The 72,089-nt window shown below is 44.8% G+C and overlaps 1 protein-coding gene across 1 annotated transcript; it reads right to left on the reverse strand.

Moving 5' to 3' along the window:
* Positions 1–20,732: 20,732 nt before the first annotated feature.
* On the reverse strand, positions 20,733–46,126 carry LOC126416818 (neuronal PAS domain-containing protein 4-like). The gene is made up of 3 exons (XM_050084701.1): positions 46,109–46,126; positions 28,782–29,476; positions 20,733–20,937 (listed from the first exon to the last, which is right to left on the reverse strand). Exons 1-3 carry the CDS (start codon positions 46,124–46,126, stop codon positions 20,733–20,735), a joined length of 918 nt encoding a protein of 305 aa, XP_049940658.1.
* Between the last annotated feature and the right edge of the window lie 25,963 nt (positions 46,127–72,089).

Below are 72,089 nucleotides of genomic sequence, written 5' to 3' on the forward strand. Positions count from 1 at the left end.
TGCTCTGGCATGTGTGGGTGGTACTTGGGACATGTCCTGAGATGACTTCACTTGCGAGTAGTTTAGGCTGGGGAGCCTCTGGTGAAGTTTTTAATGTACCGACAGTGTGACTTCAAAGGTCTCAGACTACTCGTTTGCCGAGGGCACACTTATTCGTTTTTGGTTCAAATGGTTCAAATGGCTCTGAAGACTATGGGACTTAACTTCTGAGGTCATCAGTCCCCTAGAACTTAGAACTACTTAAACCTAACTAACCTAAGGACATCACACACATCCATGCCCGAGGCAGGATTCGAACTTGCGACCGTAGCGGTCGCGCGGTTCCAGACTGAAGCGCCTAGAACCGCTCGGCCACTCCGTCCGGCTATTCTTTTTTGGTTTACCAGTCTTGACGCTTGGTATCCTTGTGCGCTCTGTCGTATGAGTGAGCCAACTTGGTCCTTCATACGACCAGCTGACGGGTGTGTCACGCACTGAAATCTACGGTGATTTCAGGGCTCTGGTAGAGAGTAAATTGCGATCGGTCTTCCTGATAGCCAGACCGTGAGATTTTTACACTTATTTCGTGGCCGCGATCGAGCCAAAGGTGCCGCCTAACGTCTAACATCCGCCGCACCCATCTGGCCAGCTGTAAGCAAGCAGGCTAACGTACTGCTGCTCCGCCCTTGTCAGGGCGCACGTATCTCAATTGCCACTTGCTCTCAGCGGCACCTGTATAGGGAAAATTCTGTAGATTTGAACAATCAACGTCTGCTCATCGTCACATCAATTCAGATTGCGTTATCCACATTTTTACGGCCAGAGTACTTGACTCACTTCTGCCACCCAGGATCCTTGTCTATTATGATCTTAAACCATCTGTTAGTTGTTTACGGTACTATATCAAAACTTGTTTAGCATAATTTATGTCTGTCTTTGTTTTCGGAAAATAATTGTTGTCAGTAAATTGAATTTTGCGTACATTCACAACTATTTTATATAGTCAGCCCCATGGGTTAACTTTCAAGGTTAAGGAATTCTACGACTTTGGAAGCAAAGTAATACGAAGCAAGGCGGCGTAAAGACAAACTAGCTCAGGGCAAATAGGGAACCACCGCCAAAAAGATTGTACTAGCATCAAACACTGGTCTTAATTCGAGGAAGAAATGTGTGAGAATGTACGTATTGAGCACAGCATTCTATGGCAGTGGATCACTGACAGCGGCAAAACCGGAAAATAAGAGAATCGAAGCGTCTGAGATGATGTATTGCAGAAGGTTGTTGATTATCACTTGACTGATAAGGTAAAGAGTGAGGAGTTCGTCCGCAGAATCGGCAGTAAGGTGAACATGCACGCAACTTTGACTCGAACGATAGGACATGTAGTAGAACGTCAGGGCAAAAACTCTAGAGGAAGAAGGAAAATGAAATACATCCAACAAATAACTGGGAACATAGGCGAGTGCAAGTTCTACTCTCAGATGAAGAGGCTGGCGTAGTCCACAATCATTCCTCCCATTGCTCAGACCATTTTTCCGCGTCGCTTTCGGGTGGGCTCTTCAGAAACTCTGCCGAATTAGATTTCCGTCGGAGTAAGAGCAAATTTGTTTAATAAATTTCTCGCCCCCGCCACTCAGTTGATCTACTCTGCCGAGAATCGTCACAACGCGAGGGTACAGTTCGAAGTCGAGAAGCACTATCGTTCTATTGCGCCACCTTCAATAGCTATTTAATGATGGGAACACTGTCATTTACCTCGTACCGATATAGGCCTGTACCAAAACTACTTATCCCTAGCATGATACGGCGATGAGTGGCAGTGTGTCTTTATTCGTCTCCGCCTTTTCCACCTGTTGCTCAACACTAACTGTTGGCACAGCTGAAGTCGTTAATAGTAGTGGTCCCAATTTTGGTAATGGACCAAAATACCATTACCGCTATTTGATCGACAAAGGCATGATAGACTGAGACGGTTTTCTGATCACAAGAATGCCTCGAATTTAAGCCCAGTACTCACTACATTCTGTCATTGATTGGGGGTATCTGTTGAAGCTGACGCATCAGGCTCAGCGACACCGTTTTCGTGTTTTAATAGAATAGACTGTCTGGTTTCAGCCTCTCGGCCCTTCTCATTTCCGTATTTATTCACAGTTTACCACCTCAGTCATCCCCCACGACACATTTGACCCGACCACACTATATCAGTACGTCACTCGGAAAGACGTGAGTACGGGCCACATAAGTAGTGTTAGAGCAGGCAGACTGTGGTGTCACCGCCAGACACCACACTTGCTAGGTGGTAGCTTAAATCGGCCGCGGTCCATTTAGTACATGTCGGACCCGCGTGTCGCCACTGTGTGATCGCAGACCTAGCGCCACCACAAGGCAGGTCTCGAGAGACGATATAGCACTCGCCCCAGTTGTACGAGGAGATTGCTAGCGACCATACGGACGAAGCCTTCCTCTCATTTGCCGAGAGCCAGTTAGAATAGCCTTCTGCTAAGTCCATGGCTACGACCTAGCAAGGCGCCATTAGCCTTACCTACTTTGAGAGTTATAGTATAAATGTCTCAAGAAGAATGCTGTAGTCATCAAATAATAAAGTTAAGTATAAAGCAGCTACGTACTTTTCTTGCTACCATTCAATAGTTATCCTGTTCCAGAATTGACGCCCGTCGGCGTGAGTGTGTACGCGTGCCTTTCTATCGGCTACCCGTCACTGTGGACTGGCTGCCTTGTCAGTCCACTTCACAGACAACACAGCACCAGCGAACTCAACAAAATATAAATATGACCGACTAGTTCAGTCGCAAAGGGGATCATTTCCTTGCTGGCAGCTTCGCCACAAGTTTGGAAGCGAAGTTGAAACGCAAAACGTCCAACTCCTAAAGAGTGGTACATTTTACGCCCAGCTCGGCCAGTAGGCCGCTTTTTGCATTTGAGAAAGCTGCAGCAAGTCCCGTTTCTGCCAACAGCCTTTTGCGAAGTTGTACCCATTCGACGCTACACTTTCTCTGCGGAAAAGCCAGACGGCAGGGCGTCGGTCCAAAGGCACATGCTGCTCGTTGCCCCTGCACTGCAGGTTCACAGAGGGTCTTAACTCGCGCTTGGTTCTCTTCAGCAACCACACTTTTCTAAAATTCGTGATGAGTATTGTTTTTAATCCTGTGGAAAGTGATGTACTAACTGTAGGAGGCAGCGGGTCAGTCGAATGATGCCTCGGACTCTGACAAGTGTTGTGTGTTTTAGTATCGGTGAATTAGCGGTTTCAACTAAAAGCATCATCTTTGGTTTCCTCTGTAAACGCACGAGCGGAGAAAAAATAGGACTGAAATGTTCTGTTTCCCAAAAATCACCTGTCTTAGAGATACTGTATTTGAAACAGGTCAGTTCGGCATATACATGAGTCATGTATTAGCTGTAAGAAAACTGGAAATAACCTAGAATTGTTTGTACTTTTGAGACACTTTATTACTTAAAAAATCTAAAGTTAAAGCCACTCTCAAACTCGTGAGTGAGCGATGGGGACAATGTGGGATTACAGAGTTGCTGTCCTGATGCAGGTCCAACCCGTTATGAGGTGCCCAATGTGTGTCTGCCTCATGAGGGTGAGTGTGTAATGAAACGAAGGGGAAAAAGAGAGAGAGACCTGGCCGGTGTGGCCGAGCGGTCCTAGGCGCTTCAGTCTGGAACAGCGCGACCGTACGGTCGCAGGTTCGAATTCTGCCTCGGACACGGATGTGTCTGATGTCCTTAGGTTTAAGTAGTTCTAAGTTCTAGGGGACTGATGACCTCAGATGTTAAGTCCCATAGTGCCCAGGGCCATTTGAACCATTTTATGAGAGAGAGAGAGAGAGCAGGAACACAGCCGATTCCCCTTAAAGAAAATGCTCCGCCTAGTAAGGCGTCCGTCGGATCACTATCGACAGCGTCAAACTAACTCCCTGTTTGACACACTACGAAAAGTTTTGTATTGCAACACGGAACGTTATCTCAATGTCCTACTCACATCCTTCCTCCGTCCCCGTCCCCCGGTTGCCACACTGATCATTTTTTCCCACCGTGGTTCACACTGACGACCCTCTGTGTTCAGCGCTGCAGGACACTATCGCTCGTTACCGTTTTCGGCTGTCAGTACAGAAACAAGCATAGGTACAAGTCAATAGAAGAAGCTAAAATCACCATATGATACTCTGTACTTGTGCCTCTTCTGGAGGCAGTATCTTCTGTTTGGTTTGGATGTGCGAGAGCTTGTGTTCCAGCCAGTTTAAAATGCATCAAGCCGGCCAGTTAGAAGCGTTGAGCACATTACTGCAGTACGCTTACTTTCATTATTTAATTGCATTAGTTGAACAACAACCACTGTTCATGTTGACTATGTGAGGTTAATTTCAGTAACCCAGTTCATAGGAGATTTTCGCTGTGGGTACTACCTTTTTCAGTCCTTGCACGTAATGTCTATGACGGAGTTTATGTAAACTCAGTTCTATAAAATTTAGCAGTCGATTGTTAAGCACTTTGATATTAATCACACCAGAAGCAGCAGACTTAGAAAATAGCATATTTTCATTAAAATCTGAGCTAGGATAAGAATTTTAACTGCTTTAAAATAAAGCTTCTGTGAAGTTGAAAACAGTTTTCATTGAATTACACAACCTGTACTGAAGGCGAAGTACTACGTATAAAATTTAAAAGTGCTAGTATTTGCAAAGTCTCCTGATGGTGTGGGCAGAAAGGGAGGACTAGATTCAGAAACAGCTGGATGGCTGGGAAAAACATATGAGACAATAAGGAATGAAAATGCAAACAAATGTGAGATAATGATTACAACTACAGAGAAAGATAGACCAACTAACAGAATAAGGATTGAAGAAGGTAGAAAGTATCGAGCCTTGGAAAATGTGATAGACGGAAATGGAAGAAATGAGGAAGAGATCAGTGAACGGGGTGGAGGCATTGCTGCGAAGTTTTAGGAGCCTGGTTTGCAAAAAAAACGTCCCACAAGCTAGCAAAGAAGTAATATATAGAAGTTACTACATTCCAGTACTAGCTCATGCATGTGAAACAAGGGTAGTAAAGAAACAAGATGTAATCAGATTTCAGGAATGTGAAATTAAGTTCCTCAGTCTGAACCACATCCTTCGCCAGGACTTTGATTACCTCTCATCGTGCCCTGAAGTGAGGGACATCCTACTCGAGACACTCCCCCTCCCCCCCTCCCCGCCGCCCCTAATAATGTGGTGTTCCGTCGCCCGCCCAACCTTCTTCAGAACATCCTCGTCCACTCCCCTTGCCACAAGGATCATATCCCTGTGGAAGACCCAGGTGCAAAACCTAACTAATCCACCCACCCAGCACTTCCTATTCCAGCCCTGTCACAAGTTTATCGAACTGTAGGCTGTAATACGGCGGTGTGTGATGCAGCTATGTCGGTGAGTGAGAAACAGCGTGCTGTAATCGTGTTTCGAATTCGAAGAGTTCTTGCACACATGGAGCACCCTTCCCTTTAGCACGGCAGCACTAGAACACATATGAGCCAAGCCACATCTGCAGCAATCCGACACCTTGGGTTCAAAGTCATCGGTCATCCTCCATGCAGTCCAGACTTGCCGCCATCCGATTTTCATCAGTTTCCACGACTTGAATACCACCTTCGATGACTTCACTTTGACAGTGATGAAGCGGCGCACGGGGAGGTGAGGTTGTGTCTCCGTCAACAGTCTCAAACATTCTAGAGCTAAGAGTATCAACAAACAGGACTCTCGTTGGCAGAAATGTGTTCGTCGCCAGGTTCACTATGCTAAGAAATAAGTATGTATACATGAAGAATAAAGATGTAGTATGTTTTTAACGTTTGTTTTATTTAAAAAGCTTTGAGAGTTTTCCCATAAAAATTTCGGAGGCATTGCTTTCCCATACACCCACGTACCACATTTGAAGATGACTGTCTCTGTTACGCACGTTCACGAATCCATGTTACTTCTGACTGAAATTATACCGTAGTAGCACATAAGTGGCGCGAGTGAGTTTTCAGTACTGCAAGATAAAGTGTAAAACATTCCCCATCTCATCTCCTCCAACCCCGCAGTGGCCACACAAATTACCCCTCTGCCCCTGAGTTAAGCGGCCATCTTGACTTAGCTCACAGCTGAATTCACCAACGTCACTTAAAATTAAACACATCATGAAACATTAATGCATCTGTAAGTAGTATTTTTGTTTGTTTCTGACAAGGAAAACTACGCTCTTAAGAAGCTCTTGACTTCTTTGAATTCGACTGTTAGTTTATAATACACATTATAAAAATGTATGCACTCGTACGTGTGTATGGGTATGGATGTATGTTCCACATCTCCTCCAAACCTATTGGACCAATTTCAACCAAACTTGATACACACATCCCTTACTGTCAGGTAAAAATCTCTGTTGAAATAAGAGCCACCTACCTATCATAGTTGAGAAGATATGACGTCATAAACAGTGAGATGTGTGGAAAACTGCCGTAGCATGCAAGATGTTTGAATTACTTCTGTATTGCTGACTCAGTTCCCAATAAATTTCGCAAACACTATCGACAAACATACGCTGCTAAATTCACTTACAAAATCATATCATGGTACCACACAGGTTAAGAAGATTATGAAGTCATATCTTCTGCGTGAGATGCGTGAAACACGGCCAGTCCCTGCAGTCGCACTGTTCTCTGTGTCCTCGGTGGCTCAGATGGATCTGTTTTGTTCCCGCCGGCACGGTAGCTCAGCGTGGTCGGTCAGAGAGCCGGTTGGCCTCTGTAATAAAAGGATCAACCACCGAACTTGAACAGGATGACTTGCGACGTCCGCAACGACCAAACACAACGATCAATAACGAACAAAAAAATAAATAAATAAATAAAAGAAAAAGAAAGAAAGATGGACAGAGCGTCTGCCCTGTAAGCAGGAGATCACGGGTTCGAGTCCCGGTCGGGGCACACATTTTCAACTGTCCCCGTTGACTTGTATCAACGCCTGTACGCAACTAGGGGTGTTCGTTTCATTGTAATTGCACTCTCTGTTTTGTTCCGTGTCGTGTGGCGCCCGGCTGCGGCGTATGGGGACAGAACTTTATTCTTTGTGTCTTGACCACGAGTAAGCCAAATCTCTATCGGTTGTCTAGCAAGCAAGCTTAGCGCTCGCAACACCGCATGTTTTAAGAGAATCATACGGAAGAATCAGTGAAGAGCGAAGTGGGATACTGAAGTACTGCAAAATGCTGAGACGCGTTTGAAGTTCGCTTAAGATGTGGATACAACGGTAAGGAATATCACAGCAGGCAATTCAGTTGATGGATGGTGGACATCTTTAAAAAGAGCAATCAGAGATGTTGGAAAGACAAACATAGCCACTAGGAACGTAATTGCGAAGAAACCATGCGTAGCGGGTGAAAGAGTACAACTGATCGACGAAAGAAGTAAGAACAAAAATATTCAGGAAAGGCAGTAACAAAAAAATGGTTCAAATGGCGCTGAGTACTATGGGACTTAATATCTGAGGTCATCAGTCCCCTAGACTTAGAACTACTTAAACCTAACTAACCTAAGGACATCACACACATCCATGCCCGAGGCAGGGTTCGAACCTGCAACCGTAGCATCAGCGGGATTCCGGACTGAAGCGCCTAGAACCGCTCGGCCTCAACGGCCGGCTAAAGTCAGTAACACAGCAATATAGATCACTCAGGAATAAAATAAATGGCAAGTGTAGAGAAGCCAACACGAAATCGCTACAGGAAAAATGTCACAAAACAGAAAAAGACATGGTTGTCGGGAAGACTGTTTCAGCCCTTAGGAAAGTCAAAACAACCTCCAATGAAATTAAAAGCACAATATAGAGCAGTTAGGTGAGAAGGCAACATTAAAGGCCTCTATAAGGGGGAGTAGTTGTCTGATGATATGGCACAGTTCCGAAGACACCAAGAACTGATAAATGCAAGAACTATTCCACAGTCACCTTAACAAGTCATGCATCCAAGTTATTGACCTGAAGAAATTTTGAGAACTGTATTATGACGCTCAGTCTGATTTTAGGAAAGGTACGGGCACCAGAAAGGCGGTCCTTGACGTAGCCCTTGATTCTGGAAGCAGGACTGAGGGGAAATGAATATGAGTTCACAGGATTTGTCGACCTGGAAAAAGCGTTCGACAATGTGAAACAGTGCAAGATGTTCGAAATTCTGAGAAAAATAAGAGCAAGCTATAGGACAAGACGAGGAATACACAACATGTAAAAAAACCAAGAACGAACAATAAGATTGGAAGACCAGAAGTGAAATGTTCGGATTAAAACATAGATGAGACAGGAATACAGTGTTACGCCCACTGTGTTCAGTCTGTTGATAGAAGAATCAATGATGGAAATGAAACAGAGGTTCAAGAGTGGAATTAAAATGTAGATTGAAAGGATATCAATAATTCGCTTATAACATTGCTATCCTCAGTGAAGGTGAGTAAAACTGACAAGATCTGTTGAATTAAATGAACAGTCTAATAACACTTGCGAAGAGGGAATCCCTGGCCAAAAGAAGTCTTCTAATAACATAAGCCTTAACTTGAGGAAGAAACTGTGAGACGTTTGTATGGATCACAGCCTTGTATGGTAGTGAATCATGGAATGTAAGGAAACAGGAGCAGAAGAGAGTGGAGCCGTTTGAGATGTGGCGCAAGAGATGAAAGCTGAGAATCAAGTGGACGTACGAGATACGGAATGAGGAGTTTCTCCTGATAATAGGTGAAGAAAGGAACATACGGGAAACACTGGCCAGAAGATGGGGCAGAATGATAGGAAATGTATTAAGACATCATGGAATAACTTCCACTGCTCTAGAGGGAGTAATACGGGTAAAAGCTGTAGAGGAAGACAGTCTTACTGACATACGAAGAAACCGGCTTCGGTTCCTGCTATTCCAGGGATTTTTCCTTGGTTGGAGGACTGGCGCTCTGAGCCTTTTTAGGGTAAATGAAGAGTTACTCGAATGGGAAGTACTGGTTCCAACGTCGGAAGGTTGAGAAAAAGGCTGGGAGAGTTGGATGCAAACCACATGCAGCTCTATACCGCAACCACTGAGAAACCACTATTGTCGTCACAATATAAGGCGGCCGGTCGGTAACGTGTGGGCATCAGAGACTAGTCACGTAGTTGTTACCCTCTGATTAATAAAGTGTTCACTCTAGCTTTCGTTACAAACGAACTCAAGCTCCGCCGTTCACTACGAGGCGTGCGCAGGAACCATGCATTGCCAGTGAGATATTTTACGGTGTCATCCAACAGGTGCAACGTCCGAATAACTTTACAAACAAGACTGATCGTCTACGTCTATCATACATTGCTGTTAATAAAGGGGAACACCAAAGACTTAACATACATCCTAATTTTCTTCAAGAATTTGGCAAGAGTATCCACAGCAGAGCACGAACAAAATAAAAGCATTAACTATCTTCTGCATTTACATACCCCACATCATGGCAGCACAGACACACACACACACACACACACACACACACACACACACATACACACACACACACACACACACACACACGCATTTTAAAACTGGTACGTAATAAACAATGACACAACAGTTTTTGCAATATCACGTCACATGACAGAAGCCTTCAGTAGCGAACTACTTGCCTTCCTCTATGGTTGGCGCTATACTTAACAGAATTTAGAAGTTGACAGAAACAACTCAGTAGAAAAAAAATACGTATGCGAGTAGCACCCCACAAACGTAAGAAGAACAGAGGATCTCTTTGTTTAGCGAACTGCAGAAAAAGCTAATAATCAATCTATTTTGACCTTTACAACCGGAGCAAGTAATACAGTGCAATAATAATATTACTTTTCGGATGAAGAAGCTGTTTTTTTTAGAAACTAGGCGTTTTCGATCGCCTATCACACATAAGCTCGACAAGCGACAAACAGAAATACATGAGTAATATGGCGAGTTTACTTCCACTCTTCCTCCAGGCACAGAAAGCGCTTACTATGGAGTACACAGCATCCCCGTCACCCTGCAAACGTGAAATATGATTTTTGTTTCTACTGTGGTTTACGTCATCATACATCGTTTTTCAGTGGCTCGTAACGTCATATTAAAAGGAAAGGTGAAACGTATGAGACCATTTTAGCCGGCTCTGTTCAATCAACGTCACAAGCATTTTTTGTAGTAGAAAGTAACAAGCCTTCAAGATGTGCCGTATGTTCATAATAGCTATGATTATCATGATGATGTTTGAGTTTGACTCATATTTAGAGTGGAAAAATGATTAAGGCCCTCTTAGAACTCTCCAAAACTTTTCAAGAAGCTGAAAACGTTTTTTGATGGAAGTGGTACAAAACCAAATTTCCCCATATGCAGAATTTCTACAAGTCACTTCCGATAAGAGGTAAGTAGGCGACCGTTCAAAATATTTCACTTTCGAGTCACTATAACTATGATTCGAAGACCATGTACTGTTTCCCGACGTACAGTGAAGATCGATTACACGCCGGCCGGTCCTCTGAACTCTAACATCCCCTTTCGCACGTCTAATAGCGACTTCTCTTGTCTACCGTGGTCTCGGCATAACGTGGGTGCCATTGGGAAATTTAACCTGGTCTATGGCAGCTCAAAAGTCGCCCAACAGAAGAACAGTCGGAGCAGGGTTCGAGAGAAACATGTTCCATCGGAACAGATACAACAAAAGTAACACAGCTAAAACAAATATTATAACTTCCATACAACTGAGCTAGGCACTTCTTGTCTTATATTGGTCTGCCTGTTTACATACCTCTGTATTTGAATTCACATGCCTGTACCAGTTTCTTTGGCGCTTCAGTGTATAAGTTATATAGTTAAGTCGTTTTATTGTCGTTTCTCTATCATTATTCGCTTCACAGTCCATGTTATAAAATTCTTAATACAACTACGCCAATTTCCCAGTATAAAAAATCTATTTGTCACCGTAGATGCGCTAAGTAGGGATTAAGGTTCGCAATACGTCCTTTTCCGTGCCAACATCAGAAGTTAGATAATGGCTATTCAAATGTACAAAAAAAAGGTTAAAATGGCTCGAAGCACTATGGGACTTAACATCTGAGGTCGTCAGTCCGCTAAACTTAAAACTACTTAAACCTAAGTAACCTAAGGACATCCCACACATCCATGCCCGAGGCAGGATTCGAACCTGCGACCGTAACAGCAGCGCGGTTCCGGACTGAAGCGCCTAGAACCGGTCGGCCACAGCGGCTGGCTTCAGATGTACAATAAGGTGACAAAAGTCATGGGACACCTCGTAATAGCGTGTCGGATCTCCTTTCCCTGGCGTAGTTCAGCAACCTGAGGTGGCATGGTCTAAACAAGTAGTTGGAAGTCACCTGCAGAAATACTGAGCCATGCTCCCTTTATAGCTTTCCACAACTGTAAAAGTATTGCCGATGCAGGATTTTTTGCACGAACTGAACTCTTGATTATGTCGCATGAAGATGTGGGTCCATGGTTTCGTGGGGTCTGCACCACACTCGAACCCTACCGTCAGCTCTTACAAACTGCAACAGGACTTATCTGGCTACGTCACGTTTTTCCTGTCGTCTAAGGTCCACCCAGTACGCACTCGAGCCCAGAAGAGGCTCTGCAGCCGATGTGGTGCTGTTGGCAAAGGCACTCGCGTCGGCCGTCTGCTGCCATAGCGCATTAACGCCGAATTTCGCTGCACTGCCGTTAGTGATAAGATAGTCGTGCGTGCTACACTGATTTCTGCGCTTATTTCACGCAGTTTTGCTTGTCTGTTAGCACTGACAACGCCTGAAATTTGGTATTCTCGACACACTCTTGACGCGGATCTCGATTTCCGAAATAGACAGTCCCATGCGTCTAGCTCCATCTACCAATCTGCGTCAAAGTCTGTTAAGTCCCGTCTTGCGGCCGTAATCACGTCGCAAACATCCTCATATGAATCACCCGAGTACAAATGACAGGTCCGCAGCTCGTGGTCGTGCGCTAGCGTTCTCGCTTCCCGCGCCCGGGTTCCCGGGTTCGATTCCCGGCGAGGTTAGGGATTTTCTCTGCCTCGTGATGACTGGGTGTTGTGTGATGTCCTAAGGCTAGTTAGGTTTAGGTAGTTCTAAGTTCTAGGGGACAGATGACCATAGATGTTAAGTCCCATAGTGCTCAGAGCCATTTGAACCATTTGAACAAATGACAGTTCCACCAAATTACTGCCAATTTATACCTGATGTAAGCGATACCACCGCCATCTCTATAAGTGGATATTGCTATCCCATGAATTCTGCCACCTCAACGTATTTGTGTATTGCGGTAATCTGTGCAACATTTTCCGTGGTGTTTAGTAAAAGAACAACCAAATTGTTTTATTTTAATTGAGAATATTGTGAATTATGTGAAACACTGTAATAATTGCACAAGATAAAGTCCTTTGTTAGTCATTTATTTACATCACTTCTTGTTAGATATCAGATTGTAAGCCTACTTGCTAATGTTTAACTTTCAAAAACATTCTGGACATCTTTTGGTGTACTGTGAAACTGAAGTAATAAATTAAGTGGTAATTAATAAATATTTATCCTGATTGAACGTATTTTTTATTTAAATTTAATTAAAATCCATACGTGAACGTTTTGATAAGCCACCCTGCAGATCATACAGAATAAAAAAGATTCTCTCATTTGGGTACCCAGTATCCATCGTAATTTAGTTTTTTTTTTTTTTTTTTTTTTTTTTTTTTTGTCTACTGACTGGTTTGATGCGGCCCGCCACGAATTCCTTTCCTGTGCTAACCTCTTCATCTCAGAGTAGCACTTACAACCTACGTCCTCAATCATTTGCTTGACGTATTCCAATCTCTATCTTCCTCTACAGTTTTGCCCTCTACCGCTCCCTCTACTACCATGGAAGTCATTCCTTCATGTCTTAGCAGATGTCCTATCATCCTGTCCCGTTTCCTTATCAGTGTTTTCCACATATTCCTTTCCTCTCCGATTCTGCGTAGAACCTCCTCATTCCTTACCTTATCAGACCACCTAATTTTCAACTTTCGTCTATAGCACCACATCTCAAATGCTTCGATTCCCTTCTGTTTCGGTTTTCCCACAGTCCATGTTTCACTACCATACAATGCTGTACTCCAGACGTACATCCTCAGAAATTTCTTCCTCAAATTAAGGCCGGTATTTGATATTAGTAGACTTCTCTTGGCCAGAAATGCCTTTTTTGCCATAGCGAGTCTGCTTTTGATGTCCTCCTTGCTCCGTCCGTCATTGGTTATTTTACTGCCTAGGTAGCAGAATTCCTTAACTTCATTGACTTCGTGAACATCAATCCTAATGTTAAGTTTCTCGCTGTTCTCATTTTTACTACTTCTCATTACCTTCGTCTTTCTCCGATTTACTCTCAAACCATACTGTGTACTCATTAGACTGTTCATTCCGTTCAGCAGATCACTTAATTCTTCTTCACTTTCACTCAGGATAGCAAAGTCGTCAGCGAATCGTATCATTGATATCCTTTCACCTTGTATTTTAATTCCACTCCTGAACCTTTCTTTTATTTCCATCATTGCTTCCTGGATGTACAGATTGAAGAGTAGGGGCGAAAGGCTACAGCCTTGTCTTACACCCTTCTTAATACGAGCACTTCGTTCTTGATCGTCCACTCTTATTGTTCCCTCTTGGTTGTTGTACATATTGTATATGACCCGTCTCTCCCTATAGCTTATCCCTACTTTTTTCAGAATCTCGAACAGCTTGCACCATTTTATATTGTCGAACGCTTTTTCCAGGTCGACAAATCCTATGAAAGTGTCTTGATTTTTCTATAGCCTTGTTTCCATTATTAGCCGTAACGTCAGAACTGCCTCTCTCGTCCCTTTACTTTTCCTAAAGCCAAACTGATCGTCACCTAGCGCATTCTCTATTTTCTTTTCCATTCTTCTGTATATTATTCTTGTAAGCAGCTTCGATGCATGAGCTGTTAAGCTGATTGTGCGATAATTCTCGCACTTGTCAGCTCTTGCCGTCTTCGGAATTGTGTGGATGATGCTTTTCCGAAAGTCAGATGGTATGTCGCCAGACTCATATATTCTACACACCAACGTGAGTAGTCGTTTTGTTGCCACTTCCCCCAATGATTTTAGAAATTCTGATGGAATGTTATCTATCCGTTCTGCCTTATTTGACCGTAAGTCCTCCAAAGCTCTTTTAAATTCCGATTATAATACTGGATCCCCTATCTCTTCTAAATCGATTCCTGTTTCTTCTTTTACCACATCAGACAAATCTTCACCCTCATAGAGGCTTTCAATGTATTCTTTCCACCTATCTGCTCTCTCCTGTGCATTTAACAGTGGAATTCCCGTTGCACTCTTAATGTTACCACCGTTGCTTTTAATGTCACCAAAGGTTGTTTTGACTTACCTGTATGCTGAGTCTGTCCTTCCGACAATCATATCTTTTTCGATGTCTTCACATTTTTCACAGTAACACACCCTCTGCCCTACCTTCCTATTCATAACGAATCCTATACCTGTTATACCATTTTCTGCTGCTGTTGATATTACGCGATACTCATCTGACCAGAAATCCTTGTCTTCCTTCCACTTCACTTCACTGACCCCTACTATATCTAGATCGAGCCTTTGCATTTCCCTTTTCAGATTTTCTTGTTTCCCTACCACGTTCAAGCTTATGACATTCCACGCCCCGACTCGTAGAACGTTTGTACAGTGATATAATGATGTAAGGGGATACTGTGAGTCCATTTCTGGGAGATTTATTCTTTTTTTGTTTTTATGATCTGACAATGGAGTTATCAGTAAGCCTCATATATGTATTTAATTAAAGCAAAAAAGAATTGTGCGGCGGAGACGTGGTATTAACTAATTGCCAAAACAATGCATTCACGTATATCCACATGAACCTTTTAGCGTATACCTTGAAATTAGTTGGCAAATCGAAACGCATCAAGATCTTGCTATGTACGACGAAGAAATTAAATGATAATACGAGACACTGACATTGCAGATTGTATGTAAGATTTATAACTAGCCAATGTTGACCGTAGGATACATATTCTAGGTGAGAGGTTAAATGTAGAATTTCTCACTAAGCACTATTGACAATAAGGTACTATTTACTACACGACAGAGCGTCAAGGTTGTTTCAGCAATTTTCGCAGACTCTGAGGATGGAGTTCTTGATGAAAATCACGTGACTGAACCTGAGAGGGTGGGTAAGGGCAGATCGCAACTCTGTTACCCTTCAGCTGTTCTGGCAGTGTCTGTAAGTGGTATGAAAGCGAAATGTCATCGGTCGGTTTATGATAGTTGCCGGACGCTCTTGTTCTTTGATTAGTAATATAAAGAAGAAAGATCAGCGTTTAACATCCCAGCGACACCGAGGTTATTAGACAGGAGTACCAATATACCAAGAGATGAAAGTACGAGTGGCATTCAATAAGTAATGCAAGATTTTTGTTCTGGATCAGTTTCGGTTGAGAAATGTGGGACATTGTGGAATGCTGCCGCTTCAGCTCTTATAGTTTCACGAAGACCCGATAGGTGGTGGCGCTGTACCTGGACTTCAAAATGCCGCCCGTATTGAGGTGCATTGCAGGCAGAGAGCCGTCATTAAGTTTGCTTTGGCAAAAAATTAGGGCGTCGTAGATATTGAGAGACGCTTGCAGAGTGTCTAGAGAGACCTGGCAGTGAACAAAAGCATGGTGAGTCGTGGGGCGAGACGTCTGTCATCGTCGCAACAACGTCACGCAAACCTGTCCGACCCCAAGAGTGCCGGCCGGCCACGCCGCAACTGTGACTCCTGCAACACTGGGGCGCGCGGACGCTCTCATTCGAGGCTACCAACGGATCACAGTCGAAACACCTCGCTGCTCAACTGCACGTCTCTGTTGGCAGTGCCGACACGCTGGTCCACCAGTTGTGGTACTCAAAGGTGTGTACCCGCTGCTCTCCTCGCCGTTTAGCAGAAGACCCTAAAGACCAACGAAGGATCAAATGGTTCAAATGGCTATGAGCACTACAGGACTTAACTACTGAGGTCATTAGTCCCCTAGAACTTAGAACTACTTAAACCTAACTAACCTAAGGACATCACACACATCCATGCAGGATTCGAGCCTGCGACCGTAGCGGACGCGCGGTTCCTGACTGTAGCGCCTAGAACCGCTCGGCCACTCCGGCCGGCAACGAAGGATCATCGGTGCGGTATTGCTTGCGGGTTACAAGGCTTACTGTAAAAATATTTGTTGAATATCGTCCTAATCGACGAAACATGGGTTCATCACCGGTAACTCGTGGAGTGGCGTCACACTCTGAAGAAGAAATTCAAAGCCACGCCCTCGAACGGTAAAGTCATTGCGACGGTCTTCTGGGACTCCCAAGGGATTGTTCTACGTCTACATCTTCATCTAAGTGATTACTCTGCTATTGGCAGAGGGTTCAATGAACCACCTTCAAGCTGTCTCTCTACCGTTCCACTCTCGAACGGCACGCGGGAACAACGAGCCCTTAAATTTTTCTCTGCGAGTCATGAGTTCTCTTATTTTACCATCATGATCATTTCTCCCTATGTAGGTGGGTGCCAACAGAATGTTTTCGCAATCGGAGGAGAAAACTGGTGATTGAAATTTCATGAGAAGATCCCGTGTAACGAAAAACGCCTTTGTTTTAATGATTGCCACTCCAATTCACGTATCATGTCTGTGGCACTATCTGCCCTATTTCGCGATAATACAAAACGAGATGCCCTTCTTTGTACTTTTTCGATGTCATCCGTCAGTCCACCTGATGCAGACAAGCGTAGTGTAAGCAGTGTCTTTGGTAGACCTGCTGCACCTTCTAAGTGTTCTGCCAATGAATCGCAGTCTTGGGTTTGCCCTACCCACAATATTATCTATGTGATCGTTCCAATTTAAGTTACTTGTAATTGTAATCCCTAAGTATTTAGTTGAATTTACAGCCTTCAGATTTGTGTGACTTATCGCGTAATCGAAATTTAGCTGATTTCTTTTAGTACTCATGTGAATAACTTCACACTTTTCCTTATTCAGGGTCAATTGCCACTTTTCGCTCCATACAGATATCTTATCTAAATCATTTAGCAAGTCATTTTGCTCATCTGATGACTTTACAAGACGGTAAATGACAGCATCATCTGCAAACAATCTAAGACGGCTACTCAGATTGTCTCTTACGTCGTTAATATAGATCAGGAACAATAGAGGGCCTATAACACTTCCTTGGGGAACGCTGGATATTACTTCTGTTCTACTCGATGACTTTCCGTCTATTACTACGAACTGTGACCTTTCTGGCGGGAAATCACGAATCCAGTCGCACCACTGAGGCGATACTCCGAAGGCATGCAGTTTGGTTAGAAGACGCTTGTGAGGAACGGTGTCGAAAGCCTTCTGGAAATCTAAAAATATGGAATGAATTTGACATCCCGTGTCGATAGCACTTATTACTTCATGAGTATAAAGAGCTAGTTGTGTTTGGCTAAAAATGGCTCTGAGCACTATGCGACTTAACTTCTGAGGTCATCAGTCGCCTAGAGCTTAGAACTACTTAAACCTAACTAACCTAAGGACATCACACACATCCATGCCCGAGGCAGGATTCGAACCCGCGACCGTAGCGGACGCTCCGTTCCAGACTGTAGCGCCTAGAACCGCACGGACACTCTGGCCGGCGCTAGTTGTATTTGACAAGAACGATATTTTCTGAAACCGTGCTATGTGTCAATAAATCGTTTTCTTCGAGATACTTAATAATGTTGGAATACAGTACAAGTTCCAAAACCCCACTGCAAATCGACGTTAGTTATATAGGCCTGTAATTCGGGCGGATTACTCCTACTTCCCTTTTTTTGTATTGGTGTGACTTGAGCAATTTTCCAGTCTTTAGATACGTATCTTTCTGTGAGCTAGTGGTTGTATATAATTGCTAAATATGGAGCTATTTTATCAGCATACTCTGAGAGGAACCTGACTGGTATACAATCTGGACCAGAGGCCTTGCGTTTATTAAGTGAATTAAGGTGCTTTGCTACACCGAGGAAATCTACTTCTATGTTTCTCATCTTGGCAGTTGTTCTTGATTGGAATTCAGGAATATTTACTTCGTCTTCTTTGGTGAAGGAGTTTCGGAAAACCGTGTTTAATAACTCTGCTTTTGTGGCACTGTCATCAGTGACTTCACCGTTGTTATCGCGCAGTGAAGATATTGATTGCGTCTTGCCACTGGTGTGCTTTATGTATCACCAGAATCTCTTTGGGTTTTCTGACAGATTTCGACACAGAATTTCGTTGTGGAAATTATTAAAAACATCTCGCATTGAAGTAGGTGCCATATTTCGAACTTCCGTACAACTTTGCCAATCTTGAGGATTTTGCGTTCTTTCAAATTTGGCATGCTTTTTTCGTTGCTTCTGCAACAACGATCTGACCCGTTTTGCGTATCATGGGGGATCAGTACCATCACTTATTAATTTCTATGGTTTATATCTCTCAACTGCAGCTTGATTCTCTCCCTTATGGTACAACGATCAACTCTAAAGTGTATTGTGCTATCCTCAGGAAACTGAAGAAACAACCTCAGCGTGTTCGTCACCACAAAAATCCCAACGAAATTCCCCTTCTCCATGACAATGCAATGCCTCACACGAGATTGCGCCCCCGAGAGGAACTCACAAAACTCGATTGGACTGTCCTTCCTGCCCCACCCTACAGCCCGGATCTCACACCTTCCGACTTCCATTTGTACGTCGCAATCAAGGGTGCATTCCGCGGGAATTAGTAAGTGGGTGATGCGGAGGTTACTGATGCAGAGAAGTTTCGGCTCCGACGCCGAACAGTAGATTGGCTTTGCATTGAAAAGAGAATATGTTGAACAATACCGTTTTGCAGCCACAAGAGTTGGGTGTAAATTGTTCTATTGGAATTCCGAATAGCACCAACCTGCTTTCAGAATGAAATTGTTTTGTGCAGCTTATTGAATGCCCCTCGTATCTGTTTTTTTCTGTTCTGAGTGCAGAATAATTTCGTGAAAATGTGTACTTTCTCTTCTAAAAGTCCAGGTATCTGCGATCTTCTTCTAGTTTAGTGTCGAAACGAAAGAAAAGTATTAAAGAAAAGCGACCACCACGTTTGCCAACAGCGCTTTGTGGGCGTAGGCTGACACTATGTGATCAAAAGTATCCGGACACCTCCAAAACATACGTTTTTCATATTAGGTGCATTGTGCTGCCACCAACTGCCAGGTATTCCACATCAGCAACCTCAGTAGTCATTAAGACATCGTGAGAGAGCAGAATGGGGCGCTCCGTGGAACTCACGGGCTTCAAACGTGGTCAGATGATGGGTGTCACTTGTATTATACGTCTGTACGCGAGATTTCCACACTCCTAAACATCTCTAGGTCTACTGTTTCCGATGTGATAGTGAAGTGGAAACATGAAGGGATATGTACAGCACAAAAGCGTACAGGCCGACCTCATCTGTTGAAAGACAGACATCGCTGATAGTTGAAGAGGGTTGTAATGTGTAATAGGCAGACATCTATCCAGACCACCACACAGGAATTCCAAACTGCATTAGGATCCACTGCAAGTACTATCACAGTTAGGCGGTAGTTGAGAAAACTTGGATTTCATGGTTGAGCAGCTGCTCATAAGCCACACACCACGCCAGTAAATGCCAAACGACGCCTCGCTTGGTGTAAGGAGCGTAAACATTGGACGATTGAACAATGGAAAAGGTTTTGGGAGTGAGGAATCACGGTACACAATCCGATGGCAGGGTGTAGGCCTGGCGAACGCCCGGTGAAGGTCATCCGCCAGCGCGTGTAGTTCCAACAGTAAAATTCGGAGGCAGTGGCGTTATGATGTGGGCATGTTTTTCATGGAGGGGGCAAACCCCTTTTGTTTTGCGTGGTACTATCACAGCACAGGCCTACATAGATGTTTTAGGCACCTTCTTGCTTCCCACTGTTGAGGGGGACGATCGAGCACCTGTTCATAATGCACGGCCTGTGGCGGAGTGTTGACACGACAATAACATCCCTGTAATCAACTGGCCTGCACAGAGTCCTGACCTGAATCCTACAGAACAGCCGGCCGGAGTGGCCGAGCGGTTCTAGGCGCTACAGCCTGGAACCGCACGACCGTTACGGTCTCAGGTTGGAATCCTGCTTCGGGCATGGATGTGCGTGATGTCCTTAGGTTAGTTAGGTTTAAGTAGTTCTAAGTTCTAGGGGACTGATGACCTCAGAAGTTAAGTCCCATAGTGCTCAGAGCCATTTGAACCATTTGAACCTACAGAACAACTTTGGGATGTTTCGGAACGCCGACTTCGTGCCAGGCCTCACCGACCGACGTCGATACCTCTCCACAGTGCAGCATTTCGTGAGGAATGGGCTACCATTTCCCAAGAAACTTTCCAGCACTTGATTGAACGTATGCCTGAGAAAGTGGAAGCTGTCATCAAGGCTAAGGGTGAGCTAACACCATAATGAATTCCAGGATTACCGACGGAGGGCGGCACCAACTTCTATTTTCAGCCAGGTGTCCGGATACTTTTGATCACATAGTGTACATAGTAAGACCGAGAAGACCTCCGGTCATTGACGTTCCTGGCGCCCTTGACAGCTCGACCTCGATGGAAGTCGTCGCCTTTCTGGAATCTTCTCGGCATGGAGTGCAGCGACGCTACCGCTCTGGAACGCCCTCGGCTGGTCGCTTTCCCTCCCTCCGTAGAGGCGGAGGTGGTGGAAAGAGAAGGATGCGGGCGCCGGAGGGTAGTGACCCGTCCTCCCGGGGCGGCCGCTCGGCTCTCGGTTTTCCTGTTGCGGCCTCCGCCAATGGCAGGCGGCGGTGGCTCTGGAGCCTTGGACTGCAGCGGCGGGGCCAGCGGCTGCCGCCATCGAGTGCGGGCCGTACTGTGCTCCGTGTACGTGGCTGGCTGGGCCTTCCAAGCGCTAGCTCTCCTCAGCGCGAGTCGTTGCTCCCAGCCAGCACATCGCCAGCAGAACTCAGGGTGACGGAAGGACCCCGACACTCGAGTCCTGCGGCGATGTAGTAGTCCACTGCAGTCACGTTCAAATGTTTCAAATGGCTCTGAGCACTATGGGACTTAACATCTGAGGTCATCAATCCCCTAGCACTTAGAAGTACTTAAACCTAACTAACCTAACGACATCACACACATCCATGCCCGAGGCAGGATTCGAACCTGCCACCGTAGCAGTCACGCGTTTGCGGACTGAAGCGCCTAGAACCGCTCGGCCACCGCGGCCGGCTCCTTACTTACAAGAATGGTCTTTTTGTGCAGAGCGTCAACTTACAAGTGGCTCTCTGCCACAGTCCAAACTTCGGAGGGTGAAAGAAAGGTGAAAATGGACACGTGTTTTGGCTTAGGTGCCCAGAGTCAATTTCCGTTCTTTCTTTGGGCCTTGTCCCGCTCCAACGCGAGGTCGGCCGTGTTATTACGGCTTTGGCAGTGTTAGTGACAGAGGGTGGCCGGAGTGCCCTTCCTGTCGCCACCCCGAACCCGCCGGGACGTAAGGAGTGTACCCCGGCTGTCTGCGTCCAGTGTAAGTCACGAAGTAGTGCGAACGTCTGCAAATGTCTGTGAGTCGTGTAGCTGATGCGGAACGTGGGGACCAGCCTAGTATTCACATACGGGATGTGGAAAACCGCCTAAAAACCACATCCAGGCTGTGCTTTTCTTTGTCTTTAGCTGTCACAGAACTATGTGACTTAGTTTCTTCTCTGACATCGTGTAACACAATGGAATTATTGACAAAAGAAATAAGTTGTTCAGAATTTATTAAAAGTAGATTTTATCGTCACACATGTTGTACAATTAACAGTAATCGATATTTAAAAGAATATCAATTTTAGTATTTCAATTTTTGCTTCGATGCTTCAAGAGAACTAATCGATTGCTTAGGGTCACATCGGCCGTACATTCAAAGCATAGAAGTTCGTTGCACCTACTCCAGCGTGCGAAGGCACATATGCAAAAGTCACATTATTTTACTGTGAACATCGTTAGAAAAAGCAAACTCGTTAACGGTGCCAAATATACTCTAACAAAACAAGAAAGATGCACCACTAAGGAATTATCCGAATGGGACGGGAGTTGATAGATGTGATGTAAGTGTACAAACGAACAAATTGTTACAATTACAGAAAAACTATATGATTTATTCAAGAGAGCGTGCTTCACAAATTGATCAAGTCTAGAACGTCTTGGTGCATCTCTGGCCCTTATGCAAGCAGTTATTCGGCAAGGCCTAGATTGAAAATAGTTGTTCGATGTCTTCTTGGTGGCTATAGTGCCAAATTCTGTCCAATTAGCGCCTTAGATCGAGCTGGTTGGAGGGCCCTGCCGATAATGCACCAAACGTTCTGTATTACGGAGAGATCTGGCGACCTCGCTGGCCAAAGTAGGGTTCGGCAAGCACGAAGACTAGAAACTCTCGCTATCTGCAGGCGGGCAATATCTTGCTGAAATGTAAGGCCAGGATGGCCGGCTATGAAGGGGAAAGAAGCGTCGATCTGCCGATGTGCCGGACTGTTGCCGAAGATGACAGACGTAGCGGTCCCGCTATAAAAGTAAACGGCGCCCTCGACCACTGCTTGTCGGGCCGTACTGGCGGCCGGCAGTCAGGTTGGCACTCACCGCTGTCCGGGATGTCTCCAGACATGTCTACGCTGGTCGTCGAGGCTCAGTTCGAAGCGGGACTCATCGCTGAAGACAATACTACTCCTGTAAATGACAGTCCAGGCCGAATGTGCGCGACACAGCTGCAGACTGAATTGCTGCTGTACATAGGTCAACGATAGTCGGCGCAATGTGTGCTGTGAGGTCAGCGTCCTTTCTGTGGGCCGCCTATTAAGAGTCCTCATCGTCACTGAAGCACCAGTTTCACATTGGACAGACGGTAAAGATGTATGCGGGGCTCTGGTGCCTGATTGACGACTGTTCGCCCTTCTATCGTCTCTTTGGGGCGACCGCCTCCTTCTTGACGTTGTGTTCAGGCATGGTTCACCCACTCCTGTCAACCTCGTCGGATAGCAGCATCGCTCCGGTTCAAATGTCGAGCGATTCGCCGATTACTCCAACCGGATTCTTTGACCAACTACACGTTCTCTCTCAAATGCTGACATCTGCGTACATTAATCATGCGCCAGTCTGCGTGGTATCGTTGCTGTCCAACTGAGCACACAGAATAAAATTCGCAAACACTTTATTCCCTGATATCCTTGCCAGCTGCGCGGTGAAATTGCGCAGCAGCGTGACGAATTCATCAAAAAAATGTTCAAATGTGTGTGAAATCTTATGGGACTTAACTGCTAAGGTCATCAGTCCCTAAGCTTACACACTACTTAACCTAAATGATCCTAAGGACAAATATACACACCCATGACCGAGGGAGGACTCGAACCTCCGCCGGGACTAGCCACACAGTCCATGACTGCAGCGCCTCAGTCCGCTCGGCTAATCCCGCGCGGCACGAATTCATCCATCGGCCGCCAAAGTTACAATTTTGCATTTTCCGTCGATACCTGATTCACGCTAAACCACGCATATCGAAGTATTTTTTTTTTCTAAAGTTTGATCCTACAATTGACGATGGACCAAGGACGTATTTCAACTGTCGCTTCTACTTGCAATTTTTCTTTTGTTGTGCGATGATAATGGGGCAGTTCTGTAATCGGCAATTATTACGTTATTCTTCACCTGTCGGTAAGAGTATAATCACAGGGCTGCTAGAACGACATACACTTTGGCGGAATTACTTTTAATGAATGCTTCGGTATGACGATTTCATGGACAAACAACCCATCGTACAAGCACCCCACGAGACAGTAATGTACTGAAACTGCTTCATTTCTACTTGGGTCACAAAACGTTGTCCAGAAACTGACGATAGGTTCCTTTTGTGAGTTTCCCAGATTTTTTGACTGTTGTATACATGTTCTGATGCAGTTTCATTAACTGGTTTACGTCTTGTTGGACTCGAGGACCAAATCTGCCGGTGACTACTTGGCGAAAAACAAAAACTGTTGGTAACATTTTCCCGGAAGGTCTTAATCCGTACTGGGAAATGTACGAGTGATTCAGTTGGCCGTCAACTATTTCCGTAACTTTCCGACCTCGAAATGACTACTTTCTCGTACTAGAAATGTGATACATCCGGTTTGATCCGCTTAAGTCGCGCGAACGAACTGATGATGTAATGTCGAGACATTGTCCGTCGTGTTCACGAAAACAATGGAGTGTCGGCACCTAAGCCGAAATAAGTTTTCCCTTTATTTTCACCCTTGTTTCACACTGCGAAATTTCGACTGTGTCAGAGACTGACATGTGGAAACCTCTCTTGCGCACCAGCGGAGGTTACTTGGTGCTCGAAACGGAGAGAAGAGAACGTGAGCTATAAACACTGTACTCTACATCAAAATCAAAACAAAATAACAACCAAGTCAATGTGCTTATTGTACTTACACGGTTTTAGAAAATCAGTCGGAACGTGTAGTATTTGTTTGCATAGTTTTATCACGCAGTTATGCGATGATGGAGATTAGACTATTCTAAGTACCGTGTTTTATACGTCACGAGACGCATTTCCACCCTTTTTTTGCATCAACATATTATCGTAATGTTCCATTAAAAAACCTCTAACACAACTGACTTCGCAACTGGAAACTATTACACTAGTCGCCGTTTTTAGGTTTACACCTCGTTATTTAAACTCGAAAAGACAAGGAAATGTGAAACGAAAATTAAAAAAAAATTCATGAGCAGCCGATACAGGCACTAAAGCAACAACAAAAATTCCTAGACAGTCCTTCCAGTCCGACAGCTTACAATCACTAAATTCATTGCATTAATTATATTGTACAACACAACAAAATAAGTTCTTCATTGAAGTATTTAAGTGCATATCAGGATGATGGTCGAATTTTGTGTATAAATGTTATTTTTAGCATTAAAAGCTTCTTGTGATAAATGTCCGCGAGGAAATTAATGTTTTTATGTGGTTACATTAATTACTTCAGTATTAATTAGAATATATCATTTTAATTCATTCGATAACTGTACCGACGTACTTTGACGTCCTGCATAGTGTGCAATAGAACAAAATTGTTATAACTGATGTAACCAAAATTATATAATGTGATCCATGGAAATCGCCATACATGAGGTGTGTTGAATCAGTTTATTGAAGGGTCACCTTACGTAGCCTATTATGTCAATATCAATTACGTGTATTATTGTTCTCTAGCACAGATGTTATTAGTTTTCGTGTACACAAAAGAGAGAGCTGGACGTGTGTCTTTTCATTCACCCATAGGTATAAACACGAGTAAACGTGTTTAGTGTGTCTGGTATCTAATACGTTATACCGGATAATGTGACGAATTCTCTGACGTTGCCAAGTAATTTCTTACCTTTATGGCTGCCGACTTTTGTATAAATTTTTCTCTTTTAGATACAACGACGTATTTTTTCTGTCCCTCGAAAAGAACCATCGAAGAGGTCCTGAACGACACAACACCTGTGGAATCTGCTCATATAGTAACGAGATACCTGTGCCCCGAATTATGGGTACACCATCTGGAGACGAGGTCGCACAATCATCTCGCTCTGCCGTACCAAACGTAGCCAAACACGCGACTCACATATTTCTCGCAAAGCGAAGTGAGGACCCGGCTAGGGTGTCAGCGGCGTCGCTTTCGCAGAAAGACTAGGAAGTGGCAGCACACAGTGGAGCTCAAGTCACACGCCACACACCTGTACGCCAATGCTCTGCATAGCACAGAAATAACAAAATTTGCTTGACAATACTTCTGCCACAATTTGACAACTCTTATTCGTAGCGCAATGTGGATGAATCAAGGCTGTGTCTGAACATATCGCTGACTACTTTATTTCTCATGCTTGATTTTTTTTTTTTTTTTTTTTGTTAAATCATAATGTAGGATGTATGCGTTTTTCGAGACTATATAGTGTCGTTCGTACACAACACCTATTAAAACCAAATGTCACAGATAGTACAATGTTTTCAGAGTTTCGTTGCTCGCTTTGAGGTTCATTTCTGAGCAAGTTTTCATAAAGCTATTTCCTTCCATTGTTCATAACATCGCAGAAATGCCTGCCCAGTAACACAATTGTTGTGCGTATATTTTTTGCAGGCTACCTCCAACAGCAATCGTATGCTTTAGAAAATGCGTCATACAGATCTGTATTAACATTTCTTTATCGCTACTGTTGGTTTCGGTAATGTATTAACCAGCGGAAAAATGTTGCTTCGGAGCCCCAAAAGGGTGAATATTTTTCTGTTTAAAAGGCTCTGACAGAAAAGTGGTGATCTAGCTGGCTCATTCCAGCTGCATCGCAAGAAAGTTAGACTTGGGAAGATATTCGCGCTATTTTAACACAGAACATTTTGAATCCTTTTACCTAATCTCTCTTTGTAGTGTCGCCTTTGTACTCAGCATCTCCCCCTGACTGCCACTCTCCGTGTATGGCTCTCTCGCACTGTCTCCTTTTCCTCCCACTGATTTACACTACCTCCCACTCCCGTTGTCTTCAAAAATGGCTCTGAGCACTATGGGAGTCAACTGCTGAGGTCATTAGTCCCCAAGAACTTAGAACTAGTTAAACCTAACTAACCTAAGGACATCACACACATCCACGCCCGAGGCAGGATTCGAACCTGCGACCGTAGCCGTCTTGCAGTTCCGGACTGCAGGGCCTTTAACCGCACGGCCACTTCGGCCGGCACTCCCGTTGTCTCCTCTCTCACATACACTGTCAGTAGGCGCAGAAGAAGGCCGCTGCAACCGTGGCCGAAACGCTAGTTTTCTCCAACAGTAGTTCTATACAATATGACGAGGTACCACACCCAGAAAACTTTTATGTCGAATGTCTGCTTTTGTCTTTCTTTCGCAACGACACTGTATCTACCGTACATCAGGAGCTCAAAAACTCTGGGGGGTCCGACATATGATTTCATCCAAACCAACGTGTTTAAAATGCCCCCTTCTCTATACCTACGTGTCAAATTTCGGAAGTCCGGGAGGGTCCAGACCCTCAAAGCCTATGTATGGTCCCCATTCATATGCGATTTTGATTTCATCTCTCTCCTCTCTCTTTTGGTCCCACTGCATCTATCTCCATCCATCTCTCTTTCTCTTTTACTGCTACTATCTCTCTCTGTGAAACACGGAAAGCATTTTGTGTGCCGGTTTCATTAATAATTCGAATGTATTTATCATTATTAGGCTGATAACAGGCTCATTCGGTATGGAAAATGTTACTGATATCACAAAGCACGGTGAGTGGCAGTAAGGTGCCCTGTGTAATTTGTATGTCTCTCCTTATTAACTCAGAGGCGGTTTTTAACGGATTATGCTTGTCTGGGGTGCGTGCGAATGTGCATGCATGTCCAAAGGAACTGGGACTGCGGTGACCAAAGCTGTTACCAAACACATCAAATGAATTCGCGTATAAGGACTACCATCAGATGTAGAATGGAATGACGACAATGAAAGTTTGTGCCGGGACGGAACGCGGACCTGTATTTCCCGCTTAACGCAATCGGTCACCTTAACGGCTTTGGTTATCCGCGCACGACTCACGGCGAGACCCAAACTTCCATGTGTCGTCTAACATGCGTCTACGATCTGTACTCGTGCATCCATTATGCATATTCCTGTACAGCTGAATGAAGTCCTTATTCGCGATTGCGAATTCATTTGATGTGTTCGTAATGGCTGTGGTCGCCGCATGCATGTCCAAAGGAACTTTGCATCGTAATCAGAATGACACAGGCACGTCAATATCGTATTTATCTGCCGATACCGGGCAGGCGACTTTCAAGTAGCACGTCTGACCCGTACTGGAATAAACGTAATGTATGTAGGAGTACAGGTCGTAGACGCTTGGTTGACGACAAATGTCCTCATTCCATTCTACAGCTAGTGGTAGGCCTTACTCGCAATTGCGAATCCATTTTATGTGTCTGCAAAGTGAGGTCGGCCCGAATAAACAGGGGTGGTAAGCGTTGTCCTTCCACGGTGACTGCTGGTAGCTAAGGTTTGGTCTGGGATAGCACAGCGCCACGTGCAGCAGTCGGGAACGCCTTTCCCACGTTTTCCTGACTTCTTTTGAAGATTTGTATCTGCCGCTTGTAGAAACCGCAAGCCACCAGAAACAAACTTCAGCATCGTAGCGGCGCTCTCTGAATTTCTCGAACCCATTTGCGAAGCTATGGACATTGCCAGGAAAACGTGTAGTTGGCGTAAAGAAGTGTGACGTCATATCGCAGTGTTGAAATGAATACTTTTTCGTAGTGGGGGACAATCTCCTGTTGTCACGGAATGCTGCAAAAAACTCGCTTGTTTTCTGCGGGATTCTCCGTTGGAGGGAGTCCACGTGGTTGGACCGCAGTGGTTCGTTATTTCGCGATCCGCGATTGGCACCGTTTTGTCTGCAAGGAATTCGCAGGGCGTGATTGGGTGCCGCATGAGAGGCACTGGCCGGTAGCACCCGAGGGCGCCCACCTCGGCGAAGCACTTGTGGGCAGGACGCGAGAGTGTGCCGCACCAGCGCGGTAGAGGCTGCTGCATCTCCGAGTCCTGCTCTGCAGCCGACGTTTCCGCCTTCGCCGAGGGGCTCACACGTCTGCGCCGCACAGCTCAGCACACCGCAGCCTTGCCTGTGGTGAGCACAGCTCAGCACACCGCAGCCTTGCCTGTGGTGAGCACAGCTCAGCACACCGCAGCCTTGGCTGTGGTGAGCACAGCTCAGCACACCGCAGCCTTGCCTGTGGTGAGCACAGCTCAGCACACAGCAGCCTTGCCTGTGGTGAGCACAGCTCAGCACACCGCAGCCTTGCCTGTGGTGAGCACAGCTCAGCACACCGCAGCCTTGGCTTTGGTGAGCACAGCTCAGCACACCGCAGCCTTGGCTGTGGTGAGCACAGCTCAGCACACCGCAGCCTTGCCTGTGGTGAGCACAGCTCAGCACACCGCAGCCTTGCCTGTGGTGAGCACAGCTCAGCACACCGCAGCCTTGCCTGTGGTGAGCACAGCTCAGCACACCGCAGCCTTGCCTGTGGTGAGCACAGCTCAGCACACCACAGCCTTGGCTGTGGTGAGCACAGCTCAGCACACCGCAGCCTTGGCTTTGGTGAGCACAGCTCAGCACACCGCAGCCTTGGCTGTGGTGAGCACAGCTCAGCACACCGCAGCCTTGGCTGTGGTGAGCACAGCTCAGCACACTGCAGCCTTGGCTGTGGTGAGCACAGCTCAGCACACCGCAGCCTTGCCTGTGGTGAGCACAGCTCAGCACACCACAGCCTTGCCTGTGGTGAGCACAGCTCAGCACACCGCAGCCTTGGCTTTGGTGAGCACAGCTCAGCACACCGCAGCCTTGCCTGTGGTGAGCACAGCTCAGCACACCGCAGCCTTGCCTGTGGTGCGCACAGTTGCCACCACTGGCAGAGCAGTTAAACTCATTTCGCACTTGTAGAATTCAGGACGATAGCCTGTCTCATCTCCTTTGTAGAGTCAAATCTGTGGTGTTCTAAATTTTAGTCATCAATATAGAATCACTGTTCTGGTCAAGCAATACGGTCGGTGATAGTTGTCAATTATCACTGAACTTTGGGAGGGATTAAATTCTTAGGAGGAAAAGAAGTAATTCTGATAGGGAAGTGACATTGCTTTCCATCTAATCTTTGTGTAAATTTGGACAGAGCTAATTATCACAGCTTTTGATTATTCATTAATATGTTGATCTCACAAATGTGTCTATGAATAAATGTGAGTTTTGAGTTTCTGTTAGACCCCTTCCAATACACTAAGTTGTAGGCTTTTAATTTATATCTTGGAATATACAGGATGACAGTTATTGAACTATATGAAATAAAATCTTCATAACTGCTGAACAGTTTGAGCTAGGATGTTCAAACTACAAGGTTGGCCGCGGGGCATGATGGGAATGAATATGTGAATATGGTTTGGTTTAGCGAAAAGCCCACTATGGGACTTAACATCTGAGGTCATCAGTCCCCTAGAACCTAGAACTACTTAAACCTAACTAACCTAAGGACGTCACACACATCCATGTCCGAGGCAGGATTCGACCCTGCGACCGTGGCGGTCGCGCGGTTCCGGACTGAAGCGCCTAGAACCGCTCGGTCACTACGGCCGGCGCCCACTTTCATGGCTGGTTCAAATGGCTCTGAGCACTATGGGACTCAACTGCTGAGGTCATTAGTCCCCTAGAACTTAGACCTAGTTAAACCTAACTAACCTAAGGACATCACAAACATCCATGCCCGAGGCAGGATTCGAACCTGCGACCGTAGCGGTCTTGCGGTTCCAGACTGCAGCGCCTTGAACCGCACTGCCACTTCGGCAGGCCCCACTTTCATTTCAACGGGTTCGTCAACAAGCAAAACTAGCGCATTTGGGGGATTGAGAATCCGAATTTCGCGATCGAGAAGTCTCTTCACCCTCAACAGGTGACTGTGTGGTGTGCAGTGTCCAGTCACGGAATAATCGATGAGATATCCCTCGATCGCACGGTGACTACCGAGCGATACGTGGAGGTTTTGGAAGATGATTTCATTATCCAAAGTGACCCTCATTTCGACAAGATGTGGTTCATGCTAGACGGAGCTCGAACCAACCGAAGCAGGAGAGTGTTTGATGTCTTTGGTGGAGCACTTCGGGTGCCGCATCCTGGCTCTGGGTACCCAGAGGCCACTGGCGTGAGCCTCGGTTGGCCGCTATTTTCTCCGGATCTGAACTCATGCGACTCCTTTTTGTGGAGCTATATTAAAGACAAGGTGTACAGCAATAATTCCAAAATCATTGCTGAACTGAAAACAGCCATTCAGGAGGACATCGACAGCATCGAAATTCCGACATTTCAGCGGGTCATGCAGAATTTCGCTATTCGTCTGCGCCACATCATCGCCGATGATGGCAGGCATATCGAACATGTCATAACCCAAATCCGAATATCTGCAGTGACGTTTACATGTTCAATAAAATGGTTGCCGCCATGCCCAAAATCACCACCGACATAATACTCCAGTGAGACTTAGAGTGAGATACTTGGTTTGCAAATTACAAATTACCCACTTTAAGGGGGGTAGGGCGTCAAACGGGTCGACTTGGAGCAGGAGAGACATCGCAGGACATTTTAATTTCCACTGTCTATACTTTTACAAATAAAACCAAAAAACTTTGTCAACATGACCAGGAGGGATTCAGAATTCACTCATAGCAGTAGAAGTTCAAGAACGTAACAAAATAAATTTTTTTACTTGTGGAATTTCAGCATTTTTTCGCTTACTATTGCCTGCATTTGTTGCTGTAGGTACACATTTCTTCATAAGTAAAAGAGATTCTTCAGTCAATTTTGCACAGCATACAAACCATACTTACAAGTGTATGAAACTCGACAATTTATTTCATTTATGAAAAATGAATGAGCTGTTACATTTTAAACTTCATGTTCAGAAAAAACTGAAAATTTATAGTTAAGTATCGCAATTTTCACCATAGTTTTTAATAGACTTGAAAAATTCTAGAGTTTCATAAGTGTGGTTTGTATGCTGTGCAAAATTCATCGAGGAATCTCTCTCACTTATGGAGAAAAGTGTACTTATAGCAACAAATGCAACCAATAGTAAGTGAAAAAATGAAGAAATTTTACATGTAAAAAATTATTTTCTTATGTTTTTGAACTTCCACTGCTATGAGTGTGAATCCTGAATTTTTCCTGGTCGTGCTGACAAAGTTTCATGAATTTATTTGTAAAAGTATAGACAGTGGAAATTAAAATGTCCTGTGGTGCCACTCCTGTTTCAAGTCGGCCCGTTTGACGTCCTAACCCTCCCCCCCTCCCCCCCCCCTCCCCCGTAAGAACTATGTCTACAGCCACTATTTTCGCGTTATCTGTTTAACTTTGTGCACAAGCATTTATAGATTAGTTTTTGAGGAGATAGTCTGCACAAAATTAGTTTGCGGGGTTCAGCGAAAATCATTGCCGCGGATTTTGCCTTCACCCATCTCGCTCTCCTTTTCTCTGCCACTTTCTCGCACTGGCACTGTCTCCACTCTTCCACCAGCACTGTGTGTCCGCTGCTCTCTTCCAGCATAAAACAGCGCGACTACGTTCGCAAGCCAAAATGTTTGGCGAGGAAGAGGATTGAGGACTGATGCAGTTGGTTCCTACTTTTCTGTCAGAGTCTTTTAAAGTGGAACACATTCGCCTTTTTTGAGCTTCGACATGATCATTTTTCCGCTCGTTGCCTTCGTTTCCTTGCTATAGCCGTGTATGATGTTTATATTAAACGAATTCTATTTTGTCAGTTTATTTATATATTTCGACACGTTTATATCCACTAGTGTCCAAAATTAAAGCAACAAACTGCTATTTTCCCGTTCTAATTTACGATATAATCATACAAACTGTCAAGAGGTGTGCGTAAGATCGTGTTCTGCACGAAAGATGGCATTCTGGTCAACGGACAACAACTCCATGAAACGAGACAGTGTCTGCAGGGTTGTCCCACATCCACAATCGTCGTGTACACAGTCACAGACAGTGCAGTATGGCACAGAGAAGACGCCTACCAGGCTCTCTGCTGTGGAGGACCTTAGGAAGAATGGAAGAAGGACCGTCGCAACCTGATGTGGTCTGATGGCTTAATGTGAATCGTCCTGTTGTTTCTCGGATGAGGCGATAGTTTATAGAGACCGAAGCTGTATCTCGAAGACCAGGGCAAGGCCGACCACATGTCACAACAAAAAGGGAGGACCTTCATTTGGCTGTAAGGGCACGACGGTAGCGCCTTAGTATTGCACGGCAGCTGGCGGCTGATCTCGCAGCATCCACTGAACGTGTTGTATCGATGCGAACAGCGTACAGAAGTCTTCGGCAGAGTGCCCTTTACTGCTGGGTATCTGTTGCATGTGTGCGTCTGACTTGTATTCACATAAAGAAATGTCGAGAGTGAAGTCGTCAATATTCCACCTGGACGGTCGAACAGTGGGCCAATATTCTCTTCATACATGAGTACCAATTTGGTCTGGAGAGTGATTCGCGACAGATTCGCATCTGGAGGGAACGTGGAACGATTTCGGGACCCAAACATAGCGGAAAGAGACCGATATCGAGGAGGGTCCCCACTGGTGTGGACAGGGATAATGTTGACCACTCGAGTACCTCTTCATGAGGTGAATCGGCAAGGTCAGACTGCTATTAGGTATCGTGATGAGATCCTGGGACATCACATGCGGCTGTCGCGACGTGCTCTGGGCCCAGACTTCATACTGAAGAACGATAATGCTCGACCAAGCAGTACATGGGTGTCTGATGTTTTCTTGGAATCTGAATCCTAAAGAGTATGTGTGTGATGCACTAGGGAGACGGGTTGCATCACGTCAGCATCGACTAACCACTCTCCAAGACTTGCGAGCGGCTCTGCGGAGAGAGCGTGCGTTACTGCCTCAGCATGAGATTGATGACATTATTCACAGCTTGTTCCGTCGTTGTCAGACCTGTATTGTTGCCAGAGGTGGTCACACCCCATACTGAGCAAACTAACCAGTTGTTGGAATATGTGTGCAAATGCGTTAAGTTGGATAAAAACGAAGAACATTTATGTTTACCGTTATGCATGTTGCAATCGATTACATTCTGTATTTTTTTCATTGTTTCTACTTTACTAGCACCTGTGTATACTCTTTTTTGGAAAAATAACCGCAATCCTGAAAAATTTCCGTTTGTTACTCCAATTTTGGATACCAGTGCACATTAACACATTAAATAACAAATAAGTACTCTTAATATAAAGCTAACACAAAATCGTTTGCTTTACATTTTTTCTGGGTACTTTGCTTATCGATTGCAATTCATTGAAAACGACCTGTTTATGATTCGTGTTTTAGAAGCGTAAAAATGTTAGCAAAAATATTTTATTGAATTTGTATTGTTTCCAGTTTTGCATGATTTTTGGTAGCCATTTTAAGTTCTTTTAAGGCATTTTGAGACCCCATTTTAGCCGTTCTCTTAGTCACTGCAGTACCACTTTGCGCATATTTGTATAGACTTGAAGGGCCCATTATACACCGACAGTGCGTCATGAATTTTTATTGCTCAAAAAATGCTGATCGAAAACATAGTTTGGTAATCGCAGAATCCTTGCGACGACCCTAGAACCCTTGCCATGTGCTCTCTACGTCAGCTTAAACTATATTTACCCCTCAGACCAGATTTTACGTTCGTATATTGAGTGCATAAGTACGGTAACTCTGAACCGCTGGATCTCGGTAACAAATAGACATCGGAGAATGTTTCAATGATCCACAAGAACACCATGTTCAGAACATATGTAAAAATCTAAATATTGGATACAGAATTTTGAAAAGGAGAACATGGTGATTCTAGGTCAATGTCTAACAGTTAAAATTTGATGTATTTGCTATGCTTATTTATTTAAATAATGGCGGCCCGGTGTTCTGCACAAGTACTGCAGCTCTGAACTCTGGATAACTGTAATGGATAATTATATCTAAAAAGATTGCGAAGTTCCGCGTGAATATTATCTAAAGCGGATATAGACACTTTCGATTGCCTGTAATGAAAAGAAATAGTAGAACTGCCCATCCCCACCATTAATACTTATCCTACCCAAAAATCATGGTTGTTCGGGTTTTTCTTACGAACCTCCAATAACGAAATACAGCTTTCATAAGCCCATAAGCCGTCTAAGGTCAATTCTAGACCACACCTAATGCAAAAGAACCAACCAATTTGCTCATTTTGCCTGGACTGGAGAAAGTGGGTAATGTTTAAATTTTGACCCTGTCCTGTAGGGTATCTACAGTATGACAGCTGTTCTTCCGAACGTTATACAAATCGTCTTCAGGCCAAGGGCTATCCAAAACACTTCACTCCTTATCTCCGTGTTCAACAGAACTCGTGATATGACCGACTGAAAAATTAAATTTCCACGCGGGTCTTTGGAACACAGCCAGCTGCTATTTACTGGGTCACTGCTTATTCTGTATAGCAGCACATACTACGTTGCTAAAGAGGCACAGTTATGAACAGTGTATAGATAAAATGTGGCTTCCACGTCCGCAGTTGTAATGACATGTGAGTAATGTCAGTCATTTTTTCTTACTTCCTGGCAGAATAAAACTGTGTGCAGCCGGGAAATAGTTTACGCAAGAGAGCTTCTGTGAAGTCTGGAAGGCAGGAGACCAGGTAGGCAGCTGGTTGAAGTGAAGGTGTGGGCAGCTGTCATGGATCGTGCTTGGGTAGCTCTAGTGGTAGAGCACTTGCCGGTAATCCGCCAGGAAGTTTCACCATCGAAATGATGTGGGCGCAGGTCAAACATTACGTGGCAGCAAATAACAAAAGCTTCACTATGGCAGAAATTCAAGAATTGTTAGAGGAAGCAGTGGCACAAATAACGCCAGAGTAGTGGAGTAATGTTGTAAACGACAACGAAACGGTTGTTAAAGAAGCATGGAAAAGTGAAGTGAATGTGCAAAGTAATATCGAAAATATAATAACATATATCTTTGAGCAATTGCAGTGATTCTTCCACGGACCAGAGCCCAGATAACTAGCGACGAGAAAGAAAGTGACTCAACTAAGTGGCATTTACCCTTTGCCATACTTCGTCCTTATTTTTGTGTTTGTGTTTTATGTTTTAGACTGAATGGTGTCTACCGCTTTTTCACAATAAATATCATCTTATTATTATGGAATACCCATCTACAGAAGCATGACGAACTACATGCAAACTACAGTGATTGGTAAGTAGTTAAGTAGTTTATATTCTTTTAATGTTGTAAGTTACATTTTTTCCATGTATGCTTCAGATCGATTTTAGCACCCATTTCGTAACGAACACGTTAACCAAAAGTGAATCGTTCTTACTATTGTAAACGACAGTGCACTTCCTGTTGCTTTTGTTGAGATACACAAATAACAAGAAAACGATATCATGAATGCGTTCGTTAAGCGAGAAGGATATTACGATTCCGCAAAATGAATTCAATACTGCACGTTAGAAGGCAGCGTGAGAAGGTAGTCCAACTGTTACTGCTACAGCCATAACGCACGTGCACGCTCCGTCGCGATAACATCGCCCCTTCCCACGCTCAACTGCGTTTCGCTGTTATTCAGATCCAAATCTAGGTCATGGTATAATTTGGAGCCCGTTTTTTTTTATGGATGATATTACTGAAATCTCCATCTATTAGTAAACTTGAACGGTTCTTTCTTAATAAATAAATAACATCCTAGTTGAAAAACTTGTCCGCAGTGCTCAATGTGGTGTCACCGCAAGACACCACACTTGCTAGGTGGTAGCCTTTAAATCGGCCGCGGTCCGTTAATATACGTCGGACCCGCGTGTCGCCACTATCAGTGATTGCAGACCGAGCGCCGCCACACGGCAGGTCTAGGGAGACTTCCTAGCACTCGCCCCAGTTGTACAACCGACTTTGCTAGCGATGGTTCACTGACAAAATACGCTCTCATTTGCCGAGACAATAGTTAGCATAGCCTTCAGCTACGTCATTTGTTACGACCTAGCAAGGCGCCATTACCAGTTACTATTGATATTGTGAATAATGTACAGTCAAGAGCGACGTTCACCATTTATGGATTAAAGTTAAATATTCCACCAGATGCGTCCGTTTTTCTAAATTCTAATTTCCTTGTCCTGTTCCAGACCTCACAGCCAGCCTGCGTGAGCTAAAATACGTGCCTTTCGGCTTCCTCTAATAACACGGTGTTGGCTCTCCTGCCAACCCGCAACACTCAATTTCAAGAATAGGTATGCCATCTTTCCAGAGGAGAGCCGTTGCCGTCTGTTCTTCCGTAGCTATATTGAAGTGTTCATTACGACCTGAGATACTAATGGCAAAAGATATTTACTTCTTGCAACAGGGCAACATCATGCGTGGCACAGAAATTCTTTTAAAGCTGTGGATACCCTGTTAATGTTTATGCTACTTGTAGAAGTATATGACTGTGGTACTTAGGGAATTTTACAACAGACTAGTAATTCGTAAATGGAAGAGAAAAGATGGTGGTGGTAAGTTTCTACGGGGCCAAACTGCTGAAGTCATCGGTCCCCTAGGCTTACACACTACTTAATCTAACTGAAACTAACTAACGCTAAGGACAACACACACACCTAGGCCCGAGGGAGGACTAGAACCTCCGACGGGGTCAGCCGTTCGAACCGTGGCAAGGCCCCCAAGACCGCTCGGCAGGAGAAAAGATGTGCACAGCTCTTGTTTCCATTTGACTCCTCTTCCAGCAGTTACACGGAAGATTCGTACAACTGATTCTCCCTGTCTTCCGTCGAGGCAGTTTTCTGCTTATTGTCAATTTCTCGTCTGTCCGTGGGGTTTGTTTCCGGGTCATCTGTTACGGTATCTTTTTTTTGCAGTTTTGCTCTGCTTCCGTCTTTACTCTGTCTTTGTTTTGACTCCTCCGGTTGTGTTGCGAGTTCGAGAAGAGTCTCCACACATTGCTTGCTCACCTGTTGTCGCTGTCAGTTGTATTTATTCGACTAAATGTTACAAGTTTCCTTAACATAGTTTCACTTCTGTTTGCTGTGGCGTAATCTCTGTTTCTTCTTCTGACGACGATGCGGTGAAAGTCAATTTGCCAAAGTCGGTTAAAGAATGTGTGATATTCTCAGTCGGGATCTTAGTCTCCATTCGCGAAGCGGCGAGTGTATGTGCCACGTACGTCTGCAGCGCTGCCTGCCGCTGTATGTGGGTCATTACCAGTCTGCCACCGCCGCGCCGGGTCGCGGTCGTATGCGCCACGGCCTACACCTGCAGCTGCATTAATATGACACCTGCGTGGCCTCGCGCAAGCAGAGCTAGGCACGCGTGTTCTAGGGCGGTCTGTGCTGAAGCGAGCCGGAGAACTGCAAGTTCTCGGCTGATTGTCATGCAGAGACTGACAGAAGTATTCAGACACTGGGAGTAAAAAAATGGTTCAAATGGCTCTGAGCACTATGGGACTTAACTTCTGAGGTCATCAGTCCCCTAGAACCTAACTAACCTAAGGACATCACACACATCCATGCCCGAGGCAGGATTCGAACCTGGGACCGTAGCGGTCTCGCGCTTGGAGACTGTAGCGCCTAGAATCGCTTGGCCACCCCGGCCGGCTCTGGCAGTAATCAGAGATGTAAACCTTAAATGTGTTTTGACTCAAAACATGTTTCAGTCTTTACAAATGTGTAATACATCTCAATCTGAACATATACAGAACAACAAGTAAGGAAACACGCATTACGTAAAAAAAAGAAAGAAAATCGAAATATACAATGGGCAAAAGTGTTCAGACACTCAGCAGGCCCGAGCGGTCTAGGGCGCTGCAGTCATGGACTGTGCGGCTGGTCCCGGCGGAGGTTCGAGCCCTCCCTAGGGCATGGGTGTGTGTGTTTGTCCTTAGGATAATTTAGCTTAAGTAGTGTGTAAGCTTAGGGACTGATGACCTTCGCAGTTAAGTCCCATAAGACTTCACACACACTTGAACATTTTTGAACTCAGCAGGCAGTATTTCGTAATGCGTCCCTTCCCCTGTATTACAGCGCTCAGTCTTTGTGGCTTGGATTAAACAACCTTTCTCGATACATCCGACCCGATATTCACCCAATCTTCCTCTATCAACGCATGAAAATGTGCCAAACTGCTCACAGGTCGTTTGTGTAGTCTCGTTTTCAGTTCATCCAGATGTTCCCGATGGGATTGAGGTCCGGAGACTGCGGTGCGATAATGAGGCGATGGGGAGTGTTGTATAGGATTAACAGTTTGACAATTTCCGACGCATGCTTAGGATCATTGTCTTGTTGGAAATAAACGTCACCTCCAAGATCCAACTTCGCAGCACTTTTCGTCAAACTTTGTTCGAGTACATCGAGATAGAAAAATTTGCCCATGGTGCCTTCAATAAAGACAAGCTCGCCTACACCTCTAGAAGACATGCATCCCAACACCATCACATTTTATTTTTTATTTTTTTATTTTTCATTCATTCATTCATTTCATTGTTGCCCTTATGGACAGTGTTTGAACTCGAAAATCACATGATGACACAATTTTCACTTCTTTCCTTTCTTCCTCTTCTCTTCCCAAAATCTCTTCATCCTTTGGCTGTGCTCCTGTTTCCTTTGCTCTGTCCATAATGTTCCTTTCTTCTTTCTCTCCTTTACAATAAATTTTGCACTCCTAACTTTGTTTCTGAAGTATTTCCTGTCTCCTATCATTTGCCTGTTGATCCCTATCTGCCTTAAGTCTTCGTCTATTTCATGATACCAATTTGTTTTCTTGCTTGAGCTGTTTACTACATCAAAAATTTTCTTTGTAAGTCGGTTGTTGTCCATTCTCTGTATGTGCCCATAGAAAGTTAATCTGCGTTTTCTGATCGCGTCTGTTAGTCTGTCAGTGTGCTGGTACAGCTCTTTGGTAGGTCGCTTCATCCATATGCCATCTCTGTGAATTGGTCCAAATATTTTTCTGAGAATTTTGCGTTCTATTTTTTCTGTGTCTATGATGCCTGATGCTCCAATTGTGGTTGTTTCTGACGCGTACAATGCTTCTGGTAATACAACTGTTTTCTAGTGCCTAAGTTTGGCCTGCCTCGATATGCTTTTCTTATTATAATGTGACCATGTGAGTTTGTATGCCTTCTGGAGTTTCTTCGTTCGTTCCATGTTAGCCGCCTTGTTTGATCCTCCCATTTGTATGTACTCCCCTAAATACTTAAATTTTTCGACTCTTTCTACGGATCCATATACCGTATGCATGGTGTGTACATTGTTGGTCTGTCGTCCCATATATTGTGTCTTCTCGTAAGATACCTGCAGACCTGTTTTGGCAGCTATTTGATGCAAGCATTCCAGTGCTTCCTTTGCCTCCTGTGTATTATTGCTGAGTATGGCTATATCATCTGCAAATGCCAGACATTTTATGATTGTTTTGGTTTCACGTGTTCTTCCCAGCTGTATTCCTTTAACTTGTTCCTCCCACTGCTTGATAATTTTGTCTAACACCATGTTGAACAGGATTGGTGATAGCCCGTCTCCTTGTCGGACACCTGTGTGTATGTGGAAGGGTTCCGAAATTTCTCCCATGAACTTAATCTTGGAGGTAGTGTCTGTAAGCGTCTGTTGTATAAGTGCCCTGGTTTTTCTGTCGATACCATATTCTTCCAGTATGTCAAAGAGTGTCTGTCTGTCTATGGAATCATATGCTTTTTTAAAGTCCACAAAGGTAACTACAGTGTTTCTTGCCTGTCTGACTTTCAAAAGTGTTCTCAAGTTCCAGATCTGTTCGATGCATGATCTCCCTTTTCTGAAGCCTGCCTGGTATTCCCCAATTTGCAGATCTGCTTGTGGTTCTAGTCTGTTTAATAGCACCTTAGAGAAAATTTTGTATGTAACTGGTACTAGCGAAATGCCTCTGTAATTGTTTTTATTTTTATTTTATTTATTTATTTATTTATTTTGCCTATGTGTTTGCTTGAGGCCACACTAAACTGCGGCCATCCACGTGGCTCAAAGTAAATTTGCACTCATCACTTCACAGAATCTTGTCCCAAAAGGTCACATCCCTGCCGACAAATTCTTCTGCAAAACCATCCGCTTTCTTGCGTTACACTTACTGACGAACGGACTGCGGCTTGGCAATTTGGCATTCTACCCAGCACTGTTCACACATCTGCGCACTGTTTTAACACTAACTTTGGTACCAACGCCTTATGCCAGTTCTGCCGCTATAGCAGGGGCCGTTATCCGCGGGTCGTTTTTCATCATTCGAAGTATCTTCCTCTTGCTACGTTCGTGAGTGAGAACGCCCCTGTCGTGGACGACTAACGAGAGTTTTTTCTTCTTTCCATTTCTGGACGATACTAAATATAGTTTTTCGGCTTCGGTTGACGACCTTACCTATTTCTGCACATGGTTTTCCCGCACAATGCTGCCACACAATAAGCCTTCGTTCTTCCACTGCCGTTCGCCTACCTTTACGAGGCATGGCGCTACGCTGGTCTTTTCTGACGAGAACTGTGCTTTCCTGCAGTACGAGACAGCTTGCTTGCGTACATTGACTGCTTGCTGCCGCCGAGTTGTGCCTTCAGACTGCGATTACCTTGGCAAGTGGGGCGGTGTCGGAGTACTTTTGTCCCGTGTGAAACACACGCCTGTGTTGGTAACACGGAACTAATCGTTTCAGGTAGAGGGTACGGTGACATTCACACAGTCGACGCCTTTCGAAATATTCCCTGCATTATGGCACATACGCGGATACACATTCCGTGTACGCAAGCAGTCATTCAGCTTTGAATCGATTGATACAGTTGTCAGATGTCCTCGTAAGAGGTATCTTCTACATCTGCATCTACATGACTACTCTGCAATTCACATTTAAGTGCTTGGCAGAGGGTTCATCGAACCACAATCATACTATCTCTCTACCATTCCACTCCCGAACAGCGCGCGGGAAAAACGAACAGCTAAACCTTTCTGTTCGAGCCGTGATTTCTCTTATTTTATATTGATGATCATTCCTACCTATGTAGGTTGGGCTCAACAAAATATTTTCGCATTCGGAAGAGAAAGTTGGTGACTGAAATTTCGTAAATAGATCTCGCCGCGACAAAAAACGTCTTTGCTTTAATGACTTCCATCCCAACTCGCGTATCATATCTGCCACACTCTCTCCCCAATGACGTGATAATACAAAACGAGCTGCCCTTTTTTGCACCCTTTCGATGTCCTCCGTCAAACCCACCTGGTAAGGATCCCACACCGCGCAGCAATATTCTAACAGAGGCGAACGAGTGTAGTGTAAGCTGTCTCTTTAGTGGACTTGTTGCATCTTCTAAGTGTCCTGCCAATGAAACGCAACCTTTGGCTCGCCTCCCCCACAATATTATCTATGTGGTCTCTCCAACTGAAGTTGTTCGTAATTTTAACACCCAGGTACTTAGTTGAATTGACAGCCTTGATAATTGTACTATTTATCGAGATATCGAATTCCAACGGATTTCTTTTGGAACTCATGTGAGTCACCTCACACTTTTCGTTATTTAGCGTCAACTGCCACCTGCCACACCATACAGCAATCTTTCCTAAATCGCTTTGCAACTGATACTGGTCTTCGGATGACCTTACTAGACGGTAAATTACAGCATCATCCGCGAACAATCTAAGAGAACTGCTCAGATTGTCACCCAGGTCATTTATATAGATCAGGAACAGCAGAGGTCCCAGGACGCTTCCCTGGGGAACACCTGATATCACTTCAGTTTTACTCGATGATTTGCCGCCTATTACTACGAGCTGCGACCTTCCTGACAGGAAATCACGAATCCAGTCGCACAACTGAGACGATACCCCATAGGCCCGCAGCTTAATCAGAAGTCGCTTGTGTGGAACGGTGTCAAAAGCTTTCCAGAAATCTAGAAATACGGAATCGACTTGAGATCCCCTGTCGATAGCGGCCCAAATTAAGTACAATTGGTGAGTTTGATCGTCAACACAGCTAGTTGGTTGCAGGGCTCTGTCAATAATGCTCCAAACGTTCTCAATTGGGATGAAATCCGGTGTCCTAGCTGGCCAAGGCAGCGTTTGCCAAGCACGGAAACAAGAACTAGAAACTCTTGCCACGTGCGGGTACACATTGTCTTGCTGAAATGTAAGCCCAGGCTGGATTGCCATTAAGGGCAACAAAACGGAGCGTATAATACCATTGATTTTCCTATGTGCAGTAACCGTGTAGAAGGTGACAACCAAAGGAGCCCTGCTACAAAATGGAATGACGAGCCAGACCATGGCGCCTGGTTGTCGGGTGGCATGGTGGGCGACAGTCAGGATCCGACCGCTGTCCGGGACGCCTCCAGACAGGTCTTTGGCCTGGAGTCTCGTTTACTGGACTAGCATTGTCTGCGGTACGAGTCCCGCGTCGAACTGAGCCCCGATGACCAGTGAAGACGTGACTACAGTTGCCCCGGAAAGCGGTGGGATACCACCCCGACTATCGGCCGCCATAAGGCCCAACAACCATATTCTATGCCCTGTTTTGTTGCCCTTAACGGCAAACCATCTAGAGCTTACATTCAGGAAGACAATGCCGGCACGCAGACGGCGAGACTCTACCGCCTGTCTTGGTGTTTGCCAACCCTACCTTGGCCAGCAAGGTCGCTGGATCCCTCCCCAGTTGAGATCGTTTGAAGCACAATGGGCAGAGCCCGGAATTTTTGAGACTCTAACGCTCTAATTGGACAGAATTCGCCACGATACCCCTCAGGAGGGCATCCAGAAGCTCTATCAATCAATAGCAATCCAAATAACTCCTGGCATAAGGGCCAGGGGTGGATCAACGCGTTTTTGGCTTGTTCAATTTCTGAAGCTCTTTCTCTTGAATAAAAGATCCAATTTTTTTTTTCTGGAACTGTAATCATTAGTTTGTCTGTACATTTGTCTGTACATGTTTATCACATTGACATATGTCCGTTCCATTCGGATAAGCCATTTATGGTGCGTCGCTCCCTTTTCTATCTTAGAGTGTATGAGTCCAACAGAGAAACAATACAGGGTGATTCAAAAAGAATACCACAACTTTAAAAATGTGTATTTAATGAAAGAAACATAATATAACCTTCTGTTATACATCATTACAAAGAGTATTTAAAAAGGGTTTTTTTCACTCAAAAACAAGTTCAGAGATGTTCAATATGGCCCCCTCCAGACACACGAGCAATATCAACCCGATACTCCAACTCGTTCCACACTTTCTGTAGCATATCAGGCGTAACAGTTTGGATAGCTGCTGTTATTTCTCGTTTCAAATCATCAATGGTGGCTGGGAGAGGTGGCCGAAACACCATATCCTTAACATACTCCCATAAGAAAAAATCGCAGGGGGTAAGATTAGGGCTTCTTAGAGGCCAATGATGAAGTGCTCTGTCACGGGCTGCCTGACGGCCGATCCATCGCCTCGGGTAGTTGACGTTCAGGTAGTTTCGGACAGATAAGTGCCAATGTGGTGGCGCTCCATCCTGCTGAAATATGAATTGTTGTGCTTCTTGTTCGAGCTGAGGGAACAGCCAATTCTCTAACATCTCCAGATACTGTAGTCCAGTTACAGTAGCAACTTCGAAGAAAAAGGGACCAAAAACTTTATTGGCTGAAATGGCACAGAAAACATTCACCATAGGCGAGTCACGTTCATACTGAGTTGTTTCCCGCGGATTCTCAGTGCCCCATATACAGACATTGTGACGGTTGACTTTCCCGTTAGTGTGGAAAGCTGCTTCATCACTAAACACAATCTTTGAAACGAAAGATTCATCTGTTTCCATTTGAGCAAGGATAAAATCACAGAAATCGATTCTTTTAATCTTATCAGCTGCAGACAGTGCTTGAACCAATTTCAGACGATAAGGTTTCATAACTAACCTTTTTCGTAGGACTCTCCATACAGTTGATTGTGGAATTTGCAGCTCTCTGCTAGCTCTGCGAGTCGATTTTCCTGGGCTGCGAACAAATGCTTGCTGGATGCGTGCTACATTTTCATCACTCGTTCTCGGCCGTCCAGAACTTTTCCCTTTGCACAAACACCCATTCTCTGTAAACTGTTTATACCAACGTTTAATACACCACCTATCAGGAGGTTTAACACCATACTTCGTTAGAAATGCACGCTGAACAACTGTCGTCGATTCACTTCTGCCGTACTCAATAACACAAAAAGCTTTCTGTTGAGCGGTCGCCATCTTAGCATCAACTGACGCTGACGCCTAGTCAACAGCGCCTCAAGCGAACAAATGTACAACTAAATGAAACTTAATAGCTTCCTTAATTCGCCGACACATAGTGCTTAGCTCTGCCTTTTGTCGTTGCAGAGTTTTAAATTCCTAAAGTTGTGGTATTCTTTTTAAATCACCCTGTATTATTAACCAGCGGATTATCTTAAAAATTTCGTCTGGATGGCAGTTGATAAATATGGGGTAAGAATAGCTGACACTCCTTCCGACTAACGTCTCAGATTCACAAAACAAATAATATTACAGTTCTACTGAAAACCTGCAAATACCGGGTGATCAAAAAAGTCAGTAGAAATTTGAAAACTTAATAAACCACGGAATAATGTAGGTAGAGAGGTAAAAATTGACACACATGCTTGGAACCACGGAATAATGTAGATAGAGAGGTAAAAATTGACACACATGCTTGGAATGACATGGGGTTTTATTAGACGAAAAAAAATATCTACCGTTATCGGGCTTTTTTTCTTCGAGGAAATGCGTGATTCTGGTTTTGTAACTGCTACCGTTACGGGTGAGAGGTATGCCGATATGTTACAGAATCGCATCATCCCCAGCCTGGCTGATAAACACCTGCTGGAACGTACGATGTTTATGCAGGATGGCGCTCCACCCCATATTGCTAGACGCGTGAAAGATCTGTTGCATGCGTAGTTTGGTGATAATCGTGTGCTCAGCCACCACTTTCGTCATGCTTGGCCTCCCAGGTCCCCAGACCTCAGTCCGTGCGATTATTGGCTTTGGGGTTACCTGAAGTCGCAAGTGTATCGTGCTCGACCGACATTGCTAGGGATGCTGAAAGACAACATCCGACGCCAATGCCTTACCATAACTCCGGACATGCTTTACAGTGCTGTTCACAACATTATTCCTCGACTACAGCTATTGTTGAGGAATGATAGTGGACATATTGAGCATTTCATGTAAAGAACATCATCTTTGCTTTGTCTTACTTTGTTATGCTAATTATTGCTATTCTGATCAGACAAAGCGCCATATGTCGGACATTTTTTGAATTTTGTATTTTTTCGGTTCTAATAAAACCCCATGTCACTCCAAGCATGTGTGTCAATTTGTACCTAGCTATCTACATTATTCCGTGATTTATTCAGTTTTCAAATTTATACTGAATTTTTGATCACGCGGTAGGCGTAAAATGTTTGGTGTCACTCACTTGTGGTTTTAGATGCATATTCTGGAGACGGATTCATGTCACCTGCTCTGAATCAAGTAAAACCACGCGAAAACGACGCGATTTCTTGTAATATGGCTTCAGTAGGGTGTTCGGAAATTTCCTTTGCAAACTTCTGGGACTTGTAGTGAGAAGTGAGCAGGTAATATTTTAAATTGGAACTCATGTCCGGAAAAGTACCGTTTCCGTGCTAAAACCATTCGAAAACATGTTGGCAACGCGACCACTTTTATAAGTAATTGATTAGGCGTGACCCAGCAGATAATTTGTTTTGCAGTCCACTCCTACACAGCCAAAGCAACTGCCCGCGCGCTCGTTGACGGGTTCCCTTCAACGTGATGCAGTACGGCCTCTTCCAGTCCGGCTATGTGACGTCTCCTCTGAGCATCACAGTCACACCTGTTGACGTGAAGGTACCCCTTTCTCGAAGCCGTTGCGTAACTGTGGCGAAAAGGGTGTGCGATGCAGTCTGACGTTTTGGAGAACGATCATGATAAAGGCGACGAGTTGCTCCATTACCGTGAACCTCGCCGCTCAGGAGGATTTTGTCGGCGTATTCTGCAAACATGTACTCAGTCACGTTGTTGAAATACTCACAGACTCGTAAATGAGGCTCGCACCACGTCAGAGAGGTAGGATGGGCGTCAATGACCACCTCACCATGACAGCCCTGTATCCTACTCAAAATTAGTAATGGGATTCCCGACCACCCTGTATGTAAGTGGTTTCAGTACTTGCAGCTGGCTGAAATCGCAGGGAAATATGGGTGTTTGCTGCATAACTATGTTCATATTTACACTAGGTAAAATGTCTGCAGCATACTGCCCCGAACGTCGGACAAGAAGGAAGCAGCCACGCAAAGCATAGCGGAACAGAAAACGAATTGTGCCGCCTAGAATTTGTATTAGCCGTAGCCGGTCAAAACCTTTAGTGAGTGCTCCACTTACTCGGTTTGGTTACGATGCGTCGTTCTATCAGAAAGAGACGACGCCTGACTGAACACCTCTGAACAGACAAGGGACTGGGGGCGAGCGTGGAGAAATCCTGCGACACATGACAGGCGCCCGTTCCGAAGGGAAATTCGGAACTTAAAGAGGATTTATATGAGGAGCCTCTGCCTCACAAACTGTCCGTATCACTCCTAGCCGAAGTTTTCAGATTGTTAAACTGGCGAAATAAAGGCGGAACAGGTGTTTGTGGAACGTATCAAAATCAAATCGACTTGGGACGACATTCTACAATTCGCCTCTAGTATAGAATTCAACAACCTGCGGAAAGACGTTATAGAGCAAATCTAAAAGCTGGTCTGAAGTATATATGTTCAAATAGCTCCGACCACTATGGGACTTAACATCTGAGGTCATCAGTCCCCTTGAACTTGTTGTTGTTGTGGTCTTCAGTCCTGAGACTGGTTTGATGCAGCTCTCCATGCTACTCTATCCTGTGCAAACTTCTTCATCTCCCAGTACCTACTGCAACCTACATCCTTCTGAATCTGCTTAGTGTATTCATCTCTTGGTCTCCCTCTACGATTTTTACCCTCCACGCTGCCCTCCAATGCTAAATTTGTGATCCCTTGATGCCTCAAAACATGTCCTACCAACCGATCCCTTCTTCTGGTCAAGTTGTGCCACAAACTTCTCTTCTCCCCAATCCTATTCAATACCTCCTCATTAGTTACGTGATCTACCCACCTTATCTTCATCATTCTTCTGTAGCACCACATTTCGAAAGCTTCTATTCTCTTCTTGTCCAAACTGGTTATCGTCCATGTTTCACTTCCATACATGGCTACACTCCATAAAAATACTTTCAGAAACGACTTCCTGACACTTAAATCTATACTCGATGTTAACAAATTTCTCTTCAGAAATGATTTCCTTGCCATTGCCAGTCTACATTTTATATCCTCTCTACTTCGACCATCATCAGTTATTTTACTCCCTAAATAGCAAAACTCCTTTACTACTTTAAGTGTCTCATTTCCTAATCTAATCCCCTCAGCATCACCCGATTTAATTTGACTACATTCCATTATCCTCGTTTTGCTTTTGTTGATGTTCATCTTATATCCTCCTTTCAAGACACTGTCCATTCCGTTCAACTGCTCTTCCAAGTCCTTTGCTGTCTCTGACAGAATTACAATGTCATCGGCGAACCTCAAAGTTTTTACTTCTTCTCCATGAATTTTAATACCTACTCCGAATTTTTCTTTTGTTTCCTTTACTGCTTGCTCAATATACAGATTGAATAACATCGGGGAGAGGCTACAACCCTGTCTTACTCCTTTCCCAACCACTGCTTCCCTCTCATGCCCCTCGACTCTTATAACTGCCATCTGGTTTCTGTACAAATTGTAAATAGCCTTTCGCTCCCTGTATTTTACCCCTGCCACCTTCAGAATTTGAAAGAGAGTATTCCAGTCAACATTGTCAAAAGCTTTCTCTAAGTCTACAAATACTAGAAACGTAGGTTTGCCTTTCTTAATCTATCTTCTAAGATAAGTCGTAAGGTTAGTATTGCCTCACGTGTTCCAACATTTCTACGGAATCCAAACTGATCTTCCCCGAGGTCCGCTTCTACCAGTTTTTCCATTCGTCTGTAAAGAATTCGCGTTAGTATTTTGCAGCTGTGACTTATTAAACTGATAGTTCGGTAATTTTCACATCTGTCAACACCTGCTTTCTTTGGGATTGGAATTATTATATTCTTCTTGAAGTCTGTGGGTATTTCGCCTGTCTGAACTTAGAATTACTTAAACCTAACCAACCTAAGGACATCACACACATCCATGCCCGAGGCAGGATTCGAACCTGCGACCGTAGCGGTCGCGCGGTTCCAGACTGTAGCGCCTAGAACCGCTCGGCAAAAGCGTGAATTATATAGGTCTACATTATATTCTACCATTTCCTGTTTCAACCTATTGGAACTAAAGAGAAACAGTAGTCTCATCAGCAATACGAAAGTGATTCACAATTGTTTCGCTGTCACATACGCCACCTTCCTTTCCCCAATTTTGATGTCTCAAAGCGTCTTATGGGAGAGCTGAGAATGGCTTTCGTGACCGAAAACTTCTTCCGTGAAACGTCTTTTAATTCTCAATTTATTTTTATCCTTCTGAACACAAATGATAGCTGTAACACTGCCGTACATATTCTCCAATATCTCAAGCTGAATCAGAGACATTCTCAAAGGTTGACAGCATAAATTTCATTGAAACTAATCCAAAGCTTTATCAAAATCTATGAATCCCATCGAAGTGGTACCTCGTATTCATTGCAGAGTTCTGTAATTTAGTTAAGACCTTGCAAAACGATCGATTCCGCCAGATCCAATTCGGAAGGAAGATTAAACTCTGGTGCTTTTTGCACTACAATACAGATACAATCAAGTGTCTATGGGAATTCTGTGACAGCAAAGAACATAAATCGTACATATCGATTTTTCGAAACCACTGGTCTCATTTACGAACGCTAAAGCTTCTCAGGTTTTGCGACGTTGTACGTATCTCATTTAAATTCAGACAGAAACATGGTGGTCATATATTAAGAGAAACGACGGCAGTAAAATAAGATGGATACTATTAGCACGATGTCAGCTCTTACACGTCAACATCTAATACTCGAGGCCGCGTGTTCAGATAACGCTAATCGTTCGAAGGAAAATTAAAGTGCCGGAGACATATATGCCGTACGAGAATGCGGCAATGCTTCGTAATTACCAATTATATTATTTTATTTTATTTTTTAATCTTCAGCCTTCAGACTGGTTTGTTGCGGCCTGCCACGATTTCCTCTCCTGAGCTAACATTTTCATTTCAGAGTAGCGCTTGAAACCTACGTCCTCAATTATTTGCTGAATGTATTCCAATCTCTGTCTTCCTCTGCAATTTTTACCCCCTACAACTCCCTCTAGTACCGTGCAAGAGATTCCCTTATGCCTTAAAAGATATCCGATTATCCTGTCCCTTCTTCTCTTAAGTCGTTTCCTTACATGCCTTTTCCCGTCAATTCTGCTGACAACTTCACTCTTACATTATCAGTCAACACAATTTTCGACATGCTTCTGTAGCACCATATCTCAAATGCTTCGATTCTCTTTCTTTCCCATTTTCCTACAATGGATGTTTCCATACAATACAGTGCTGTGCTAAAAACGTACATTCTCAGAAATTTCTTCGCAAATTAACACGTATGTTTGATACTAGTAGACTTCCTATCGCGTTATATGTAAATTGAAGTTGGAGGAGGGAGGGGGGAGGGGTAAGGAGAGGTAAGACATTACTGACGTTAGATGCATCCCGGCATTAGGCGGAATCGGCGGCGACGAGTGAAAATGTGTACTGGACCGGGATTCGAACCCGCTTGCTAGGCATGTGCGTTGATTGCTGCTCCATCCAGGGCACAGCGTTATCGCCACTGCGCGTTGTACCTCGGCACGCCCCACGGCCGAGCCGCACCCCCACCGAGCGCCACCTACCCTCACCCCCTGTCCATTTCCCCCATGTTACGGCGTAAAGTCAGCGCCGCCACGCCAGTCGGGAACGCTAGAGAAGAGACGGCTGTGAGAAGACCGACCCCTCTCCAGGACGACAACGTGACAGCACCGGCCCCTATGCGAAGAGCACATAAGCGCGGCGACGGACTGGTGACGGCACCGATGAACCGCCTTCCTTGCCCTCGCCCCCACCCTGCAACGCTCGCAACACCTTCTCCAGTTCCAACTTGACCGGTTCACCACTTGGTGCAACCAGTGCCTGCTCAAGGTCAATCCTTCCAGGCGATCACTGTAGGCAAAACCACCCCTTCCTTCCGTCTCCTCGATTTCTATCTCACTATCTATGGCCATCCTATCAACCTCACCCCCACCCTCGCGTACCTTGGTGTCACCCTTGACCGTCGCCTCTCCTGTACCTCTCATCTCCGGACGATCCGAGCCAAGGCACGCTCCCGACTCCGCCTCCTCGAGCTCCTTTCTGGCCGCACATGGGGTCTATACCCCTCCACCGTCCTCCACACCTACAAATCCCTCATCCGCCCTATCCTCTGCTATGCCCATACCGCCTGGATCGCCGCGCCTCCTACTTGCTACAAATCCCTTCAAATTCTGGAACGCCATGCGCTCCGCCTCCCGTCCCCCAGGCGGATCCTGTATGACTCAATTCCGTTTGTACACCTCCTCCTTTTCCTCGAAAGGATACGGATTCTTTACACCTCCCATAAACTGGATCCCCTTCACCCACTAGTCTCTTCTATCCTTTCCCACCCCCGTCCACTGCCGCACCTGTACTCGCACATCCCACCCACTCTCCATCTCTCCACACTCCATACCCTAGCCCAAGGTGCAACTTCTCCTCCCTGATGATGCCCTCCTCCACTCCATCTAACCCTCCTACCAACTTTGATCTTCCCCTCCTCCCCCTATGTTTTTCCTCCAGGGCACCCTCTCTCCCTTCCCTCCCTCCTCTCTTCCTATCTCCCTCCGCTTCCACAACCCTCCTACCCTCTCCCCTCCCCCTTCCTTCTCCTCTCCCACTGGCGCCAACAGCCCCCTCTCCCTCCTACCCGCACCTCTTCCCTTTGGAAGGTCCCCGGCTTTGTGTGTGAATATTGCATCTTCGTGCAGTGGAGATCGTCGCCAGTGCTTGTGTGTGTCTTCGCGTCGGTGCTTCAGTGTCTCTCCGTTAGTGCTCCTCCGTTCATGTGTGTAAACTCGTTCTTCTCCATTGTATACAGTGATGAACTTTTTTATTCAAACAGTGTGCCTGTGAACGGCTTCATTTATTTTACTATGTCTGTCTCCTGCTTTTGTCCACCATGTTTGTTTGGTTTTCTGTCTTTCAGTCTCCTGTATGTGTTCACTGTGGCCGAAGAGCCACAAATAAAGAAAAAAACTCGTGACCGCCCAGTTCAATGGTAGCTTTAAAATTAGACACTTGTATAGCAGCTTCAACGCTAGATCACTTCGCTTGTTCTCTCTATGCATCACAGACTTGGGGTTGTCTATACTGAAGAAGATTGAATACTTCGTATGTCGCCCTTTGGTTGCGACACATCTGTGTAGAAGCAAAAGTTAAGTATTGCAACTTCTTTTCGTAATAAAACTCATTAATACGACTGGTTTGATTGTTTGTCTAGCGATCCAAGTATGCAGGCTTCCTAGATACCACACTCCATGCTCGCTAATCTGAGATTCCTCAAGGACGTCGGGCGTTCATGTGCATCTACACTGAACAAGGTGGACCCATTGCCCATCTAGGCGAATCAGTTGTACGAATGCGTGGTGTCTGTTCATTCGGACATGTCCAAAACAACAGACACCACGCTTTCATATCATATTCTTATAGTACCCAAATACCAATGTTTTTCTTCTTTATTGGATTTCAATTCCCCCCCCCCCCCCCCACAGGGGCTGGCAGCAGCGTAATATGCTACTCTACAGCCTACAGAAAAGTTAAAAAAACATAACGAGAATAGAAACAACAAGAAAAACAGGCGATAAAACCGTAACAATGTAAAAAACTGTAAAATGGCGGTAACTTGTGGAATTTAAAATATAAGAACACTGTGGTGATGATGCGGATAAAGACACAGAAAAAGTAGACAGGCACAATTAAAAACACGGCGACAGTCTAGTTTCTGTTCACACGAGATAAAAAACACAACTATCGACAGTATGGCGTATGTTCACAACACTGGATGGAAGGGGGGGGGGGGGGGCAGCGAGCCCAGGGAAAGGACAGAGGAAAGGAGGGGGAGGTGAGGATGAGAGTTGATAGGAGGGATGAATGGAGGGAGAGAGGGCATCATCTGGGAGGGGGAGTTGACGGAAGCCATCTTGGGAAAGGACATGAAGGGTGTAGAGATGGAGGGTAGGGAGGACACAACAGTGAAGGCGCAGCAGAGGGCGCGGGTTGAACAGGAGCAACGAGGGGATGAGGGGGATCAAGGCAGCAGGAGGTGTAGAGTATGCGGATATGTTTGAGGAATAGGAGCAGATGTGGGAAAGGATTCAGGTCATAGAGGATCCACATGGGGGACAGGAGGCATATACGGAAGGTGAGGTGGAGGTTCGAGTCCTCCCTCGGGCATGAGTGTGTGTGTTTGTCCTTAGGATAATTTAGGTTAAGTAGTGTGTAAGCTTAGGGACTGATGATCTTAGCAGTTAAGTCCCATAAGATTTCACACACATTTTGTTTGAAGGCGAGGTGGAGTGCATGGCGCTCGAGGATCTGGAGGGACTTACAGAATTTGGGGGGGGGGGGGCGGCGGATATCCAGGCATAATGGAGGATGGGAAGGATTAAGGATTTGTAGGTGTGGAGGATGGTGGAGGGTTCAACACCCTAGTCCAGCCAGTGAGGAGTCGGAGGCAGTTATGGGATTTGGATTGGATAGAGTGGAGATGAGGGATCCAGGTGTGATGGTCAATGGTGAGGCCAAGGTAGGTGAGGGTGGGGGAGAGGCGGACAGGATAGGCGCAGATGGTAAGGGAAAAATGTAGGAGCCAGAAGGAGACAGTGGTACAACGTACGATGATTGCCTGGGTCTTGGAAGGATTGATTTTCAGGAGCTGCTGGTTACACCATGCAGCAAAAAGGTCAAGGTGATTCTGGAGACGGCATTGGAACCGTTGGAGGGTAGGAGTGAGGGCAAGGAATGCGTTGTCATCGGCATACTGCAGGAGGTGTACTGGAGGGGAGAGTTGAGGCATATCTGCCGTGTACAGGAGGTAGAGGAGAGGGGATAGGACAGAGCCCTGGGGCACACTGCAGAGGGTAGAAGGTGTGGGAATCGGCGTTATGGATGGTAACGTAGGAGGGGCGACGGGAGGTGAAGGAGGCAATCAGACGGACGTAGTTGACAGGAAGGGCCTAGGTCCGGAGTTTAAACACGAGACCGGGATGCCAGACACGGTCGTAGGCCTTCTCGAGGTCGAGGGAGACAAAAGTTGTGGAGCGACGGGAATGAAGCTGGAGGGAGAGGATATGAGTGTGACGTAGGAGTTGGTCATAGGCAGAGAAGGAAGGTCGAAAGTCACATTGCGTGTTTGGGAGGAGGTGGGTTCGGTGGAGGTGGTGATGGATGCGCTGGTTAAGGATGGATTCCAAGAGCTCGCTGAACACCGAGGTGAGACATATAGGGCGATAGGAAGAGGCACCAGATGGAGGCTTGTTGGGTTTGGAGAACATCAAGATATGGGAGATTTTCCACAGGTCGGGGTAGAAGCTGGTGGCAAGGATTACGTTGTAGAGGGTGGCAAGGATTGCAAGGAAGGATGGAGTGCAGTAATGTCCTGTGTAGTGATGGCAGTTCAAATGGTAGTGTGTGGGCCATGTACTGGAAGCTAGGAGCAAGGAGAGGACGTCGAGGAGGATGGAATAAAAATACCAGTGTGTAATAATAATATTTTTAGCAAGTGAAGTGAGATATAGCAAAACTGAGAACTCGTGTGACTATGAAATGCATAAGACGGTCTTTTATGAAGTTACACAAATGCTAGTTTAAAAGACAAAGACAATAATAATATACCTGAAAAATAAATAGTACCATTCTACTGCCAAATGTTCTTCTGCGGTCTCTCTCTCTCTCTCTCTCTCTCTCTCTCTCTCTCTCTCTCTAGTTGTTTTCCGAAGCGTTATAGTAACGAAATGTGATTTCCTGATCTGATGCCAAATGACAATAAGTTAAATCGCTTTTTGAGTTTTATTTGTAGAAGTGTTAAACTTTTGTCAAATAATCTCAGTTTTCAGGATTATAGCACTGGCTGCAGCGGAGAGAGAATGGCAGCACTGGAGGGCTGCAGTTCGCCGCCATTACGCGGCATATTTAATTTACATTACTGTTTCACAGGCGTGTTACTATCAGCGCAGATTATTTAATATTTTCTCCTCTAGAAAAGCTAGAGACCTGGGCCAGGCAGTTTAATGACGAATTTGCCAGTCATTCTAAGGTATTGTGTGGAATTTGGCACTGGTCTGATTACGTCTAAAGGAGGACGACTTTCGTTACAAAAGTGAACATCATATTTGACTTAGCACGTTAAAAAGCAAAGTGACAGCTAAAAGCATAATTATTTTCACGAATAATGATCAAAGTGCTTTTGGTTGTTTTTTAATGTGTTCGTAAGATATCGATCGTATGTGGTTTAGAATCTCCAAAGCGCTGGTGGATTGTTTTTACTGTTTTGTCAATTGTAGCAATATTACGCTACGTAGGACAATTTCACTACGTACAGAGTACGGGCACATTAAATTCTCTTGGCCAGAAATGCCTTCTTTGCCATTTTCAGCATACCTCTTGCGTTCCCCTTCCTCTGTACATCATACATTATTTTGCTGCGTAGGTGGCAGAATTCCTTAACTTGAATTCCTTAACTTCGTCTTTCATGATCCCCGTTTCTGATTTTAGGTTTATCGTTGTTCTCATTTCTGCCACTTCTCAGCACTTTCGTCTTCTTCGCTTTGCTCTCTGTTCGTATTCTTTACTCGTTAGACTGTTCATTCCATTCAGCACATACTGTACTTATTTTTCACTTTCACTGACGATAGCAATTTCGTCAGCGAATGTCACCATTGATGTCCAGTCACCTTGAATTTTAATCCCACTGTTAAACCTTCCTTTTATTTCCGCCATTCCTTCTTCGATGTACGGGTTGAGTAGTAGGACGAAAGACAACTTTCCTGTCTCACACCCTTTTTAATCTGAGCGCTTCCTTCTTTGTCTTCCGCTCTTGGTTCGTGTACATATTACATATTGCCCTCTAGCTTAACCCTATTTTTCTCAGAATTTCGAACGTCTTGCACCATTTTACATTGCTGAACGCTTTGTCCAGGTCGAAAAATCCTATGAACATGTCATGATTTTTCTTCAGTCTCGCTTGCGTTATCAACCCCAATGTCATAACTGCGTCTCTAGTGTCTTTCCCTTTCCTAGAGTCAAACTGATCGTCATTCAATACACACTCAGTTTTCTTTTCTATTTTTCTGTGTTTTATTCTTGTCGACAACTTGGATGCATGATCTGTGGTAATTCTTGCACTTGTCGGTTCTTCGGAATTGTGTGGATGATGTTTTTGCGAAAGCTTGATGGGATATCACCAGTCTCATACATTCTGCACACCTAGGTGAATAACTGTTTTGTTGCCACTTCCGTGAGTGTTTTTCAGAAATTCAGATTTAATGTTATCCATCCATTCTGCCTTATTTGATTTTAAATTGTCCAAAACTCTTTTAAATTCTAATAGTGGATCCCCTCTCTCTTCCCTGTCGACTACTGTATCTTCATCTATCGCGGCACCAGAAGTCCTCCCCATCATTGAGGCCTTCAGTGTACTCTTTTCATCTATCCGCTCTCTCCTTTGCATTTAATAGCGGAATTACCGCTGCGTTCTTAATTTTAACGTCCTTGCTTTTAAATTCACGGAATACTGTTTTGACTTTTCAGTATTCCGACAGTCATTTCGACTTTTTCACATTTCTTATATTGCCATTCCGTCTTAGCTTCCCGGCACTTCCTGTTTATTTCATTCCTAAGTGACTTGTATTTCCGTATTCCTGAATTTTTCTTAACGTTTTTGTACTTCCTTCTTTCGTCAATCAACTGAAGTACTTCTTCTGTTACCCACGGTTCCTCCGCAGTTAACTTCCTTGTACCTATGTTTTTCTTTCCAACTTCTGTGGTTGCCCTTTTTAGATACGTCCATTCATCTTCAGCTCACCTGCCTACTGAGCTATTCATTATCGCAGTCTCTGTGGCCTCAGAGAACATCAAACGTATATCTTCATTCCTTAATACTTCCGCATCAAACCTCCTTGTACATTGGTTCTTCGTGACTTGGTTCTCAAACTTTAGCCTTCTCTTGGAATTATTAAATTGTGATCTGAGTCTATATCTGCTCCTAGGTACAGCTTACAACCCAATATCGATTCCAGAATCCATGCCTGACCATGATGTAATCTAAAAGAAATATTACTTTTCCAAGTATATCTCCTCTTGTGATTCTTGAATAGAGTTTTCGTTATTACTACACGAAATTTATTGCAGGTGTCAATTAGTCTTTCTCATTCCTTGACCCTTACTTCCACTCCTTCCCCTACCACCGCAGTCCAGCCTCCCATAACTATCAGATTTTCATCTTCCTCTATGTCCTGAATTACTCTTTCTGTGGTGTCACCGCCAGACACCACACTTGCTAGGTGGTAGCTTAAATCGGCCGCGGTCCATTTAGTACATGTCGGACCCGCGTGTCACCACTGTGTGATCGCAGACCTAGCGCCACCACAAGGCAGGTCTCGAGAGACGATATAGCACTCGCCCCAGTTGTACGAGGAGATTGCTAGCGACCATACGGACGAAGCCTTCCTCTCATTTGCCGAGAGCCAGTTAGAATAGCCTTCTGCTAAGTCCATGGCTACGACCTAGCAAGGCGCCATTAGCCTTACCTACTTTGAGAGTTATAGTATAAATGTCTCAAGAAGAATGCTGTAGTCATCAAATAATAAAGTTAAGTATAAAGCAGCTACGTACTTTTCTTGCTACCATTCAATAGTTATCCTGTTCCAGAATTGACGCCCGTCGGCGTGAGTGTGTACGCGTGCCTTTCTATCGGCTACCCGTCACTGTGGACTGGCTGCCTTGTCAGTCCACTTCACTTTCAGTATCCTCTATCTCGTCATCTATTACTTGCGACGACGGCGTGTATGTTCCCATTCATGACGAATCCTACTGCCTTCCTGCTGTTGAAATTACCCTACATCCGTCTGATAAGAAATCCTTGGCTCCTTTCCATTTCAGTTGACTAATCCTCACTATATCTCGTTTGAGCCTTAGTATTTCCCCTTTCAATTTTTCTAGCTACCCTGCCACATTCAAACTTCTGACATTTCACGCCTCAATTCATAGAGCGTTACTCTAACGTTGGTTATTCAATCTTTTTTTCATGGTTACTGCGCCCTTGGAAGTCCCTCCCTGAGGATCCAAACGAGGAATTAGTCCAAAGTCTTTTACTAATGGATGGATCATCATGACTTTTTTTTCAGTTAAACGCCACATGTCCTGTGGGTAAACGTTATGCGTCTTTAATGCAGTGGTTTCCATTGCCTTCTGCATCCTCATGCCGTTAATCACTACTCGTTCTTCCGCCTGTTAGGGGCACTTTCGCACCCCAAGGACAAGAGTGTGTCAACTCCTCCGCACTGTTCGACAAGCCGTTGGCAGAACGAGGGTGACTTCTTATGTCAGATGTCTTGAGCCGCCATTACTGATTATCTTTATTCAAAATTTAGGCAATGGTGAGGTGCGTGCTGGGGACCCAGGACATTTTGAGTACTAATCAAAAACGGTATCCCTAGACCACGAGTGATCCACGAATTACATATGGGAATTGATATACAGTACATCTTGAGTTCTCCCCCTGCCCTTCTCTCTGCCCGCCTCCCCCCCCCCCCCCCTCCTGTCACTCTCCTCCTCCAGGACCCTCTCTCTGTGGATCACTTCCCCATGCTCCACTAGCTCTCTCGACCCTGAGCCTTGTTTATTGTTATTGCAAACTAAATTGATTTGGAACTGAAATCGCTTGGAATCATTGGTACATGGGTTATGAGGTACACCTCTCCTGCTGCTGGATTGTGAGGAGTGTAGCTTCTATCACAGTATTTCGCATAGTTTTGATGTGTGAAGAGGTAGGTTTACAAATTTTCAGGATTCACATTCCATAGTAATATTCTAGTCATAAGCTGATAGCCCATAAGAACAACTTTTCTCTAAAAGCAACGGCGAGAAAAAACACAAAACAGCACATTGTTGTGCACGCAATTTTCGTTTGAAAGTGCATAGAACGAAAAGCAGTATACCAGAGTTGCCAGGAAAGTAATGCAACGCATTTTCTCTCTCAGCCGGAAACAATTCTTCGAGTGCGAAACGTGACGTATGTGTTACTTGACGTCTCCTGACTGGGGGCGCCAAGTTTCCGTCACTTCCGACAGATAGCGTTGCTGCAGAACAGTTTCAAAATGGTGTCTGTAGGAAATGCTAGAAACGCAGGCTTGCGTTTCCTTCATCTATTTTCTAAGATAAGTCGTAGGGTCAGTATTGTGTTCCAGCATTTCTGCGGAATCCAAACTGATCTTCCCCGAGGTCGGCTTCTACCAGTTTTTCCATTCGTCTGTAAAGAATTCGCGTTAGTATTTTGCAGCTGTGACTTATTAAACTGATAGTTCGGTAATTTTCACATCTGTAAGTACTGGGAGATGAAGAAGCTTGCACAGAATAGAGTAGCATGGAGAGCAGCTCAAACCAGTCTCAGGACTGAAGACAACAACAACAACAACAACAACAACAACAACAACAGGTGATGTACGTTACAAGTACCGTGCCATCATTGAATTTCTCACTGTAGAGAAAGAAACCTTGGGGAATATTCACAAACGCTTGTGCAAAGTCAATGGAGCCACCTGGACAAGGATTGGTACCGACAGGGCACACACGGCCTTGTTTTGCGCTGGAGGAGGGACATAGAACGGGACAGATGTTACGTGGAAAAATAGCGTGTGTAGATAAACCACCATTCTTTCTTGTGTGTAATTCTCATTATGTTCAATAAAGAATTGTTGCAGGAAAAAAATGCGGATAAATCAAAATCGCACAATTTCACAGCGCAACATGGCATTTTCTTTCTCGCTATCCGTTTTAACGGAAAACTCGTACGTTGTCGTTTAAAAACATATGTAGCATATGTATGTGTGAATTTTTCTTAAAGTACTGCGTAAAAATTTGAAGTGCATCTTTCAGGAACTTTGCGGGATTTTGCTAACAACTTTCCCCCTATCTATGTTAGTAGAGAATGAGATTTTCACTCTGCAGCGGTTTGTAGAGCACTTGCCCGCGAAAGGCAAAGGTCCCGAGTTCGAGTCTCGGTCCGGCACACAGTTTTAATCTGCCAGGAATATTTATATGTCATACATATTACAAAATATGTAGCCTACGTCCCTCTGGAAGTCCATTAGAGTGTTGTGTAAAAATCTGAAGTAAATCAGTGAAGTATTTCCGAGATCTTTGATAACAACGTTAAACGATTACTTGTCTAGATATAATATCGTAAAATTCGTAATTAAATTAATATGTGATCTCAAGATATTTCGTACGCAGAGCTGCCACTTCTGCTAGAAAAAGTGGTTCTAATCCCACTCCTCATCGAGTCGAACTGACCGTGAGTGACACACACAAGTGCGTCACGTTATGCTACTACAACACTATGGCAGTCATCAATGGTAGCGACTGGCGAGCGGTGCCGCGCAACCCGTAACGAGACGTTACCAGTGGCTGAGAGACGCGGAGAGCACGCTAACTACGGCGACAGTCGAACAACCTCTCTATCGTTGTAGGTCAGGACAGCAGGGGCAAACATGTGGTCTTGCGTTATCTTGTTGAAACGTAATCTCTAAGATAGCGAATTGCCAACATTCTTAGCATTTCAGAAATGTAACCATTGCTGTCCATATTAGCTCCTATGCCAAACTGACGTCTGTACTGAATGGCACTCTTTGCAATCACCCCGGACGCTCGAGGCGTCCTATGACGTCATCTCCGAACTCACCGACTCGCCTGACTCCGCCGCTGCTCGTCCAGCTGACAACTCGCCACTTGAGACTGCTGCAGGGTGCAACTGAACTATACCAGCGTAGAAATGAGAGCAGGTACATGGGTATACGAGTACAACTGAGGACCCACAGCATTACCGCTACATACACAATCGTTGGGCAAGACGATTGTTATGTATCAGTACAATGAATGATAAGTCAACAGTGAATATACACTCCTGGAAATTGAAATAAGAACACCGTGAATTCTTTGTCCCAGGAAGGGGAAACTTTATTGACACATTCCTGGGGTCAGATACATCACATGATCACACTGACAGAACCACAGGCACATAGACACAGGCAACAGAGCATGCACAATGTCGGCACTAGTACAGTGTATATCCACCTTTCGCAGCAATGCAGGCTGCTATTCTCCCATGGAGACGATCGTAGAGATGCTGGATGTAGTCCTGTGGAACGGCTTGCCATGCCGTTTCCACCTGGCGCCACAGTTGGACCAGCATTCGTGCTGGACGTGCAGACCGCGTGAGACGGCGCTTCATCCAGTCCCAAACATGCTCAATGGGGGACAGATCCGGAGATCTTGCTGGCCAGGGTAGTTGACTTACACCTTCTAGAGCACGTTGGGTGGCACGGGATACATGCGGACGTGCATTGTTCTGTTGGAACAGCAAGTTCCCTTGCCGGTCTAGGAATGGTAGAACGATGGGTTCGATGACGGTTTGGATGTACCGTGCACTATTCAGTGTCCCCTCGACGATCACCAGTGGTGTACGGCCAGTGTAGGAGATCGCTCCCCACACCATGATGCCGGGTCTTGGCCCTGTGTGCCTCGGTCGTATGCAGTCCTGATTGTGGCGCTCACCTGCACGGCGCCAAACACGCATACGACCATCATTGGCACCAAGGTAGAACCGACTCTCATCGCTGAAGACGACACGTCTCCAATCGTCCCTCCATTCACGCCTGTCGCGACACCACTGGAGGCGGGCTGCACGATGTTGGGGCGTGAGAGGAAGACGGCCTAACGGTGTGCGGGACCGTAGCCCAGCTTCATGGAGACGGTTGCAAATGGTCCTCGCCGATACCCCAGGAGCAACAGTGTCCCTAATTTGCTGGGAAGTGGCGGTGCGGTCCCCTACGGCACTGCGTAGGATCCTACGGTCTTGGCGTGCATCCGTGCGTCGCTGCGGTCCGGTCCCAGGTCGACGGGCACGTGCACCTTCCGCCGACCACTGGCGACAACATCGATGTACTGTGGAGACCTCACGCCCCACGTCTTGAGCAATTCGGCGGTACGTCCACCCGGCCTCCCGCATGCCCACTATACGCCCTCGCTCAAAGTCCGTCAACTGCACATACGGTTCACGTCCACGCTGTCGCGGCATGCTACCAGTGTTAAAGACTGCGATGGAGCTCCGTATGCCACGGCAAACTGCCTGACACTGACGGCGGCGGTGCACAAATGCTGCGCAGCTAGCGCCATTCGACGGCCAACACCGCGGTTCCTGGTGTGTCCGCTGTGTCGTGCGTTTGATCATTGCTTGTACAGCCCTCTCGCAGTGTCCGGAGCAAGTATGGTGGGTCTGACACACCGGTGTCAATGTGTTCTTTTTTCCATTTCCAGGAGTATATATATATATATATATATATATATATATATATATATATATATATATATATATATACAAAAAAGTTTTGCATAATCCCAGTTCCCACAACTCATAATGATAGACGCTGACTGTGGATGAATATTGTATCACAGATCCAGTCCCTTTGACTGTTCAGAGTTGTCACTTAATAGGCCCAAAGACGTAAACAACCATCCATAAACAGTTTCTATTAGACGGAGGAGGTCCGACAGCCGATCAGTTCCAGTCATTCCACCAGGAAGGAGGTACACGGCTCGTGTTGTCTGTAGTTCAGCCATGCCTAGACGGTCAATACCGCGGTTCGTTCTCGTCCGCATTGTTACTTTGTGCCAGGAAAGGCTCTCTACAAGGGAAGTGTCCGGACGTCTCGAAGTGAACCAAAGCGATGTTGTTCGGACATGGAGAAGATACAGAGAGACAGGAACTGTCGATGACATGCCTCGCTCAGGCCGCCCACGGGCTACTACTGGAGTGGATGACCGCTACCTACGCAGTATGGCTCGGAGAAATCCTGACAGCAACGCCACCCTGTTGAATAATACTTTTCGTGCAGCCACAGGACGTCGTGTTACGACTCAAACTGTGCGCAATAGGCTGCATGATGCGCAACTTCACTCTCTATGTCCATGGCGAGGTCCATCTTTGCAACCACGACACCATGCAGCGCGGTACATATGGGCACAACAACAAGCCAAATGGACCGCTCGACATTGGCATCAGGTTAACTTCACTGATGCGTGTCGCATGCCTTCAACCAGACAATCGTCGGAGACGTTGTAAGTGAGCTGCTTCTGTGTTGGCAGCGCTGTGTAGCGCTTTGGATTGCATCTCTGACTGCGCTTTCTTTGTAAGAGAGACTGCGTCTGGTTGGACTCGTTGTTGGAAGTTAATCGCCAGTAGTGTTGGGCAGTTGGAAGTTAGTCGCCAGCAGTGATGGAAGTACTGTTGTGCAGTTGGAGGTGAACAGCCAACAGTGATGGATGTTAGATGTGAGAAGTTAGCATTGATGGAGGGTAGAGGTCTGAAATGTTAGCGTAGGCTAACGATTTGGAAGTATTCGACTTGGAGACTGAAAATTTTTAATGATTATATACGTTTGTACTAGATGTCAATGACGATTTATATTCATGTCTGAACTGGATGTCACATTATTAAGGTTAAAAAAATACATTATTTGGTTTGCAACAAAATCTTTACTATTAGTAGTTTGTGGTTTTAGTAGTTAGAATCTTTTATTTAGCTGGCAGTATTGACACTCGCTATATTGCAGTAGCTCGCGTAAGGAAGATTCTTGTGAGGTAAGTGCTTAATGAAATGTATAGGTTATTGTTAGGATCTCTTTTTAGTCTACATCTACATCTACATTGATACTCCGCAAGCCACCCAACGGTGTGTGGCGGAGGGCCATTCTTTTTAATTAATTCTTTGAAGTCAGGTTATCTCTTTTTTTTCAGTCAGATTGCGTTGCGCTAGGCTATTGTGGGTCTCAGTCATTCAGCAATTTAAGTACAGACACACTCATTTAAATAAAGAAGTTTCAACTTGTTTGGAGGCAATCCCGTCAGGCTGAACGCCTTAGACACACTGTCCAGAGTGCAGCAAGGTGGAGGTTCCCTGCTGTTTTGCGGTGGCATTATGTGGTGCCGATGTACGGCGCTGGTTGTCACGGAAGACGCCGTAACGGCTGTACAATACGTGAATGCCATCCTCCGACCGATAGTGCAACCCATATTGGCAACATATTTGCGAGGAATTCGTCTTAATGGACAATTCGCGTCCTCATCGTGCACATCTTGTGAATGACTTCCTTCAGGATAACGACATCGCTCGACTAGAGTGGCCACCATGTTCTACAGACATGAACCCTATCGAACATGCCTGGGATGGATTGAAAAGGGCTGTTTATGGAACATGTGACCCACCAACAACTCTGAAGGATCTACGCCGAATCGCCGTTGAGGAGTGGGACAATCTGGACAAACAGTGCCTTGATGAACTTGTAGATAGTATACCACGACGAATACAGGTATGCATCAGTGCAAGAGGACGTGTTACTGGATATTATAGGTACCAGTGTGTTCAGAAATCTGGACCACCACCTCAGAAGTCTCGCTGTGTGGTGGTACAACACGCAATGTGTGGTTTTCATGAGCAATAAAAAGGGCGAAAATGATGTTTATGTTGACCTCTGTTCCGGTTTTATTTCTTGAATAATACGAAAGCTATGCCCTCTAGTGAAAACGTTTCCTGCTACAAAATTTAACTAATTTAAATTTTCTACAAAAGCGCCCTGTTCATTTTTTTCTGTGGGACTAACAGTTTGAGCATAGCAAGCGAGAGAATCTAAAAATCAAAATGTCGCACTTGGAAGTCGACATGCGTTTCCTCATCCAGATTCAAGACAAAATTTTATGTAGCAGAATCAGACTGGGTGCATTTGAAAATAAATGTATGAAAAGAAGGAGTTGGTAAGCCAGTCTCATGATAGAGCGCATCGGAGTGTACAGAGGAACGTGTACCACAACACCGCACTGCCGTGCCAGCTGTCCTAGTCCACTGAGCAGACTGCTGGCACGTCAAACCCACATCCCTTTGAATCTCCGTCTGGTAGTTTTTTTATTTTTTTGACCTCTATTTCCTAGTCTCGTCTTTTATAAGCAGGACGTCATTTTGCCACATGATAATAGTCTATCACATGACAGTGGGATAAATCAAACTGTATGCACATGTCTACTAGAAGAGCAGTGCATAGCCGTGACTGATCTTGTCTCGTACATGTAGGGCTGCTTCCCAATGGAGTACACGAGAAATGAATACGTCGCTATGCTTTTGGAGTTGGATGCATCTGATAACCAAGAAAGTTTGATGAAGCGCGCACACACACACACACACACACACACACACACACACACACACACACACACACACACACAAACGTAGCATAAAGGCGGCAGAGATGGCCAAGATCTGTAGGGTCCACAAACCACTGTTCACGGCCGCCGGTCAGTTGATAGTAACGTGAGTGGTTGTTCTTGCTTCGGATGGCTCTTTACTTCAACTAAAAGTAAGTAACATCCATGATTTTAGTTTTCAGTATACCATGACATTATGTAGTATGTCATAAATTTTGGATTTAAATATAACTTAGGCTGTGAATAGGGATAGAAACAACGAAGTTTAAGAGTTGTTTAAGCGTAACTGCATACCGATACGTAGGTTTTGTTTGAGTTTGCGTCCACTAAGTTTGAAAGTTTGATGACGCGCTACGGCCGTGTCTCCCGGCTAATCGGGAGAGATGGTCGTACCATCATCGGGATAGTTGGCCACCCCATGAAGGTGCTCCATCCCATAAAAGTGTTATATACTAAATTTTGAGGGCATCGTTACTTTTTACAGATGCCAAATAAGTACATTCGAAAGGCAAACTCTTCTAGGGGATCATGGAGAGAAGAACACCTTAAAATGCTATTAATAAAGTAAACAGCGATGGTTATTCTGTGTGAAAAGCTTCCATATTCCCGGGAATACTCTTGAGAAAAAAATTAAAGACCCAAATTCCAGTGGGTCCTTGATCATGTTTGGCTTCAGCTAATGAGTTACGACTTGTCCACCACATAAAAAATGCGGGCCCATGGTTCTCCCTTTATGAGGGACTGTTACGAAGTCTAGCTTATGATGTTGCTGAGCAGCTTGGCGTAAAACATAAAATTATGAACGTAAAAGGAAAAGCAGGTTACGGTTAGTTAAAACCTTACTTCGACATACGGTTCTAAGTGTGCGAAAATCTGAAGACATATCTTTAGCCAAAGTTCAGCGAATGAATCATGATGAAGTCAAGGAATATTTCAACTTACTTTCAATTCTAATGGAAAAAAATGGTTAGCTGAATTAAGCGGGAAGTATCTTTAACATGGGTGAGACACAGGCCTTCAGTTAAATAGCCGACCAGGTGCTGTTGTAGCTGAAAAGGGGGTCAAAAAAATTCCTGTTATTACTTCCTCAGAAAAAGGAAGCGTAATTACAGTACTTGCATGCTACAATGCTGAGGCGATCTTGTCACGAAGAGAGTTAACAAAAAAAAAGTGGAAGGACAACACGCCACCGGGAAGTAAAATTATAATGTCAAAAAAATCTGCCTACCTGAATGCTGAGATCTTTTTTGAATGACTAATGGATCATTTTGTGCCCCACAGACCCCTTGGCAAAGTTATGCTGATGTTGGATGGCCATATTTCATACTCTAGCTCGGTACATATGTTGGAGTAAGCCGAGAGGAACAGTATCGTTCTAATGCGTCTGCCCAACCATACTACCTATTATCTCCAGCCTCTGGACTCATCTGTCTTCAGATTTTTAAAGCTTCATTTTTACAGAGTCGTTGAAAAATGGCAAAGGAATCACCCACACTGGAAGTTTGGAAAATAGCAGTTAGGCGAGCTACTTCAAGGTTCTAGGGTGGAGGCGCAACATCATTGAACGCCGTCTCTGGATTCAAAGTAACGGAAATCTACACTTTTAATCCCAATGCAGTTCCAGATTACGCTAGATGTGGTCAAGATAGACTGACAGGAAATGAAAACATCAACTTATCTGACCAAACACTCCACGATAGAACTTCGTCACACTTGCCGTGTTCCCCTACTAGAGCAGATACCATCGAGTCATCTAGCCAAAAATCCATCGAAAGAGCTCTATGATCCAAGCCGCAATCCACTACTAGAATCACCGACTCTACTTTATCACACAAATGTGACAAAAAACCCCTGAAAAAGAGCAACGTCATCTCCAGGAGGACCTTCTACAAGATCAGGTGATAGGCCTACCTACTCCATAATTTCAAGTCACCCCTACAAAAATTCTGAACAGTATCTCACCTTTGCCAGTTAGACTCGAACCTCAAAGGAACACAAGTAGGCCTAGAAAAATTAAAACTATGAGTACAACCTTGACGTCAAAAGAAAATATTAAAAAGTTAAAATTGAAACTTGATGCAAAAGGAAGAAAAGCAAGGCCTCTTGGAAAAAAAACCACTAGTGAGAAGGGTTCGATCAGGAACTGTAAAGAAACTTCAGACAATTCACACTGGTCAGATGATGTTCACTACAAAGAAGAATCAAGTGACTTACTTCTTGAAGAACAGGACGTGTGCGTTGGATGCGGAGATGAGTACTCAAAGTCAAATAAAACCTATGGTTGTATTCAGTGTGTTAGGTTACGTGTTGGTTCCGTGATTCCTGCAGGTAGTATGTAAATGTGTGCCATCGATGTAATAATGAAATTTTAAAGAAGTAAATCTAATCCAGTAAAGTAAACATTCCTTTTCTTAAATGAGGCTCAGCCCTAGATTCAACGAACTGCAGAATTCAGACGATTCCTCATTATTTTCTACAAAAAACTAGTATATTCCAACGAATTAATAAAAGTACTGAATAAATTCAAGAAGTTTAAATGCTTTTTACAAATGAGGTTCTGTTTAAGTTATAAGCTACATAAAATTAATATCTTTATAAAATACTTAATAAAACATTTTTAAAGTGTTAAAAGCTTATGTAATTTTCTCTTTGATTTTAAAGTGTTTTGCCTGATGGTTATCAATCCCTTCCGTGTCCGGGCGTCTAACTCCGATTCTCGGGTAAAATGGCCCAAGTATTACATATTTTTTTAAGAATGTTTAGCTAGTACGAAATGTGGTACATCTTTGTAAACGAAGTCGACTTTTGTTTTTTATAAACTGTATTGGCAATTTTAGGAAAGTTTCAGGCTTTACTTGTGTATTAGATTATGAAACTGGGACTGGGGTCTGAAAAATCATGGTCATCTATCCCGGATTTACCACATGTATATATACAAAACGGCGGAAGCAAAGTTGTAGACCTATGACTTCGGTGCTTGTGTTGACATGCGTCTCATTGCTCTACAGCACTAGCATCAAGCACATCAGTACGTAGCATCAACAGGTTAGTGTTCATCACGAACGTGGTTTTGCAGTCAGTGCAATGTTTACAAATTCGGAGTTGGCAGATGCCCATTTGATGTATGGATTAGCACGGAGCAATAGCCGTGGTGCGGTACGTTTGTATCGAGACAGATTTCCAGAACGAAGGTGTTCCAACAGGAAGACTTTCGAAGCAATTGATCGGCGTCTTAGGGAGCACGGAACATTCCGTCCTATGACTCGCGACTGGGGAAGACCTAGAACGACAAGGACACCTGCAATGGACGAGGCAATTCTTCGTGCAGTTGACGATAACCCTAATGTCAGCGTCAGAGAAGTTGCTGCTGTACAAGGTAACGTTGATCACGTCACTGTATGGAGAGTGCTACGGGAGAACCAATTGTTTCCGTACCATGTACAGCGTGTGCAGGCACTATCAGCAGCTGATTGGCCTCCACGGGTACACTTCTGCGAATGGTTCATCCAACAATGTATCAATCCTCGTTTCAGTGCAAATGTTCTCTTTACGGATGAGGCTTCATTCCAGCGTGATCAAATTGTAAATTTTCACAATCACCATGTGTGGGCTGACGAGAATCCGCACGCAGTTGTGCAATCACGTCATCAACACAGATTTTCTGTGAACGTTTGGGCAGGCATTGTTGGTGATGTCTTGATTGGGCCCCATGTTCTTCCACCTTCGCTCAATGGAGCACGTTATCATGATTTCATACGGGATACTCTACCTGTGCTGCTAGAACATGTGCCTTAACAAGTACGACACAACATGTAGTTCATGCACGATGGAGCTCCTGCACATTTCAGTCGAAGTGTTCGTACGCTTCTCAACAACAGATTCGGTAATCGATGGATTGATAGAGGCGGACCAATTCCATGGCCTCCACGCTCTCCTGACCTCAACCCTCTTGACTTTCATTTATGGGGGCATTTGAAAGCTCTTGTCTACGCAACACCGGTACCAAATGTGGAGCCTCTTGGTGCTCGTATTGTGGACGGCCATTCTCCAGGGCTCCATCAGCGCATCAGGGATTCTATGCGACGGAGGGTGGATGCATGTATCCTCGCTAACGGAGGACATTTTGAACATTTCCTGCAACAAAGTGTTTGAAGTCACGCTGGTACGTTCTGTTGCTGTGTGTTTCCATTCCATGATTAATGTGATTTGAAGAGAAGTAATAAAATGAGCTCTAACATGGAAAGTAAGCGTTTCCGGACACATGTCCACATAACATATTTTCTTTCTTTGTGTGTAAGGAATGTTTCCTGAAAGTTTGGCCGTACCTTTTTGTAACAAATGATTCAAATGGCTCTGAGCACTATGGGACTCAACTGCTGAGGTCATTAGTCCCCTAGAACTTAGAACTAGTTAAACCTAACTAACCTAAGGACATCACAAACATCCATGCCCGAGGCAGGATTCGAACCTGCGACCGTAGCGGTCTTGCGGTTCCAGACTGCAGCGCCTTTTTGTAACACCCTGTATATACAGGGTGTCCCAGATATCTTGTCCACCCAAAATATCTCTGGAACAATAACAGCTATTGGAAAACGACTTTCACTGGTATCAATGTAGGGCTGGGGCCCATGAATGTACATATTTGGAAACATTCTAAAACGAAAGCATATGTGTTTTTTAACACAAACTTATGTTTTCTTAAATGGACCTCCTATATTTTTCCTTCAGCAATCCATAGCATGACAAATCACATACACAATGGCGTTGATTTCATCGCAATGTTACCATTACATCCCGAGATATTAAGACGCGAAGTTGACGCTTGAAACACCCGACATGCGCTGCTAGCGCACGTCCTGAGGCTCAGGCGTGAACCCCATGCTGCCCGTAATCGCGATGTGATTGACATGTGTAATCACACCTCCATACTTATCAAGAGGTCCGAAACGAATAATACGGTCTGCTACCATCAACTCTCATAAGCATATAATGGTTTCCTTCTTGCACGTTTTACGTATCTACGTACACAATATGAACCAGTACCGATCGGTGTACACCCGTCAGGTTGTCTTATTTATCCTGCACACCCAAAATAAGGTTTATCTAATGCGTTATATGACCCATTGTGCCTGTCGCGCAGGGCCTGGCTCTACCTAGTCAAGTGTCTAACGTAGTTCCCACTACTGCCACATTTACCATTTCGCCTTGTTTATGATTTGCGACCCATGCAAACTCCTGTACTCCACCACCCTCCGAGCATCCCATTTGTTGTTGCTTTGGCGTGCAGTACACCGCTTGCCAGTGTAGTCGTGCATCAGAGTAATCTAGTGACGACACGGAGGTAGTACACATTGTGAATAAACTTTGTGTTGTGGAACTTATGCTGTGCAGTATAATGTACACACATGAAGATATGGTAGAAATGCTGCAGATCTATGGAGAATGAACGTTGACGGGAAATACGTTATGAGATTGCTTGTTTGTTGATAGTACTGTTAGCGAACATTATGATTATTAAGTTAATATGTCTGTTTTCTACCCCTGTACTGTACCCTGTTGTAGGTGGACGAAATGCTGTTCAGGCAGAACGACTGTACAGAAGACGATTCCCTGACAAGCCATCGCCTTCGCGCCGAATGTTTGGTCGTCTCACATGTCGTCTACGTGAAACGGGAAGCTTAAATCCAAGACCTCGACATCGTCCTAGAACACGCACAGATGAACGTGCTGAAGTTGCTGTGCTCGCTACCATAGCTGTGAATCCTCAAATCAGCACACGTCAAATTGAACGTGAAGTTGGCGTGTCGAAATCAAGCGCACAGCGTATTCTTAAACGTCATAAATTTCATCCTTACCATGTTCATTTACACCAGGATCTTCATGGAAATGATTTCCGCAATAGGGTAACATTTTGTCGGTGGGCTCAGCAAAAACTTCTGACTAATTCAATTTTTTTTGCAGATGTTCTCTTTACCGACGAGGCATCATTCTCCAACAAAGGAATTGTCAATATGAGGAATATGCATTATTGGTCCGCAGACAATCCAAAATGGCTCCGTCAGGTAGAGCATCAACGTCCGTGGAAAGTTAAGTTTGATGTGGGATTATTGGAGATACCTTTATCGGACCTTTCTTTATAAATGGCATCCAAAATGGCAGACAATTCTCCAGATTTATACGACACAATCTTCCTGTTCTCTTGGACAACGTACCTCTGAACCGGAGAATGGTCATGTGGTATCAGCATGACGGATGCCCTGCACATAACGCCTTACGAGCACGACGACTTCTGAACCGTAAGTTCCCTGGTAGGTGGATTGGACGAGGTGGCCCAGTTAGGTGGCCTGCCCGATCTCCGGACCTTACACCGCTGGATTATTTTCTTTGGGGAGCAGTGAAGGATGCTGTTTACCAACATGAACCAACAACACCAGAGGACGTGAAGCAACGCATTATTGATGCTTGTACAGCCATCAAAGAGGAAACAGTAGCACGAAGTAAGGCATCCTTCATCCGCAGAGTGACCCTATGTATGCAAGCCAATGGGCATCTCTTTTAGCATGAGATGTGAACGCTATGTTTAGTATGTAGTGCTGGTATCACAGTGGAAGTTTCTACAAAGGGCCATTTTACCCAGTGATGTTAAGAAACATTTGTTTGCAACAATTTGTCATTTAACGCATTAGATAAACATAACATTGATAATTATGTGATAATAAAACTAATTGGTTATACATGTTTACATTCATCTTCTATATCCTACCTGAATTTCCCAAATCAAAACAATTTTACCTAAAC

This window comes from Schistocerca serialis, chromosome 8, assembly GCF_023864345.2.
Source record: "Schistocerca serialis cubense isolate TAMUIC-IGC-003099 chromosome 8, iqSchSeri2.2, whole genome shotgun sequence".
In the NCBI taxonomy this organism is placed as follows: domain Eukaryota; kingdom Metazoa; phylum Arthropoda; class Insecta; order Orthoptera; family Acrididae; genus Schistocerca; species Schistocerca serialis.

What these genes read in the sequence shown, in the direction of transcription:
- LOC126416818 (XM_050084701.1), bottom strand. An exon ending in TCACCACAGGCAAGGCTGCG is followed by an intron (nt 20,938 to 28,781) that starts GTGTGCTGAGCT and finishes CGATGGCGGCAG; the next exon opens with CCGCTGGCCCCGCCGCTGCA.